Source organism: Dasypus novemcinctus, chromosome 5 (assembly GCF_030445035.2).
Source record: "Dasypus novemcinctus isolate mDasNov1 chromosome 5, mDasNov1.1.hap2, whole genome shotgun sequence".
Classification (NCBI taxonomy): Eukaryota; Metazoa; Chordata; class Mammalia; order Cingulata; family Dasypodidae; genus Dasypus; species Dasypus novemcinctus.
The window spans coordinates 126,132,861-126,204,949 of record NC_080677.1 but is presented as its reverse complement, the minus strand read 5'-3'; positions in this window follow the sequence as shown (position 1 = coordinate 126,204,949).

Here is a 72,089-nt window from a genome sequence, read left to right as displayed (position 1 = left end):
AGTGATAGTGCAGCTTGCACAGCAACCAGGACCTGTCACAGAGCCTCCTCTTGTTCTGATCCCTAATCAAAACTAGCAGCTTTTCTGGTCACTCAGGAAATGGGCTGGAGTAGCACACCCAAATGGGGACTGTGTTGTCTCCAAAATCAGAAGAGACCAACTAAGCATTGTGCCCTTTTTTTTTTGTTCATAGGAGGGGCCAGATACAACAGTTTATCCTTCACTTTAGAAGGGAAATCTGGACATGCCCCACATGACTGGCCACCTAGAAATTGCACTGAGGTGGAAGGCCCCTGTCTTTTTGTTGGATTTATTTCCCATCCCCTCTCATACAAATGCTTTACCAAAAAGTCTGAAGTCTTTGCTACTTCTTTTTCACTAGGTCCTATCAACATGATATCAATATAATGGTCCCTTGTGATGTCTTGTGAGAGGGAGAGTGATCAAGGTCCCTGCAGATAATATTATGAGATAGGGTTGGAGAGTTGATACTTCCCTGAAGCAAGAGAGTGAAGGTATACTGCTGGCTTTGCCAGCTGAATGCAAACTGTTTCTGGTGGTCCTTACTAATGACGATTGAGAAAAAAGCATTTGCCAGATCAACAGCTCCATACCAGGTAAAGGGTAGGGGTTGATTTGCTCAAGCAATTATACCACATCTGGAACAGCAGCTGCAATTGGAGTCACCTTCTGGTTAAATTTATTATATTCTACTGTTATCCTCTAAGATACATCTGTTGTCTGCATGGGCCAAATAGGAGAGTTGAATGGGGATGTGGTGGAAGTCACCCCCCCCCACCCCCCCACATCCTTCAAATCCTTGATGGTGGTATTAATTTCTGCAATCCCTCCAGGAACCCAGTATTGCTTTTGACTTACTATTTTGCTAGGCAGTTATAGTGGTTTCTACTTGGCCTTTCCTACCATAAAAGCCCTCACTCTACAAATCAGGGATCTAATGTAGGGATTCTGCCAGTTACTGAGTATGTCTATTCCAATGTTGCATTCTGGAACTGGGGGAATCACCACCAAATGGGTTTGGGGACCCACTGGACCCACTGTGAGATGGACATGAGCTAAAACTCCATCAATCACCTGACCTCTGTAAGTCCCTACTCTGACTGGTGGATGACAATGATGTTTTGGGTCTCCTGGAATTAATGTCACTTCTGAGCCAGTGTCTAATAATCCCTGAAATGTCTGATCATTTCCTTTTCCCCAGTGCACAGTTATTCTGGTAAAAGGCCATAGATTTCCTTGGGGAAAGGTGGGGGGAAGATTAAGAGTATAAATTTTGGGCACTTTAACAGGATTCTTCCCCAAGAAGACCTGGCCTCCTCTTCATTCAAGGGGCTCTGGATCAATACTGTCTCAAGTCCAGGAATTAAGGGGACATGATTCTCTGCATCTGTAATTTGAATTAGGGTTTTGTTCACTTGACCCAGAACTCTTCTGTTTATACAGATCCAGAAGAAATTTAGTAGACTGCCCATCTATTTCACTTCTAGGTACCCCATGATGTATTAGCCAATGCCATAACTTTACACAACTCAGACTATTTCAAGTGCTTTTTGAATCTGCCTTTCATGGCAGTAGCCATGCCCACCTTGACTTTGGCAATTAACTGCTGATACTTGACTTTTACCAAACCGACATCCAATCATCCCCATAATGATTAAGGATTCTAATTCCATCACAGTCCTCCCTACAGTAATATCTGGACTACAGAGAAGAGCAACCATAGAGCTCTTCAGGGAAGATGGAGTTAGTCTTACAAATGTATTCCTCACAGTCCTGGTTAAAGGTGTGTCCTTTGGACTTTCCTGGGTTGGGTGGGCAGCTCTCAAATGGTAAATCCATTCTAGCATTCCAATCTCCCTAAACCTTTGAATTCCCTCTTCTACTGTGTATGAGGGCAAATCGGGCATCTCAACCTCAGACCTGCTAGGCCATCTTTTGGCCCATGTTTCAATCAGCCACACAAACTATTAGAGCCTTCCTAACCCCTCGAGCTACAGCGTTGAATCTAGAATTTCTGCTTAGTGGGTCCATATCAATAAATTCAGCATGATCCAACTTTATATTCATTCCACCATTATCCCATATCCTTAGTATCCATTCCCACACATATTCCCCTGATTTCTGTCTATGTAAGTTGGAAAACTCATGCAGTTCTTTCTGAGTATACCTTACTTCCTCATGGGTCACACTTTGTATTTCACCTTTGGGGGCTTGTTGTGATTTTGATCTAGTAATAGGTCTCAAAGACAGGAGAGGTGGTGGGAGTGGTAAGGAAAAGAATTAGAAATGCCTTGCAAGCTACTGACCTGAGGGTATTCCCTTGCATTTTCTTCTGGTATAATAGGATTAATCTCTTCAGGCAGGAGTTGGAAGGCAGTTTCCTCAGGGCAGATTGGAGGCTTGTCAGTGCATGTTGGAGTTTGGCTGGTACATGCCTCATGGCTGGGAGGAGGTCCAGACTCCCTGGGGCAGGCCAGAGGCTGGGCAGGGCAAGATTCAGTTTGGCTGGTACCCACCTCAGGGCTGGAAGTTGTTTCAGACTCCCTGGGGCAGGTTGAAGGCTTGATGATACAAGGTTGACAAGGTATGGCCTGGACAGGCCAGGCCATGGTAGGCTTATCTGGTAAAGTCTTAGCATAATTCAGGGTTCCAATGTCTCCATCAATATCATCATCATCTCAAAAGTCTCCATACCAATTCTCTGGATTCCACTCTTTTCAAATCAATGTCTTCACTTTAACTGCAGAAACCCTGTGGGGTTGAGATTTTAGTTTCCTTTGTAACTCTGCTACTTGTACAATGAGCGTTTGAGTATGGTTCTCAGATACTTTAAGCCTGTGGCTACAGGAGGCAAGGTTTTCTTTCAGAGCACACATAGAAACTTTTGCATCATCCATTCCATGTTTAAGTTTCAAATTTGAAGCCTTTAACTCATTTCTTTCTTTGGTAACAGAATCCAAAGTATCTAGGAGGAGCCATCCAACATCATTATACCATTTGACTCCACAAAACTCTGTTAAGGTATTGAAAACACTTTCAGCCAGATCCTTGCTTCTTACAAGTGTGGAAGTAGGGGAATCCAGTGATGCTGTTTTGTATATCTCAATTGCCAACTCATGCAATCGACTGTTAGCAACCTCTTCGTTATTAGAAAGGGAGTCGTCAGAACTCTTGAGTCCAATTAGTGTAGAAAGACAATTGCAAAACTCCCAGAACCACCTCAGACATCCCATGTTTGAGGCTCTATTCCTTAAGAACCACTCCCAGTACCAAACTGTGTTAGTTAGGGTTCTCTAGGGAAACAGAATTAATAAGGTATATCTGTCGATATATCATGTCACACAGCCATGGGGATGCACAAGTCCAGGTTCTGCAGGCAGGCTGCAACCAGGAGCTCTGATGAAAGTCCCATGAAGGTTCTTGATGAGTTCTGGGAGACATTGGGTGTCCACAGATGAGCTAAGAAATTCTCTCTCAATGCTGGAATCATTGCCCCTTTTAAGGTATTCATTTGACTGGGTTCAGTGTCACTCATTGCTGATGGCAATCTCCCTGATTGATTTAATTATAAGCAGCTATCTAAAATTTACCACTGCAGTAAAGTCAATAGTGACTAAAGTCCACAAATGCCCTTGGACTACAGTTAGCCCAGTGCTTGTTTGACCAAACAACTGGGCACAATTACCTGGCCGAGTTGACATAATAGCCTAACTATCACAAGGAGACATATAGAACCCTATAAATGGGGGAATTCCTAGGTCCATGCACACATGCCCAGCCCAAGATGTGACACACATGCAGAAAAGATTAGGGAGGCCCCTACACTTTGGCCTGGAGATATTTTTTAAACCCATTGTATGATGTGATGGTTAGGCTAATATGTCAACTCAGTCAGGCAACTGTGCCCAGTTTTTGGTCAAGCAAGCACTAGGTTAATTGTAATACAAGGACATTTATGGGTTGATTAAGCAGTCACCAAATATATAAGCATATGGATATATAACATCAGGTAGTTTTAGCAAAAAAGTAACACAGATTAGCAAAGATGCTATATATTGACCTACAAGGAATGCTGATTTTTCATTGGTCAAAATGGTCAAATATCTTATAATTCTTATAATTCCATGAATCTTTTAGAAAGGGTAGTCAGAGAAATGTCACCATGTAGGTTATATTTGAACAGAAATCTCAATAAAGAATGAGAGAAAGAGAGGGAGCTATAAGTGGATAAATGGAAAAAGAACAACACAGGAAAAGGAGAGAAACTGCAAATGATCTGAGACAGGAGCATGCTTTGAATTTATGAAGTAGCTATTTGCAACTTTAGACCAGGGTGTGAGAACTACCTTGGCACTATTTGCTTTGGCACCAGATGATTTTTTGTTGTGGAGCTGTCCTGTGCCTTGTAAGATGTTTATCATCATTCCTGGCCTATATCCACTAGATGTTAGCAGCACCCATTCTGCTTGTTAAGAGGACCAAAAATATCTCCAGACATTGCCACATGTCCCCTCCCCAGGGCGAAAAAATCACCCCCAATTGGCAACAATGGCTCTGTGTTATTATATGCATACCTAATATTTAGGAGGAATGGTGGTTTTGGAGTAGTTGATGGTTTGCACTTTATTTTGTGAAATGCACCAAAAATTAGATGAATTAATAGAAGGTAGGATAGTTGGATAGATTTGTAATAAAATGTGTAGTAGAATGATAATGATAAAATCTGAGTGGTGAGTATACTGGTATTTACTTTAAAATTATTTAAAATTTGCTCTATATTTAAAAGTTTTCAAAATAAAATGTTGGCAACAATATATTTTTAAAATAAATTATTTTTTTCACCTGAAGCCATCAAGGCTCCTATTAATAGAGGGGTTGATAGAACTACAGGGGCTACTACAGATGAGAGCAATTTGATACTTAATACTGCAATTGAATCTGATATTTTATATTTTCTCAGAAAATTATTAATTTCATCCATGTTTTATATTTCTTTAGTACAGAGTTGGGCAAATGTTGTATTATATTAATCTTAATTCCCACTGCATCTAGTTATTTATATTTTACCATTCATATATTTAAGAGACCCAGCTCTTGAATGAATTTATCATTAACTGAGATTTTTTTCTAATTATCTTCTGATGATATTTTATTAATTCATAATTTCAGTTTTCAGATTTATTTTTGTTTGCTTTATTCATTTCCTCATGATCTTCCTGAGATAATTATTATTTATATTTGTGTTTTCTTGTATTGAGAGAAAACATTTAAGGTTGTAAATTGAACTTTGAATATGTACATTTTATGTCACAGGTGTGTAGATGCACAAGTGTTTATCATCATTCTCATTCCCATTAGATTTGCTTTCTTTCCATTAGAACAACTCCAAATCAAACCCATCCTTGTTACTACCGATAGAAGTAAAAGGATCCTCTCTGAATAATCAGAATTCAAGACAGTGAAGAATTTTCCTTCATTTTTTATTTTTGCCTCAGGGATTGGATTTTTGAGTAGCTGGACGATCTCATCCCTAGATCATTGATCTAGATAAGCAAACACAAGTTCTCTTTAGGTTTAGTCATCTATTTCCACAAGCATAAGGAAAATATATGGGACAGAGGAGTTGTTACTTAATCCTCATGCCTTGGCATTATACCTAAACCCAGCCTCTCCCAAGACAGCAAATCACTAGGGAACTTGTAAGACTGTAAGTAATGTTCTACTTTGTTTCCCAATCCATTTTTCTTTCTTCTGTGTATCTCATATAAATGCTGAATAAGGGTGATTTTCAGGATGGTATTTGAGCATTTTGTGTTTTTCCGGTTCATGCTTAATAAGTGATTTGCTGGTTTCAGAGGAAAGAAAAAACCCATGCATTTTATAACTACATGCTTTTTCCAACATTTTGTTTCAAAAAGTTTTAAACAGACAGCAAATTTGATTGAATTTTAAAGCATGTACCAGTATACTCACAATATATGTTCTGCCATTATCACTGTACCATCATGAGAACCTCTTCAACTACATTCTGGCATAGTAAAACCCATTGGTCTCAACACTGGGTTTGCTAGTTAGCAACAGGTGTTCTTCAGTGGAGGTGATTTGTAAGGAGAGAGTCTGTCCATTCCTGAGCCATTGCAAGATGCCACTTGCTCCGATGTTAGTTGGGTGAAAATATAGCTTTGTTTTTTATCTGAAGGGAAACAGCCCTGTTTTCTTCACAGTTTGAGGGGTGAGGGAATATGGGTGGGTTTGGAGCACTTGCTAGCTGTATATGAATTCATGATCCAAGGAAAACGCTGGGGAAAAAACAGTTGGCTTTGGAGTGGTTGTGACTTGAGCAGCTGAGCACCTGCCTCCCACATGGAAGATCCCAGGTTTGGTTTCTGATGCTTCCTGGAAAAAAACAAACAAATGAAAAACCAACTCGGGGAAGCTGATGTGCCTCTGAGTGTTGGCTTCCCACATATGAGGTCCTCAGTTCAATCCCCAGTCCCCAGTATCTCATAAAACAAAACATAGCATTAAAAGTCATGATAATTTTATGTTAGCTGCTGGCAAAAATAAAATACTCTTTATAAGTTAAAAAACAAAACAAAACCCAATGTGGAAAGGCAGGGCAAGACGGCATCACACTAAGTGCACCTTCATCATCTCTCCTACAAAAAACTGGCTGAGTGGGGACAAAATCCTGCCTGAATGAGCAGTTTTGGGAACCCACAAAGCAGGAGGCTTCTGGACATCGATCTGGAGACAGTGCAAAAAAAAAGAGTGATTGCTCAAGCTAAAACCGCGGGTTCCTTGCATTTGTGCCTAAAGTTGTGGGAAGGCTAAACTCTTCCCTTAGGTCTGGCAGTCACAGCATTCCCCAAACACCACTGGTCACATGGCAGCATTCCCCAAACCCTGTGTTCTCCAAAACCCACAATCTCTGAAACCCTGTTCCCCGAACCCTGCATCCCCTGAGCCCCACGTTCCTCGAAACTGCATTCCCCAAACCCGCATTCACTGAACCCAGTTTTCAGTCAAACTCCAAGAGTGGGAGGGTTCTGGTGCAGAGGGGCATGAGGAGCCTGGATTCAATTGTCTGGTTCCTCCTTTTTGAGCGTGGAGGAGCATTCCAGCTGGCTTAAGGAGAAATTAGAAGAGGTGAGAGGTGAATATGGTGAGGTAGCCCAATTTACCTAAACACCCTGGGACTGGGAAAATTGATCTGGGAGAAGGTGGAGTCAGACAATTATCTAAGGTTTTCAGCAGCATATTTAGGGATCCTCGCAAGGTGTGGGTGCTGTCTCTCAGAGACTAAGAGTCATTATTTTCTGTGGTGAGCTGGTTCATCAGGGTCTCATTTGAATCTTGGAGGGCTTCCTGCCGTCTTTGGACAGATAGAAGTGAGGGAGAAAGGGGGAAGGACAGATTCTTAATTTATTCAATTGCAAAGAGGACTCCTTGCTTGAGGGCTTATCTGGTTTTTGTTTGTTTGTTTGTTTTCTTGTCTTTCCTTCCTCTTTATCCTGCCGCCCCTTTTTCCTTTTTTTCTATTAGGTGGTACAGGTGGGGTTTCTTGTTTACTGTGCTTCCTCATTCTTGATTTGCTCTTTTCTGTATGTATGGATTTTGGCTACCAATGCTATCTCCTTTCCTTTACTTATTTCTATCTTCCATCTTTTATTGTTGCTCTTACATTCCACCTCTTGTTGTTCAGTCCCAGTTTTCCTGGCTTTTGTTTCTAACACCTCTATCCTATTTTCAATCTTTTATTTACTGTTTATGTTATTGTCCTTTCTTTTCTCTTTCACTCTCTCCTGATCACACTGGTCTTTTAATTCATTTTATATTATTCTCCATATTCAGTTTCCCATATCATTGTAGGTACTCCACTTTTTTATTCCTATAATTTTATACAGCTTACATGAGTTTAATATTTATTCTCCAGGTCATATATGGTTCTTATGCTAATATTTACTACCAATACTATTATTATACTTTTTTCTTTTCTTACCTCTTTTGCTTTCCTTGGCCCTAATATTTTTCCTTCAAGGGAACTTAGACAACAACAAGGAAATAGAATAAGAAGAACAAAGTGTCAAAGAAAAAACTTAACACACACAAAAACAGCACGAAAATAAAACCTGAGACTAGATGGAGTAGCTAATGAACTGAACAAAACCATCAAAATAAAATGATGGCCAGACAGCAACAAAAAAATTGCAAACCATACCAGTTATCAGGAAGACATGGCCCAATCCAATGAACAAACTAAAAACTAGGAAAAGAAGCAGAACATCGAACAATTAATCAAAGCTCTCTAAAAATTTCATGGGCCAACTTAATGAAGTGAAGGAAGAGATTAAGGATATTAAGAAAACACTTGGAGAATTTACAGAAGAAATTGTAAACATATGCAAAAATATAACAGATATGATGGTGATGAATGGCATAATTCAAGAAATCAAAAATCTTTCTAAGATCAGAAACAAGACAAGGATGCACACTATCACCCCTCCTATTTAATACTGTGTTAGAAGTACTTGCTTGAACACTGAGGCAAGAACCAGATATTAAAGGCATCCAAATCAGAAAGGAAGAAGTGAAAATTTCACTATTTGCAGATGACATGATCGTATACATAGAAAGCTCTGAGAAATCTAAAGCAAAGCTTCTAGAACTTATAAATGAGTTAAGTCACAGGTTACAAGGTTAATGTACAAAATCAGTAGCATTTCTCCACATCAATAATGAGCAACCTGAGGAGGAAATCAAGAAAAAAATATCATTTACAATAGTAAATAAAAAATCAAATATCTAGGAATAAATTTAACTAAAGATGTAAAAGACTTATAAACTGTAAACTATACAACACTGTTAAAAGAAATCAAAGAAAACTTAAATAAATGGAAGAATATTCCCTGTTCATAGATAGGAAGACTAAATATTATCAAGATGTCTCTCCTACACAACTGATCTATAGGTTTAATGCAATCCAAATAAAAAGCAACACACAATATTTTAATGAACTGGAAAAACTAACTATGAAATTTATTCAGAAGTGGAAGAGGCCTTGAATAGCCAAATACACATTGAAAAAGAAAAATGAACTTGGAGGAATCACACTACCTGACTTTAAAACATACTACAAAGCTGTGGTGGTTAAAATGGCATGGTCTTGGCACAAGGATAGACATACTGACCAGGGAACTGAATTGAGAGTTCTGATATCAATCTTTGCATATACAGTCACCTGATATTTGACAAGGCCACCAAGCCCACTCAACTGGGAGAGAATGGCCTCTTCAAAAAATGGTGCTTTATTGGATATCCATATGCAAAAGAATGAGAGGATTACCATCTCACAACTTATTAAAAAAATCAACTCAAGATGGATCAAAGATCTAACCATAAGAGCCAAAACCAAAAAGACCTTGGAAGACAATGTAGGGAAGTATCTACAGGATCTTGTAATAGGAAATGGCTTCATGAAACTTCACACCCAAAGCACGAACTGCAAAAGAAAAAAAAATAGATTATTGGGACCTCCTCAAAATTAAAGCTTTTTGCACCTCAAAGGAGTTTATCAAGAAAGTGAAAAAACAACCTACCCATTGGGAGAATATATTTAGCAACCATATATCTGATAGGAGCCTAATATTCAATAAATATAAAAAATTTAAAGAAATCCTTTATCTAGAAAAAAGACAAACAGCCCATTCAAAAAATGGGCAAGAGACTTGAACAGACACTTCTCCAAGAAGAAATACAAATGGCTAAAAAGCACAGGAAAAGGTGCTCAACATCACTAGCTATTAGGGAAAGGCAAATCAAAATACAATGAGATCTTTCACCCATTAGACTGGTGGCTATTAAAAAATACAGATGACTACAAGTGTTGGAGAGGATGTGGAAGAATGGGAACCTTCATCCACTGCTGGTACGTATGTAGAAGGATCAGCTATTCTGGAGGACAGTTTGGCATTTCCTCAAATAACTAGCTATAGATTTGCCTGTGACCCAGCAATTACACTGCTGGGTATATACCCAGAAGAATTTAAAACAAGAACATGAACAGATATTTGCATACCAATGTTCATTGCAGCATTATTCACTATTGCCAAAAGTTGGAATCAACCTAAATGCCCATCAACAGATGAATAGGATAAACAAAATGTGGTATATACATACAATGGAATACCATTGAGCTGTAAGAAGGAGTATAATTTTAACACATAGGATAACACAGTTGAATCTTGAGGACCTTATGTTGAGTGAAGCAAGTCAGACATTGAAGGATAAATACTACGTGACCTCTCTGATATGAATTAAGCAAATCAAGCTGTCTCAGAGAGCTAAAGACTGGAAGACAGGCTTACAGGAAATGAAGATGGGCAGAGAAAAATGTTGTGAGCTGACACCCAAATGGGTGTAATCTATTATAAAGAGGAGGTAAGTAGTTGTACAGTGAAGGGATCAGATGGGGGCATAGGGATACTGTAGAATGGGGCTTTGCAGGCTAGAGGGGAGCTAAGGTTCGAGGATGGGTCAGATGGTCTATGGAAGTGGGGAGAAGGTTTTGGGGGAGCAGGTGAACTCGGGAGATTATCAGGCACATGTTGAAACTATAATGTTGAAAAAGCTCTTTAGAAAATATAATAAGGAAGGATTCCTGATTTAAGGTGTTTAATGGGGGGCATCTGGCACAGTGTGCACCTGGGGTAGGCTTCTAGAGAGGGTGTGAGTGCTCATCTTGTCATAGTGTGTTATATCAGTGGGTGGAGACCCATACAGTGAGCTGGGAAAGAATGTAAACTATAATGTAAATTATAATCCATATTGTGTTTGGTGCTGGGGTTGGTGTATGTTCAGGAGACTTGAATCTCTGGACTGCCCATGTGCCAGCTGGGCCCTGAGCTTCAGCAGAATTGCAACATCTACTCTTCGGTTCATTGGACTAACCCAGGTCAGGTAACAAGGAGGTGAGAATGGTCAACTACCACACAGTGGAACCAAGAAAGTCTATGACTGCAAGCAGGCGAATTCCATCCATCAACCATGTGGGATCAAAGCCCCCTCTAGATTTAGAGGTGGAGTGGACATCACCATCCCAGGGTCCACAGAATGGTGGAATAAAATATGGATTAGAGTGTACTTACTTGGTTCTACTATAGAACTATTGTGACTATCATTGGAAGAAATCGTATCATTAATGTGGAGACAGTAGCCACGGGAGTTGCTGAGGGCAGGAAGAGGGGAGAAGAGAAGTGCTATCGTGGCATTTTCGGCCCTTGCAGTTGTCCTAAATGATATTGCAGAGAAAGATGCAGAACACTATATATCCTTCCAAAACTTAATGAATGGATTCAGGGAGAGTATAAACTACAATACAAACTATAATCTATGTAGTGTAGTAATGCTCCAAAATGTATTCATCAAATGCAATGAATGTGCCACACTAATAAAAGAGGTTGTTGATGTGGGAGGAGTGGGGGTGGGGTGGGGAGTGAGGTATAGGGGAACCTCTTATATATATATTTTTAGAAGAATTTTCCCCCACTCCCCCCCCGCACCCCAGTTGTCTGTTCTCTGTGTCTATTTGCTGCATTTTCTTCTTTGTCTGATTCTGTTGCACTGGAATCTGTGTTTCTTTTTGTTGCATCATCTTGTTGTGTCAGCTCTCCATGTGGGTGGCACCATTCTTAGGCAGGCTGCACTTTCTGTCACACTGGGCGGCTCTCCTTATGGGGTGCATTCCTTGCATGTGGGGCTCCCTTATGCTGGGGACACCCCTGCATGGCATGGCACTCCTTGCATGCATCAGCACTGCACATCGGCCAGCTCCACACGGGTCAAAGAGGCCCGGGGTTTGAACCGTGGACCTCCCATGTGGTAGACGGACGCCCTAACCACTGGGCCAAGTCCACTTCCCTTATATTTTTTAATGTAACATTTTGTGTGGTCTATATCTTTAAAAAAAAAAAAACAATAAAATATTTTCATTAAAAAAACACCCAATGTGACAAAAACAAAACAAAACAATGTGAGCTCAAAAACTTATGTATAGGATGTGATTTTTGGATTTGAGAACTACATGGAGTGTGGTAGGTTGAATTATGTACCCCAGTTTAGACATGTTCTACTCTTATTCTACATTACTGTGGGCATGAACCCATTGAAAATAGGATCTCTTGAAGATGTTATGTTTAATTATAGTGTAATTCAACAGTATGAGCGTGACCTTTATCTAGATTACTAGAGTTCTTTATAAGGAGAAGAAATTCAGTCATAGAGAAAGCCATGGGCAATAACTGGAAGACAGAAGTCACTGGAACCAGGAAGTCAATGGAGGCCTAAAAAGAAAGGAGAGGATATCACTAGGCCGGGATACAAGCCAAGGAATTTGAGGATGACTGACAGCCAGCACCAGAATGTGACAGATTTTGGTGAGAAAGCATCACCTTGCTGATACCTTTATTTCGAAGTACTCCTAGCTTTAAAACGGTGAACCATTAAATGTCTGTTGTTAAACCAACCCATTGTGTAACCAAGTTAGGAAAACTGAGAAATGGAGATTCGGATTCTCTCACTAAAACTGCCTCAGTGATAGCTGCTCAGCCCAACTTTTGCTGGTTTTTAAAGTGCTTCATTTGGGTTTGGAGAGGCACATTCACAATCTCCCCCTGAATAAGCAGGGGTCTTCCTTTGCCAGGGTCTGAAATTGTTTTCCTGGGATTAGAATAATCTCCCTTGATAATCTGAGACAAAAAATATATATATACAATTTTACTTATTAGAAGCATTGTTCCAGATGGAGAGGACCAATATCTTGCTAAAAACAAATCATATCTTTCCCTCATGTACAATTCAAGTAAAGACCAAGAATCTTTTGTAAAATTATAGAAATTTACTATATAAATGCTTAAAGGAATCTTCCCCTCTAGAGAGTAGCTTTTGAAAGGTGCTTTCTCCATTTATTTAAAACTACCCTTGCAATTAAAAAGTGCAATGTGGAAAAAAAAATCATCTCAAAAGACATAGTATTTTTATATCCATGTAGTCTGGAAGAACTTTTTTAAAAAATTATTTAAAATTTCCAAAAGTATACTCTATTTCTACCAAATTACCTCTCCCCTGTAACCTTTAATCTACTTCCCATTTCTACAGATTTGCTGTTTCTGGATATTTGCTGTAAGTGGACAATTCTGAGAGTGAAATGGGAGTTATTAGTAATTATGTTGGAACAATATGCATAAACCAAACTTCCCTGGCAAACTGGGACAGATGGTCATTCTAGTTTTCTGAAGAGTGTAGTGCATAAACAAATTCATCAAGGTTTGTAATATCTGAAAATAGCACAATTACCATCGGTGTGTGAGTTCTCCTAGATGAGTTTAAACTCAGAAACCAAGTACTATATAATTAGCTGTGACTGATTGCCATCCTAGTAAGTTTGAAACTAACCAGATTTTGGTTTTCCTTCCTCATAGTTTCAAATTTTTCTCTTTCTCTTAGATAAATGTATGTTTCTGATATAGTTAATAACTGAAACTAGCAATGTAGGAGACTCACTTTTGCTCATCACCCTTGAAATAATATTTCTAATGCTTACAGGCCTAGAAAAGCAATACTAAATTTTTATTTATAAAAATAAAAAGGCCCTTTAGGGCCTTGGAAAATGTAAAAGTGTATTCTTACCAGATCATAAACTTATTGAACTACATTCTTTCCCACTACTTGTATAAGAAGATAAGCAGATAGACAAAATGATTTCTGATGTGATTCATTCATTCATTCATTCATTCATTCATCAAGTCATTTATTCCTTCCTTGTGTATTGAGTACAAAGTGCCAGCCATTATTCTAGGTGCTTGGAAACATTAGTAAACAAAACCAAATCCCAGTTTTCATAGTACTAAAATTCTAGTGGGAGAAAAATTTTTGTTTTTGCATTGAGGCCTTGTTCTCAGAAGCTTCCATTAATATTCAAATATATTGCCAAAAGTGTAAGATATTTAAATGTTGATTGATTTAAATTTCTGAATACATAGTACATCACAGAATTCATATTTCAAAAGCAAAAATACATGTTTCTTTAACCCATCCCAAATCCTGAAAACTATTATTATAATTTTTTTCCTGAATATTCCAAATTTTATATTTGAATATCCAAATCTGATATATAGTTCTTATTTTTCCCTTATAATAAAGTGTATAAGAAGTGTAATAAAATCACTCTTCTGTCCAGTTGCATTTGCTCATAAAATTTATTTTCAGAGAGTTTCCCATATCATAGTAGAAAGCTGTTTTGTTCATTTATTGTAGGAAAGTATTCCATTGTATGGATATTCTGGAACCAATGTAATCATCACTTATAGATAACATTTAGTTTGTTTTCAGACTTCTACTATTATAAGGATGCTGCAATGAATAATGTAGCTCATGTTGCTTTTATTTTTTAACTTTTATTAGAGAAATTGTGAATTTATAGATCAATTGTCCATAAATAACAGGGTAACCATATACCTCCCTATTATTAACAGCCTGCACTGATGTAGCATATTTGTTATAACCTGTGATTGCACATTTTTATAATCTTATTATTAATTATTGGCCATAATTTAACTTATGTTTCTCTGTTAGTGTAGTGCAGTTTCAAGTATTTTTAAAAAAATATTTATTCTCTTACTATGTATATAGGCTAACATTTCCCCTTATTTCTGCATTCAGAGATATATTTCAGTGCTGTTAATTATATTCAGTGTTTTGCTACCATCACCACCATTCATCTCCAAAACATTTCTATCATTCTAAAGAGGAACTCTGTATTTTAAGCTCTAACTCCCTATTTCCTGTATACAACCCATTCCCTGGTAAACTATATTCTAGATTCTGAACCTATGAGTTTTCTTATTCTAACTGTTTCATTTAATTAGGTCATACAATATTCATCCTTTTTTGACTGGCTTATTTGACTCAGCAAAATGTCCTCAAGGTTCATCCCTGTTGTTGCATACAACAAGACTTAATTCATTCTTACAGCTAAAAAATATTCTATATTATGTATACGCCACATTTCATTTATCCATTCATTGTTTCATGGACACTTGGATTCCTTACATCTTTTGGCAATTGTGAATAATGCTACTATGAACATTGATGTGCAAATATCTGTTTGAGTGCCTGGTTTCAATTATTTGGGGTATATACCTAGAAGAGGAATTGCCATGTCACATGTTAATTGTATACTTAACATTCTGAAGAACTGCCAAGTTGTCTACCATAGTGACTGCATCATTTTATATTTTATATATTCATTGCACCAGCAAAGAATGAGCATCCTATTTCCCTGCAACCTCTTCAAGACTTGTAGATTTCTTTCTTTCTTTCTTCCTTTTTCTTTCTTTCTTCCTTTTTCTTTCTTCCTTTTTCTTTCTTTCTCTTCTCTTTCTTTCTTTCTTTCTCTCTTCTTTCTATAGTAGGCATTCAATTCGGTGTGAATTGGTATCTCTTTCTGGTTTTGATTTGCATTTCCCTGATGGCTAATGATGTTGAGCATCTTTTCTTGTGTTTTTTTTCCCAATGTTAAGTTGAAGAATTTCTTCATATATTCTGGATAATAAATCTTTATCAGATATGTGGTTTCCAAATATTTTCTCTGATTGTGTAGGTTGTCTTTGTATTTTCATTATAAAGTACTTTGAGGTGCAAATGTTTTTAATTTTAATGAGGTATAAATTGTCTATTTTTTCTTTGTTGCTTATACTTTGGGTATAAAGTCTAAGAAACCATTACCTATCACAAGTTCCTGAAGATACTTTTCTATATTTTCTTCTAGGAGTTTGATAGTTCTAGCTCTAATATTTAGTTCTTTGACACATTTTTATTTTATTTTTTGTATAAGGTGTTAGGTATGGGTCTTTTTCATTATTTTGTTTGGGATCGAATTGAATCTACAAATTGCTTTGGGTTGAATTAATGTCTTAAAATACTTAGCCTTCTAATCCATGCACATGGAATATTTCACCATTTATTTAGGTCTTTGATCTTTTAGCAATATTTTGTAATTTTCTCTATACAAATCCTTTCCATCCTTGATTAGATTTATTTCTGGAAATTTAATTATTTTAGTTGATGGGAAATGGAATTATAGCTATAAGGTCAATTGCTACAATCTATACATTTGTAAATTTGAAAAATTACCAATTTGCTTTCCATGGGGTTTTCTATCAAATTATACTCTATCACAATTTATAAAAGTATTCCAGTGTGACCAAACATTTGGATTATTTTCAGTCTGATAGACTGAAGGTGCATCTCAGCATTTCTTCATAGGTTTTACTTTCATTGTTCCTCTTATGTGTGAAGGTGAACATTTGTATATTTTGATGAATGATTTGGAGTTTCCATTCAGTATCTTATCTTGTTCATATAATTTGATCATTTTTAATTTGGATTTTGGTCTTTTTTTCTTTGTATATTAGAGAAATTATATCCAGGAGTTGCATATATTTATTTCCAACTTTTTGTTAATTTTTTATTTTGATGGATATTTTTAATTAGCCACTAAAAAGTATTATTTAATTTTTATATAACATTTATTATTTATTTTTTCTAGTTTTAGGATCTTGAGTCAGTTGGAAAAGGCTTCCTCATCCCAAGTTATAAATTTTCACAATCTTTAAAGCACTTTTATGATTGCATTTTTGCTCTTCAATATTTAATCCAGTTAGTTTTTTAAAAAACTTTTGTATCATGTAAGATGAAGAAATATTTTCATATACATATGCCTGTATGCTATCTAGGAATCCCAAAACATTTTATTGAATAAACTAACATTTTCCTCCTCTGATTAGAGATGCTACTGTTATCATATTCTATGTTATTGTACATATTTGGTTTGACTTCTGGATTTTTTTCCCATTGGCTTATAGTTTAACATTATTTTAATTATGAAAGTTTAAGAATATATTTTATTTTCTAGGGAGTACTTTCCCTCATCTTTGCTCTTTTCTTTTCTCTAGCCTGCTTTGTTATTCTGTCTGGATATTAGAATCCTTCTTTTGATACATGAAATGTAAATTAACACCTTTTTGAAATTTTTACAAGTGTCATATTAAATTTATAAATTAAATTATGTAGAAATTATGTGTTCATGATGTGAATTACTCATATACAAAATCTAAGTGAGTATTCCCATTGTTCAGGTCCAATTTTATGTTTTAAATTTAGTAATGTAGAAGTTGAACTTTTATTTTTTAATTTTTTTTTTGAAAGGACATGGACATTTCTTATAAACTTTTGCTTTACGGTTGTAGAAATGTCTCACCTTTCATAATATTTTCTCTTAGGTTGATTGTATATATGAAGGCAACTTCTATCTGTATCTAAATTTGTACAGCACTAAATTATTTAATTATTCTTTCTAGTGTTATTAATGTAAATAACTCATTCTTTAGGGTTTATATCATGTATGATTGTATCATTGGCAAATGGTATTTCTTTCTTCCCATTTTTATAATGTTTTATATTAGGGAAGTTGTGGGTTCGCAGAAAAATCATGAAAAATTGAGTTCCCATATATTGTCCCACCCTTCATTAATACTTTGCATTAGTGAGGTACCTATGTTACAACTGATGAAACAATAATAAAAATAATATTATAATAGTACTACTACCTATATTCCATAACTCATATTAAGTTTCACTATTTGTGTTGTATACTCCAATGTTTCCTTGTATCAATTGAGATGGTCTTGTTGATTTCTTTCATTCTGTTGATGTTCTATATTACATTGTTTGATTTCTTGTGTAGAACCACCCTTCTTATCTGGGATAAATCTCACGCGACCATAGTCTATAATTTTTTTAATGTGCTATTGAATATGGTTTGCTAGTATGTCGCTGTGAGTTTTTGCATCTCTATTCATATGGAATATTGGTCTGTAATTTTCTTTTCTTGTGTTATGTTCTTCTGGCTTTTGTATGAAGGTGATTTGGCCTCATAGATTGAGTTAGGAAGTATTGCCTCCCCTTTAAGTTTCTGGAAAAACTTGAGCAGTTTAGTGTTCATTCTTGTAATGCTTGGTAAAATTCACCATTTTGCTTCATAGTTTTAAAGCTTTAATTTACTTCTGTTTTTAATTAAATTACTAATACCTTCCATTCAAGGTTAAGTAGTTTTGACAAAGTGAAAAATAATGTATTTCTTATCTTATCTCTTACCTTAAGAAAAGTTAAAAATGAATGACTGATTTTCCCCATTAAAAATGATTGCCTGGGAGAACCAACAAGATAGTGGCTGAGTAAGGAGCTCCTAGAGTCAGCTCCTGCTACAGGGCAGTTGGCAAACACCCAGAGCTCTCTGGAGCTAGCTGAAGCACCTGTTTGGGGGCTCCAGGAAACCAGAAGAGTATCCTGCAATGTCCTTGGGGGAGTGGAAGAAGGAGACTCATAAGTAGAGCTCTCCACGCCATGAAGGCCAGTACCCATCCTTCACTGGAGGCCAAGCTGCCTTGGGAGCTGTTCCGCAGCTGGAATTGAAAGCTCCACTTCCCCAAAACAGGGGAGGAAGAGACAGTTGGGCACCAATTTCAACTATGATGAGAAAATTCAGTGGGCTGCAGTATGATCCTGAGAACAGCTAAGGTTTGAGCCTGTCCTGGTCAGAAAGAGGCTGGGAGCTGCCATCTTAACTCTACACCTGGCACAAGGGGAAGCTGGGAGGACTGAAAATTCCAGTGCTGGTGGAGACTGGCTTCTTTCCATCCAGATCATATTGCAGATCTAGCCTAGGCTCAAGTACCACCTCCAGGAGGGAGGAAGCTGTGGGGACCTGCACCAGGCTCTGCAGGAAATTACCTGCCAAGCTGCAGAGGCTGGTGATTATCCTGCTCTGGCCACACAAGCTGCTCCAGGAGCTGCTCTGTGATGGGAATTGGAAGCTCCATTTCCCAGAAACAGGGAAGGAGGAAATGGTTGGTTGCTAATTTCAGCTGATTGGTAGACTCAACTGACTAAGAGATAACCCTGGGAACAGCTGGTGTGAGAACCAGCCAAAGTCTGAAAGAGGCCAGTAGCTGCCATTCTGACTCCGTCCTCAGCCTGAGGGGAAGCCGGAATGAATGAAACTCTCAGTGTCCTCTGGACACTTCTTTCAGGCAGATCAGCCTGCAGCCCTCCTTGGCTTCAGTCCTACCTCTGGCGGGGAGGAGGCTGAGGACCCCTGCACCAACCTATACAAGTAACTGCTGGAACTTCGGCTGGCATAAACTGAAAATCAGAAGTCTAGCAGGGCAACTGCGGTCAGCTTGGACCCACACTGCATAGAATGCTGGCCACATCTGCAACTCCATCCCTGCCTCAGGCAGGAGAGAAAGGGATGTGAAGCTTCATCAGTCTCTCTGGGCAACTATAGTCTAGGCCTTCATGTGGATTATTCCACATAGCTGTGACTCTGTCCCTACCCCTGACTAAGGAGAAAGTTGGAAGAAGCTTCATTTGTCGCTGGTGCAATGAGGGCAGCTTTAGCCTCCACAGCTTATAGCACCAATTACATGCTTGGCTCCTACTGCATAACCAGGAAGGGAGAAATGATAGGAAGCCCTAAACTAAAGAGAAAAACTGCACCCAGAAAAAATAATCTAGTAAACCAGATGTGAAGACATCAACCAAAAATTACAATCCACGCCAAGAAACAAGAAGCTATGGCCCAATTAAAGGAACAAGATAAGCCTCCAGATGACATAAAGGAGTTGAGACAACTAATTATAGATGTTCAGACAAATCTCCTTAATAAATTCAATGAGATGGCTAAAGAGAGTAAGGATATTAAGACATTGGATGAGCACAAAGAAGAATTTGAAAGCATACATAGAAAAATAGCAGGTCTTATGGGAATGAAAGGTGCAATCAATGAAATTTAAAAAACATTGGAATCATATAATAGCAGATTTGAGGAGGCAGAAGAAAGGATTGGTAAGCTTGAAGAAATGGCCTCTGAAAGTGAACAGGCAAAACAACAGATGAAGAAAAGAATGGAAAAAATGAACAAGGTCATAGGGAATGAAATGACAGCAAAAGGTGTACAAACATATGTGTCATGGGTGTCCCAGAAGGAGAAGAGAAGGGAAAAGGGGCAGAAGGAATATTTAACAAAATAGTGGTAGAAAATTTCCCAACCTTATTGAAGGACATAGCTATCCCTCTCCAAGAAGCACAGCATACTCCCATCTGAAAAAATCCAAACAGACCAATTCCAAGACACATACTCATCAGAATGTCAAAGGCCAAAGACAAAGAGAGAATCCTGAAAACAGCAAGAGAAAAGCAATGCATAACATATAAGGGATATCCAATAAGTAAGATTAAATGCTGATTTCTCACCAGAAACCATGGAGGCAAGAAGACAGTGGTCTGATATATTTAAGATACTACAAGAGAAGAACTTCCAGCCAAGAATCTTATATCCAGCAAGACTGTCTTTCAAAAATGAGGGCAAAATTAGAATATTCACAGATAAACAGAAACTGAGAGAATTTCTAGGCAAGAGACCAGAATTTCAGGAAATACTAAAGGGTGTGCTAGAGCCTGGAAAGAAAAGACAGGAGAGAGAGTCCTGGAAGAGAGTCTAAAAATGAAGATTATATCAATAAAAGTAACTGAAAGTGTCAAAAGAGTGGTGAAAATAAAATATGACAGATAAAACTCAAATAGGAATAAACTTAACCAATGATGTAAAGCACTTGTATTCAGAAAACTGCAACTCAATTTTAAAACAAATTTAAAAATCCCTAAATAACTGGAAGAAAATTCCATGCTCATGTATTGGAATACTAAATATCCTTAAAATGTCAATTCTACTCAAATTGATAAATAGATTTAATGCAATCCCGATAAAAATTCCACCAGCAATAAAGAAAAAATTGAAAACATGATCATTCAATTTATTTGGAAGGGTAAGGAGTCCTGAATAGTGAGAAACATCATAAAAAGGAAAATGAACCCTCATCTCCAGACTTGAAATGATAATAGCTACCTATAGTGGTAAAAACAGCATGGTACTGGCCTAAAGACAGACACAACAGACAAATGGAACCAAATTTTTGATTCAGACCCTCATAGGTATGATCAAGTGTGTTTTGACTAGCCTGTCAAACTCACAAAGCTCGGGCCGAACAATCCATTCAACAAATGGTGCTGGAAAAATTGGACATCCATAGCTGAAAGACAGAAAGAGGACCCCTATCTCACACTTTATCCAAAAACTAACTCAAAATGGATTTAAAAATTAAAAATATAAGCAAGAACCATAAAACTTCTAGAAGAAATTATTGGAAAATATCTTCAAGACCTGGTGGTAGGTGGTGGATTCTTAAAGGATATTAAGAGGGCTGAGTGGACTACTGATGTTTAATGTATGTAGAAGCTTTAATTAGCTTTACTGTAAGTGTGGAAATGTATAGAGTGGATGATAACACATAGTAACAGCTAGTTTATAAATGGGGATGTGACTAGAAAATGGTAGTCTAGTTATGTAAATGCCTATTGACAGAATGCTTGAGAATAATCTAGGAACTGGATAGCACAGTAACCCAAGAGGTGGGTGAGAATTGTGGTTGATGGTACAGATGAAAGAATGTCCTTTTTAGCTAAAACAAATGTATATCACTACTGCAGGGTTTTGGGAATGTGGAGAAGCATGGGAAAAATACAGGTAGAGTGACCTATGAACTGTGGTTTGTAGTAATAATATAATATTTTTGCATCTATGTGAAAGATGTACTGTGTTGTTACTGAGGCAGTTTGGAAAATGTGAGCCAAATGTACACTATGGACATGACAATAATCAGATGATATTATTTTATCTGTAGCAAATGGCACACCACATTGTGGTGTGTTGATGGAGGGGTGGTGTTTGGGAATTCTGCACATGTGCACGATGGTTTTATAAGTTTCCAACATCTGTCATAAAAAATATATTTAAATAATCATAATAGGCTGAGTTGGGGGAAAACACACCAAATGTAAGATAAGAACTATGATTAGTAGTAAGATTTTGACAGTGTTCTTTCATAGTTTGTAACAAACATCTCATGACAATGCAAGGTGTTGGTGGAAGGTCGATGTATGGGACCCCTGTATGACGTTATGCATGTTCGCTTTCTAAGTTCACAACTTTTTCTATACACTTAATTGTTTATGTAAGTTCATATATAAATGATATAAAGATAACAATAATCAGATTGCTAAGGGGGAAATTACTTTGTTTAGTAGTAATATTTTGACAATTCTCTTTAATCATCAGTTAAAAAGGTTTAAAAGCAATGCAAGTTATTGGTGGTAGGGTGAGATGTTATATATGTTTGTTTGATGTTATATATGTTTGCTTTGTAAGTTCACAACTATATAATTTATTGTTTATGTATGTTTATGTATGAGTGATATATTTCAATAAATTTGTAAAAATTAAAAAAAAACGATGTGCCTGAATTAGATTGGTGTTAAATTCACCTGTGGTGGTTTGGAGCTATGTATCCCAGAAAAACAAGCTTTTAATCGTAATCCATTCCTGTGGGTGTGAATGCATTCTAAATGGGATCTTTTGTTGAAGTTACTTCAGTTAAGGTGTGATCCAAGTGAATCAGGATGGGTCTTAATTCTATTACTGGAGTTCTTTACAAGGAGAGTGACATTCACACACATAGAAAGAAAGAAAGCCACAGAAGAAGCCATCGTCAACATGATGATGCTTTAATTTTGAACTTCTCTTAGCCTCAAAACTGTGAACTAATAAATTCCTGTTGTTTAAGGAAACCCATGTTATGGTTTTTGCAGGCCGGCAACAATTGAAACAATAAAAGCAAGGCCCATTTTTATTAAGCTTTTTAAACCAAGAATAGATACTGAATTTTCTTTCAATTGTTTTTTCAGCATCTTGGACATAACCATGTAATTTTGCCCCTACAAACTATTAATATGATTAAAAACAATTATTAAATTTATGAGAAAGAAGATATTATTTTCTAAGTATTCAATTGACAAAATATATTCATTTGTATTTCCATAATGGAAGTGTGATATTTTTGTACATGTAAAAATTAATTTTTCTCTCAGTTTGAAAATATTTTGAAAAATATGTTCACTCAAATTTATTCCTACAATCTCTATTGCTTATATTAAAAATTAAAAGTACGGATGGGGACTACTCTCCAAATTCATTGTATGCATAAGACTGGAAGGAAAGCACTCACACAGGTCAATCTGGAGGGCTTGGGAAAGGTGTTTTCTTTTTTCCCTTATATATTATTTTCCTGGCATATAAGGAAATCTCTGTCACAGCACTAGCTGAATATAAGCTTAAGGAATAGAAGTCTCAGAGTCTAAATTCGAGCTGTAACACACTAAATTATCAAAATGTCTAAGTTTCAGCAAAAGTTGACAAAACATACAAAGAAATAAGAAGTGATGGCCCATGCAAAGGAGAAGATTGAAGCATTAGAAACTATCAGTGAGGTGGATCAGATCTGGGACCTTCCAGACAAACACTTTAAAACTGTGGCTCTAAATATGCTCAAAGAGCTAAAAAAATATGGACAAATAACTGAAAAAAGACTTGAAAACTGTGGATGAAGGCAAAGAGAATTATCAGTATAGAGATGGAAATTATGAAAAAGAACCAAACAGCTGAGGAACATGGTAAAAGTAATTTTAAAAATTCCCTTGAGCATTTAAAAGTAGCTTGGAACTGGCAGAAAAAAAGAATCAGTGAATTCATAGATAAGACAAGTGAAACCATCCAGTCTAAGGAGCAAAAAGAAGAAAAATGAAGACAGGTGAACAGAGCCTGAAGCACATCTTGGATATCATCAAGCATACCAATAAACACATTTTGGGACTCCCAGGAAGAGAAGAAACATAGAAAGGGGTAGAGGGAATGTTAAAGAATTCATGGCTGAAAACTTTACAAATTTAAGAAAAGATATGAATACATACTTCCAAGGTGCTCAGCAAACTCCAAATAGGATAAACTCAAACAGGCCCATTTTCTGCCATGTTTTAAGCAAATTGTGGAATGCCAATGATAAAGAGAGAATTCTCAAAGCTGCAAGGAAGAAATAACATCTCAAGGGAACTTACATGAGATTTATTGCTGATTTCTCTTCACAAACCATGGAAATAAGAAGGCAGAGGGCATTCAAAATTCAAGAAAATTGTCAACTAAGAATTCTGTATCTGGCAAAACTATCTTTCAAAATGAGTGAGAGACTAAGACATTCTCAGATAAACAAAAGTTAAGGTATTTATTCATCACTAGATCGGCCCTACAAGAAATCCTCAAGGGAGTTCCACGTGAAGAAATAAAGATATCTCATGAAGATAATGACATGGGAAAAGATAAATGAGAGTACAATTTTATTTTTGGTTTGTAACTCTACTTTTTACTTTCTACAGGATCTAAAAGGCAAATGCATAAAATCAATTTTCCCTTCTCCTTTCTTTTTTTTTTTTTTTTTTTTTTTAGGTACTGGCAACCAGGTATTGAACCCAGGACCTCATATGTGGGGAGCTGGCACTCAACCACTGAGCCACATCAGCTACCCCTAGTTGGTTCTCTCATTTATTTTGCTTATTATTTTTTGTTTTTTTTTTTTTTGTTCGTTTCTAGGAGGCACTGGGTACTGAACCCAAGACCTCCCATGTGGGAAGCAAGCACTCAACTGTTTGAGCCACATCTGCTCCCAATGGCTTTTAATTGTAATGTATAAATATATAATTTATGACAATATCTACATAAAGGTGGGGACAGAGAGTGGTAAAGGAGCATAGTTTATGTATACTATTGAAGTTGTTAAATTGATATCAAAGTAAAGGAGATTGTTTTAGATTTAGCATGTTAAATTAAGGGCCCTGGAAGTTAGGAAGACAATATCAGAGAATATTCAAACTCATAGAAACAGAAAGTAAGACACAGGTTATCAAGATTGGAAGTATTATATATGATCAGGGAATATGTTATGTGCAATTTACTCTAAAATGTTAGAAAATAGATCAATTGATCGATCGATAGATAGATAATAGTAGAAAGAAGAATACAATGATGGTAAAATGTTAAAATTGGTGGATCTGGTTTTCAGGGGTGGGGTGGGTGTATGATCTAGTTCACTATGTGGGGTTTGTATTATATTTGCAACTCTCCTGTAAGTTTGAAATTATTCCAAAATGAAAAGTTCACAGAAAAATACATATAGCACTAAAGTGCTATTTCCAGACCTCTGTCACCCTGATGGCCAAGGTAATACAGACATCATATTCTGGAAAGTTACTTGTCTTGCACTTAACTTGACCAAAGTATGCTATGTAGGGGAAAGAATAATGGATTCAGTTCTAGTGGCATTAGTTCAAATTTTGAGTCTGCTTTTTTATACATGCATAAACCAGAGCAGTTTACTTTATTTCTATAAGCCAAGATTCCTGACATATTTAATGGAAATCAAATACATTATCATTATTATTGTAATTGACTCTTTAAATATATTGTTATTTTATTTAATCTCATTGTGTATAGCTTTAAGTCTTCAAGTGTGTTTTGCATTTTTAAAATTTTTTCTTTTGTTTTTCCTTTAAAATCTTAGGGCAGACTTTTGATAGGAAGTACTTTCACAAAAATCTGCAAATTGTGTCTAAATTAAGTTCACAAATTAAAATATCTGGCTTTAAACCAAGTAAGAGAATTTGACCACTTGAAGGGTTATTTGCCTACCCAAAAGTACAGTATGCATCAAAGGCAAGAAAAGGCATACAGGTGTGAGGGAAAATATGAGACATGGTAAAGACTATCAATCATCAAGTAAGCAAAATTGGAAAATAAGAAACTAGAGAGAAAATACACCTTTAGGAACTTGCTAATATGAAGAAATGTGACTCAGTATTTTGCTGAATGGCTTGAATATGCACACTGAGAGACTTTAAGACTACTGAAAAGTTAGTGGAAATACCTTTTTTCAGTTTTCTTTAAAAACCTTTGAAATCACATAGGCACATGTGCATGAAAATGCACACACACATACACATATATTCTTATGCAGCCCTACCTTTGTTTTTCTTTTATTCTTTTTAACTCTATGCATGTTCTTGCATTGTATGTTCTTTGTAAGCTGTAAAATATGACATAATTTTAGCTTCAAAATAATAATTATCTGACTTTCAAAAATTTTGGAGTATATTGCTCATGAACATAGTAATAATCATATATTTAGGAAAGAATAGGTTGTGATGGCACCTGCTGAAAATCCGTGGGAGAACATAGAAGATGATTTATTTCACATTACTCCTGAAAGAATAAAAAGTCATTTCATTGTATTTGGCCTTAATAAGTGGCAAATATGAGTTTTAAAATTAGCTAACTGTTTATTATTTGATCTATTTGTCTCCTGAACTTTCTAGATTAATTTAGGTCAAGGTGATGTACCTTACTGCACTTTTCCTTAAACTTCACACATGAAAAATGAAGAGTCAATATCTGTCTCAAAAAAAATGCTAATTTCTGATAAACTAGAAGGATAATAAATAGTGGCATCTAGTGTCTGGGCATCTTGGTTTGATGAATGCGATTGACAGTGACTATTGGCATCTTCTGGATCATGGCTTGATGACGATTAGGTTTCAATTCTCAGTTATTAAGGGAGAGATGGAAATCAAGTAGTTTAGTTGTAACTCAATAAATACATTATAAAATCAAGCAAGCTATATTCAACAGCACTCCTCCAAGACCAGGACTCAATCCTTATTAGGTATTTCTCCTTCCCTTTACTTGTCTTTTTGTTCCTGAGTTGTTACTCTGAGAAATGTGTTTTTTTGTTTATATGGGCTTACTTATAGTTAAGTTCTAGTCATTGAAAGTAGCTTGCCCAATTCTCATTAACTTACCCATTTTAATTTGTTAACCGAGACAACATTTACTTATATTGGAATTAGTAATGTCCAATACAACATGATTATGTTTTCCTAACAGGGGCCTTTGTCACGTAACAGAAAACTCACATTTGCTGTTTTACCTGTTCTCACTCCTGTGCCAGAGTGTGCATTGACAACTCAGCAAAAATTCCTCAAAACTGAAGGAGAAATATTTTCTCAGTCAAACAAAAATTGGTTGCCAATAGATCTACACTAAAAGAAATGGTAAATGAAGTTCTTCAGACAGATGTATCATAGTACTTGATAGAAACATGTCTCTACCAAAAAAATATGAAAATGGCATAAATAAAGATAAAAATGATTTTATATTTTCCTTAATTTTAGGTGTTTTAAAAGAAAACTGAGTGTCTAAAGCAAAAAGTAAAGCAAGGTACAAGAATAAAATGCATGGCAAATTGTGGATAAGGGATAGGAGGAAGGAATTGGGAATATACCATAATCAGGTCTTTAGTCTACATGTGAAATGGTAGAGCATTGTTTGAAGATAGATAATTATTTAAATATGTACATTATAAACACTAAAACAAAATTAAAAAGATTTTTAAGGCTACAAATTAAAAAATAGATAAAATAGATTTTTTAAAAATTGCAATTAACTAAAAAAGAAAGCATAAAAGAGGTAGAAGAGAAGAGATGGAATAGGAAGTTTGCATTTTAATCTAAACATATCAATAATAATAATAAATATGAATAGTATAACAATGCCAGCGGTTGTAAAGGAAAAGGGAGGAAGAACTGGGGGGCTTTTCTTCAGTGAATTCAGCTAGCAGAACCACTTTGAATTTCACTTCTGACCAGATAATAAATAAATAATTTAAAAAAAAAAAAAAAAAAACACAGAGGAAGCCAAGATTGAAACGTCTCCCTGGAAAGGTGCACAGATGATTACCATCTGCTGGCTGGTATTGAAAATGCATGGGCAGAAACTGCTTTTGGTTCTCTCTGCACCTTAATTCTTAGGAGAAATTCTTTGCCCTCTTACTGAGTCCCTGGCACAATGCTGATAACTTAAGCTGGGCAATTTTAAAGACTTAGAATAAGTTGGCCCAAATATCAAAGAAAAGCTGAGAATAAAAATTAAAAAAACAAACAAAAAAAAAAAATAGGTAAGATAGAGAAATTGGCAATTAGAGTAAATTCACCAACATATTGAGATACCTAGGCATCAGTAAAAAATTACAAGCCACACTAGGAAACAGGAAGATATGGTCCAGCCAAAGGAACAAAATATCCTGAAGAGATACAGTATTTAAGACAATTAATCTATGTTAAACACAGAAATTTCCTAATTCAATTCAAAGAATTGAAAGAAAATATGACTAAAGATATAAAAGATATTAAGAAGACACTGACTGAGCATAAAGAAAAACTTGAAAGCCTACAAAGAAAAGTAACAGATATTATGGGAATGAAAGACATGATGGATGAGATAAAAATACATTAGATTCACCTAAAAGCAGATTTGAATTACTGAAAGACAGAATTAGTGATTTCAAAGACAGAACATCTGAATGGAAAAATACAGGAAAACAGAAAGAGAAGAAAATGGAAACAGTGGACAAGGTCCTCAGGGAATTGAATGACAATGAAAAATGCACAAAAATATGGATTATTGGTGACTCAGCAGGGAAAAAAGATGGAAAAGGGGCAAAAAGAATATTTAAGTTTATTTCCTCAAATTTCCTGGTCCTTACAAAAGACATAAATATCAATATGCAAGAAGGAAAATGTACCCCAAACAGAATAAAGTGAATAGACCTACACTGAGACACCTACTATTTAATATAATAAATATCAGAGATAAAGAGAGGATTCTGAAGGCAGCAAAAGTAAAGCAAAGCTTCACATACAGGGGATTTCAATAAGATTAAGTGCCAACCTCTCATCAGAAACCATGGAGGAATGGAGGAGAAAAGAAAGTGATCTGAAGTATTTAAGGCACTGAAAGAGAAAAACTGCCAGCCAAGAATTCTGCATCTGGAAAAACTGTTCTTCAAAAATGAGGGTGAGTCCAAAGTCTTCATAGACAAATTAAAACAGATAGAATAAATTACCAAGATCAGAACTAAAGAAACATTAAAGACTACAGACTGAAAGGAATATTAAACCAGGGTGAGAGATTTGGAGATGAGTATAGAAAAGAAGATTATTAGGAAGGGTGAATTGAAAGGTAAAAAGATAAACTATAGTATTATATGATAACAGGAAGTCAAAGGACAAAATGAATGAAGTAGGAAATGACTTTACAGTAATAACATTGAATGTTAATGGCTCAAACTCCCTAATCAAAAAACATAGACTGATAGAATTGATTTTTAAAAATAAGCCATCTATATGTTGTCTCCAAGAGATGATTTATCTCAGACATATGACACAACCAGGTTAAAAGTGAAAGGTTGGAAAAAGATAGTCTATGCAAATAGTAACCAATGAACAGCAGGAGTAGTGGTATAATATTGGACAATATAGATTTTAAAGGCAAAACTGTTATAAGGGATGAAGAAAGTCATTACGTATTAATAAAAGGGGCAATTCACCAAGTAGAAATAACTATACTAAATATTTATGCACCTAATCAGAATGCCCCCAAGACACACAAGGCACACACTGGTAAAGCTGAAGGGAAAAATATATGTCTCTATAATAATAGTTGGAGACTTCAGTGCACAACTCTCAGTATTGGATAGAATACCTGGGCAGAGAATAAATTAAAGGCAAAACAAAACAGAGAGCTTGAATAATATTATAAATATTATATTAAAATATCAAAATATTAAAATATTAATATAATATTAATATTATAATATTTTATTAAAATTATAATATTAGACCTAACTGACCTAGCTGACATCTATAGAGCATTGCTCTCCAAAACAAGAGGATTAAATTCTTTACAAGTGCTTATTGATCACTCTCCAAGGTAGACCATATATTGGGTCCTAAGGCAAGTGTCAACAAATTTTAAAGTTTGAAATTATATAAAATAAGTGCTCTGATCATAATGGAATAAACCTTAAAATGAATAAGGGAAGAAAAAAGGGAAAATTCATAAATACATGGAAATAAAAAATGCACTCTTAAATAATGGTTCAAAGAAGAAATTACAAGAATTCAGCAAATATCTTGAGATGAATGAAAATGAGAACACAACATATTAAAACCTAAGGGACCCTGCAAAGCAGTCCTGAGAGAGAAAGTTATAACCCTCAGTGATTACATTAAAAAAAGAGAAAGCGTTAAAATAGAAGATCTAACTGCACACCTAGAAGAACCAGGAAGAGAACAGCAAACTAATCCCAAACCAATCTTAAGGAAGGATATAGTAAAGACCAGAGCAGAAAAAAGGAAATCAAGAACAAAACAAACAAACAAACAAACAAAAATCAACAAAACCAAAAATTGGCTCTTTGAGATCAACAAAATTGACAAACCTTTAGCTTGAATGACACAAAGAGAAAGAGAAGACACAATTAACTAAAATCAGAAATGAGAGGGGAGACATTACCACTGACTCACAGAAATAATAGAGATCCTAAGAGGATACTATGAACAACTGTATGCAAAAAACTAGACAATTTGGATGAGATGAACAAACACACAATCCACCCACACTGACCCTAGATTAAATGGAAGACCTCAACTAGGCAATCACAAATGAAGAGACTGAAACAGTCATCAAAAACCTCCCAAAGACGAAATGCCCAGGCCCAGATGGCTTCACAGGTGAATTCTACCAATCCAAAGATGATCTAATACCAATCTTGTTCAAGCTCTTTCAAAAAAAATTGAAGAGGAGAGAACCTACTAAACTCATTCTATGAAGCCAACATTACCCTAATACCAAAACCAGGTAAAGATACTACAAAAAAAAAAAAAAAAAAAAAAAAAGAAAGAAAGAAAGAAAAAGAAAATTACAGACCAATATCACAAATGAATATAGATGCAAAAATCCTCAACAAAATTCTTGCAAACTAATCCAAAAGCACTTTAAAAGAATTATACACCACAACAAAGTGGGTTTTATCCCAAGTATGCAAGTGTAGTTCAATATATGAAAATCAATTAGTGTAATAAACCACATAGATAAACTGAAGAAGAAATATCACATGATCCTCTAGATGGATGCAAAAAAGACATTTGACAAAATACAGCACCCTTTCTGGATAAACACACTCCAAAAGATAAGAGTAGAATGAAGCTTTCTCAATATGGTAAAGAGCAAATATGTAAAAGCTACAGCTAGCATTGTACTCAATGGTGAAAGACTGAAACCTTCCCTCTGAGATTAGGAACAAGACAAGAATGCCCACTGTCACCATTGTTATTCAATATTGTAATAGAAGTTCAAGTTAGAGCAATTCAGCTAGATAAAGAAAAAAAAAACAAAAAGGCAGCCAAATAGGAAAGTAAGAAGTAAAATTCACTATTCACTGATGACATGATCCTACATCTAGAAACTCCTAAAAAAATCCACAACAACTCTTCTAGAGTTAATAGACAAGTTCAGGAGAGTAGCAGCATACAAGATTAAAACACAAAAATCAATGGAGCTTCTATGCACTACTGATGTGAAATCTGAGGAGGAAAGACAGAAAAAAAATCCACTCATAATAACAACTAAAAAAAATCAAATATTTAGGAATAAACTTAATCAAGGACATGAAGAACCTGTATTCAGAAAACTACAAAACTTGCTAAAAGAAACAAAAGAAGATTTTAAAAAAATAGAAGGACATTCCATGTTCATGGATTGAAAGACTAAATACAGTTAGGATGTCAATTCTACCCAAACAGATTTACAGATTCAATTCAATCCAAATAAAAATTCCAATAGCCTTTTTTTTGCATAAATGGAAAGGCCAATAGCTAAGGGACCCCAAAAAGCCAATAATGTTTTAAGAAAAGAACAAAGTTGGAGGACTCTCACTTCCTGAGTTTAAAGGATATTACTTAGCTACAGTGGTACAATACAGCATGGTACTGGCATACAGAAAGATTGATCAATGGAACCCAATTGAGAACTCAGATATAGACACCCACATCTACAGTCAAGGTTTTTTGCTTTTTGTTTTTTGTTTTTAATTTAAAAGCATGTTTTGGGGGTTCTGTACAACTTCAATCCACAACTAGAGAGTTCGGCAATTCTTTGCATTAGACGTTCTCTACATTCCATTCCAGGAAATTGTTCATTGGCTTTTTTTTTTCACTTTCCAAGATTTTTTTATTGTGTTTTTTTGAATGTACTAGATCACAAAAAATGTGACATTAAAAAATATGAGGTTCCCACATACCCCACAACCCACTCCCTCCCTCCACACCTCCCATACCAACAACCTCTTTCATCATTGTGGCACATTCATTGCATTTGGTGAATACATTTTGGAGCACTGCTGTACTGCATGGATTATAGTTTACATTGTAGTTTAAACTCTCCCCCAATATATTCAGTGGGTTATGGCAGGATATATAATGTTCAGCATCTGTCCCAGCAATATCATTTAGGACAGCTCCAAGCCCCAAAAATGCCACCATATCACATCTCTTCTTCCCTCTCCCTGCCCTCAGCAACTACTGTGGCCACTTTCTTCACATTAATGCTACAGTTTCTTCTGTTATTAATCACAACAGTTCTGTAGTAGAATGCCAGTAAATCCACTCTAATCCATATTTATTCCTCTATCCTGAGGGCCTGGAATGGTGATGTGCACTCCACCTCTATATCAAGGAGGGGCTTAGATCCCATAAGGTTAATGGATGCAATTCTCCTGTTTGTAGTTGTAGTCACTCTCAATTCCCTGGTATGGTGGTTGGTCATCCTAACCACCCTGTTAGCTAACATAGGTAAGTCCAACAAAGCAGAGAGTAGGAATTGTAACTCTGTTGAGGCTCAAGACCCAGCTGGCACATGTCCAGCCCAGAGACTCAAGTCTCTGGAGTATATAACAACCCCAGTGCCAATCACAGGTTCAGTAAAAGTGACATAGAGGCATGTGTAGAAAGGTCACATCTGATTCCAACTCCATCACAGCCAGGAACACAAATTACAAAGTAGGGTCCACTGATATGGCACCAAACTCCAGAGCCATCTACCTTGACCATAGAACCTTTGTGTCTCCGTAGCCCTCTGGAGCACCAGTACCTTGGTTTGTATCTACTTTGGCTGTCTCTGGGATCCTGCTGAGGAGTGCATAAGCATGACCCCTCTGATGACCTTCCAACTCTTTTTTGAAGAATCTTAACTATATAAACTCATTTCTCTTTACCATGTCCCCTTTTTATTCAAGGTCTTTTTCTAGTTGCATCACCAGTTAGTGATTGGTAGTAATCCCTTGGCACCAGGGAGGCTCATCCCAAGGAGTCCTGTCCAACACTGGGGGAAAGGTAATGCATTTACATGCTGCATTTGTCTTAGAGAGTGGCCACATTTGAGCAACATGGAGGCTCTCAGGAAGTAGCTCTTAGGCACCCTGCAGTTCTAGACCTAGTTTGAATTTTAGGCACACAGGTTCATAAGCATAGTCAATGATATAACACTATGACAAGAGTATTCATCTTTTAGTGTGCTCTATCAGTCAAGGGATTTTTGTCAAGGCAGTTAAGCCCAGCCAATCTATTCAACAAATGGTGCTGGGGAACTGGATATCCAAATACAAAGGAAAGAAAGGGGACCCTTTTTAAAATCTAAAAATGGATCAAGGACCTAATATAAAAATGACAACCATAAAACTCTGAAAGCTAATGTAGGAAAACATCTTCAACATCTTGTGGTAGAATGTAGTTTCTTAAACCTTACACCCAAAGCACAAGCAACAAAAGAAAAAATAAATGGGAGCTCCTCAAAATTAAACACTTTTGCACCTCAAAAGAATTTGTCAAAATGCAGGTGACTCATCGGGAGTCACTTACCCATTAAGTGTTTAATATCCATGATATAGAAAGAGATCATACAACTCAAAAATAAAAATACATCTTACCTAATTTTAAAATGGATAAAAGACTTGTCCAAAGAAGAAATACAAATGGTGAAAAAACACATGAAAAAAAGTTTCAACATCACTAGTGATTAGGGAAATGCAAATCAAAACTACAATGAGATATCTTTTCATACTGACTAGACTGGCCACTATTAAAATGTAGGAAAACTGTAATTGATGGAGAGATGTGGAGAGATAGGAGTGCTTCTTCATTGTGGGAATGTAGAAATGGTGCAGCCATGTGGAGGACTGTTTGGCAATTCCTAAGGGAGTTGAGTATAGACTTGCATTTTGACTGGCTTTATCATTACTAGGCATATATCCAGAAGAACTGAGAACAGTGAAATAAATAGACATTTACACACGTATATTCATAGCAGCATTATTCATGATTGCCGAAAATTGGAAACAACCCAGGTGTCCATCAACAGATGAATGGAGAATCAAATTGTGCTGTATACTCATGATGGGATATTATGCAGCAGTAAGAAGAAATGAAGTCATGAAGCTTATGACAACATGGGGAACGTTATCTTCAGTGAAGCAAGTCAGACACAAAAGGACAAATACTGTATGACTGAGCTATTATGAAATAAATATATTATGTAAACTCATGGAATTAATCATTAGAATATAGGTCATCACAAAATAGAAGGAGGATAGAGAATGGAGAACTCATGATGAATCTGTACAGAATTGGTTAAAATCTTTGGAAATGAATGGAAATGGTGAGAGAACATCTTGCTGTGTGTGACTAGCAGAGCTATTATATGGGTTTGCAGTAGTTGAAAGGGAAAGTCTAAGGATATTATATTACTAGCGGGAAAACAAAAAATATATAACATGGGACTGTATAATTGGGTGAAACCTCATGTAAAATACAAATGGATGCTACTGCACATAACAAAATATAAATTCAAGTAAGCTAGAAAAAAGGAAACAGAATAGCAGCTATGTACAGCAGGGGAAACAGAGGTTGGGAGGTGATGAAGTTTGTTTGTTTCTTTGGTTGGTTTTTGTTTATTATTATTATTATTCTTGGAATAAGTAAAATGCTGTAAAAATGATTGAAGTGATAAATGCACAATGAAATGATTATGCCAAATGCCATTGACTGTACAATTTGGATGGGTTTAGGCTTTATTAATATGCATCAATAAAACTGATTTGTAAAAATAAATAAACTGCAGGAAAAAAGATATACTAACACTAAAAAAGAAAGTTAAAATTACTATACTAATTTCAGACAGACATAAGAACAAGGACCAAAGGGGGATATTATACAAGGATAAAGGTATCAATTCTCCAAGAAATGTACAAATCTTAAATATATGTGGACTAACCACAAAACTTCAAAGTAAATGAAGTAAAAACTGTTAAAACTGAAATAAGAAATAGGTCTGTCGACAATTTTAGTAAGAGATGTCGACACTTCTCTCTCAGTAACAGATGTAACAAGTTTAGTGAAAATCATTAAGTATATAAAGGACCTAAAAGACACTATCAGCCAATTTTACCAAATTGGAATTTAGAGAACATTGCACCCAACAATATCATTGCATATGGAACATTCAACAAAGCAATATAATCAGGGCCATAAAAATCTTAAGACGCTTAAAATAAAATAAATCATATACATTATGTTCTGTGAGCATAAGAGAAATCATAACCAGAAAGATGTGTGAAAAATCTCCAAATATTTAGAAAATAAACAACATCCTTCTCAATAACTAATAAAACAAAGAGAAAGTCTCCAGGAAAATTTAAAAAAATAATTTGGTGACTGAAATGAATATACAAGTTGTAATTTATGGACTAGAACTAAAGCAGTGTTTAGAGGGATATTTATAGCATCAAATATTTATAATAGAAAAATATGAAAGATCTCAAATCAGTAACGAAAGTCTCTAAGAAACTAAGAGAAAATGAGATTAAATTCATTTCATAGATAAAATTCTTTGGTCCCCCTAACCACCCCCCAAAAAATCCAGGTACAGGTGTTTTCATGGGTGAATTGCACAAAACACTTAAGGAAAATAGCAATACAAATTCTACACAATCTCTTCCATATTTAAAAAAAGAGAGAACAATTCTCAACCCATTTATGAGAACAAAGTTAACCTGATGTCAAAACCAGTCAGACATTACATGATATAAAAAACACAGACAATATCACTTGTGCACATAGGAGCAAAAATCTCGAATGAAATTTTAGCAAAGTAACTCCAGCAATATATAAAGTGCATTATATGTCATAAAAATGTGAAGCAACTCTCAGTGGATATAGTGTTGTGTTATGAATTGATTGATAAAAATTAAAGTTAAATCATTTTATTTATCATTACTTTTTTAAAATTTTTAAAATTAAAGTTAATAGATCAAAAGGAATGTTACATTAAAAAACATAAAAACAAGAAACATAAGAGGTTCCCATATAACCCACTTCCCACCCCCACCACATCATTTTTGTAAATTGTATTTTTTAAATATTTTTATTTATTTTTAAAAGATATATATATCACAAAAAATGTTACATTAAAAAATATAGGGGATTCCCATGTACCTCACTCCCCACACCCCCCACTTTTCCCACACCAACAACTGCTTTCATTACAATTGATGAATACATTTTGGAGACTTGTGACACAGCATGGATTGCAATTTACACTGTAGTTTACACTCTCTCCCATTCCATTCAGTGGTTATGGCAGGATATATAATGTCCTGCATCTGTCCCTGCAATGTCATTCAGGACAACTCCAAGTCCTGAAAATGCCCCCATATTACACCTTTTTTTCCCCTCTCCCTGCCTTCAGCAACTCCAGTGGCCTCTGCCTCCACATCAATGATATAATCTTCCATTGCTAGAAACACAATAAGTCTATAGGAGACTACCAGTAAGTCCACTCTAGTCCATGTTTTATTCCCCAGTCCTGAGGACTCTGGGATGGTGATGCCCACTGCACCTCTTAATTGAGAGGGGGCATCAATCCCACAAGGCTAATGGATGGAGTCTCCTACTTGCAGTTGTAGACTCTCTCAGTTCCTTGGTCTCCTGGTTGTCCATCCTCACTTCCTTGTTAGCTGTCCTGAGTGAGTCCAATGAACTGGAGCATAGGTGTTGCAACTCTGTTAATACTCAGGGCCTAGCTGGCACATGGACAATCCAGAGATTCAAGTCTCCTGGACATATACCCACCAAACCCAGCACCAACCACAGCTTCAATAAAAGGAACAGAAGAGGCATGTGTGGAGAGGTCACATCTGAGTGTAACTCCTCACACTCAGGAGGAAAAACTCCAAAGTAGGGCCCACTGGCAAGGCACCAAACTCTGGAGCCATCTACCATGATCATAGGACCTGGGCATCTCCAGAGCCCTCAGGAGTCCCACTATTTGAGGTAGTATATAGTTTGACTGTCTTTGAGATCTGCTGAGATATGCATAAGTGCTACCCCTCTAATGACCTTTTGTCTCATTCTGAAGTTGCTTAGCCATATAAACTCATTTGTATTTAACATTTCCCTCTTTTACTCAAGTCTTTTTCAGTTGCATCCCCAGTCAGTGTTTGGTTGTAATCACACAGTGCCAGGGAGGCTCATCCATGGGAGTCATGTCCCATGCTGGGGGGAAGGTAATGCATTTATATGCTGAGTTTGGATTAGAGAGTGGTCACATTTGAGCAATATGGAGGCTCTCAGGAGGTAACCCTTAGGCATCCTGCATCATTAGGCAAAGTTGAAATTTCAAGAACAAAATGCTCATAAGCACTGTTGTCAGTATCAAGGGCCCATCAGTGGACTATCCTTCTTCACTGGTCATTGCCCCTGCACTTTGGGGATTGTTGCTTTCCATTAGAGAATGTGGTAGAGCTCCCCAGGATGGGAACTCAGCAATTCTTCAATTGTTGCATGAATCTCTACCCACTGTGGCAATACCCAATGAACATCTGAACATCTCTATACTCTATATGCATGGTCAGGTGAACTCCATCCCATGCATCCCCAATCAATGACACCCCACACCAGTGTTCCTCCCCTGCCATAGCTGAAACCCTCTGAGATCCAAAATTTCTTCAAGAATGAAGCCTGATAATATTGTCAAATTCAATTAATAGGAAAATGAAATAGTAATGATAGGTTTAACCATTAGAAATGTAGTCATAATAATTTAGAAAAACTAAAATAAAGTAAAAATTTAGGGTATTCAAAAAATGAAAAATATTATAAAATAAATTTTTTTGACATTTTGTCATTCATCACTGTAATAGGTCGTGTCCTGTATGTACAGTGGCAATCTCTTTAATTTCTTCCTCAGTGTCTTATCTTTTTATTTTTCCATTACATCCTCAAATAGAAGTTTTAAGTCACAGTAAAGTCACATACACAATATATAGGACTCCCATATACTCAATATCCTCCCTCTTTTCCCCATCCCCACATCTTTTTACATGTGAATATTATATTTGCTACAACTAATGTACAAATATTGAAACAGCTACTAACCATGGTCAGTAGTTAACATTGTAGTTTATATTTTAGACCATACACTTTTATAAATTTTTGATGAAATTTAACATTACCTGTATCCATCATTATATGATCATGCAGAATACTTTCTTACCCTATAATTACCTCCTCTTGCATCTATTCTATTCCTACCTCCCCCCACCCCCCCGCCTCAGGGCCCATAGTGACAATCAGGTCTCACTGCTTGAAGGAAAAGATGCACAGATACTTGTAACAATGCTGACAAGTTGACACACTAGACCATCCTCCCCCATTAGGAGCCACCCATGCTCTCCAGAGACCTCCTCCACTTTGTTTGAGAACATATCAGGTCACCCCAGGATGGGAGTACAATTTCTTCCTGCTCATTATATGGGTCTTCACCCACTGATACAACACACTATGACAAGATGAACACTTGCATACTCCCTAGAAGCCTGTCCCAGGTGTGCCCTCTGTTGAATGCCCCCCATCCAGTACCGTAAACCAGAAACACTTACTTGTCTTATTGCCAAGAGTTTTCTCATACCCCGTGTTCATGTGCCCCTCCCCCAACCCTCTGGCCAGTTCCATGGGCAATCCAACCCATCCACCCCAACCTAGCCCCCTGTCAAGCTTGCATCACCCAACTGAATAGTATCCCTTTACCCTGTCATATCCCTTCACTGCACAACTACACATTTCCACCTTATCATAGATTTTGCACATGTGGACTTTGGCTCACAACCTTCTTCTCCCTTTCTATTTTCTGTAAACCTATCTTCCAGACTCTAGCTCTCTGAGATGGTTCAATTTGCTTAATTCACATCAGTGAGGTCATGTAATATTTGTCCTTCAGTGCCTGGCTTGCTTCACTCAACATAAGGTCCTCAAGATTCATCCATGTTATCCCATGTGTTAGTACTGTATTCCTTCTTACAGCTGAGCAGTATTCCATTTCATGTATATACCACATTTTGTTTATCCATTCATCTGTTGATGGGCATTTGGGTTGATTCCAACTTTTGGCAATAGTGAATAATGCTGCAACAAACATTGGTGTTCAAATACCTGCTCATGTCCTTGTTTTCAGTTCTTCTGGGTATACACCCAGGAGTGGAATTGCTGGGTCATACGGAAAATATATAGTTAGTTTTTGAGGAAATGCCAAACTGTTGTCCACAATGGCTGGACCATTCTACATTCCCACCAGCAGTGTATGAGGGCCTATTCCTCCACATCCTCTCCAGCACTTGTAATCTTCTGTTTTTTAATAGCCATAGTCTAATGGGTGTAAGATGGTATCTCATTGTACATTTGATTTGCATTTCCCTAATAGCCAGTGATGTGGAGCATATTTTCATGTGCTTTTTAGCCATTTGTATTTCTTCTTTGGAAAAGTGTCTGTTCAGATCACTTGCCCATTTTTTAAGGGTTGTTTGTCTTTTTATTTTCAATATATATGTTGGATATTAGGCTCATCAGATATATGGTTACCAAATATTTTCTCCCAAAGTGTAGGCTGTATTTTCACTTTTGTGACATACTCCTTTGAGGAGCAAAAGGTTTTAATTTTGAGGAGGTCCCATTTATCTTTTTTTTTATTTTTATTTTGCTGCTTGTGATTTGTGTGTGAAGTTCATGAAGTCATTTCCTATTACAAGGTCCTGTAGATCTGTAGATGCTTCCCTACATTATCTTCCAAGGTCTTTATGGTCTTGGTTTTTATATTTAGATCTTTGATCCATCTTCAGTTAATTTTTGTACAAGGTGTGATATGGCATTCCCCTCTCATTCTTTTGGATATAGACATCCAGTTCTTCAAGGACCATTTGTTGAAGAGGCCATTCTTTCCCAGATGAGTGGGATTGGTGGCCTTGTTGAATATCAGATAACTATACATATGAGGATCTCTATCAGAACTCTCAATTCAGTTCCATTGGTCACTATGTCTATCATTGTGGCAATAACATGCAGTTTTGACAACTATAGCTTTGTAGTATGTTTTAAAGTCAAGGTAATGTGATTCCTCTGATTTCATTTTTCTTTTTCAATGTGTCTTTGGCTATTTGGAGCCTCTTTCTCTTACAAATAAATTTCATAGTTTTTCTAATTCAGTAAAAAACCCTATGATTTTTATTGGGATTGCCTTAAATCTGTAGATTAGTTAGGGTAGGATAGACATCTTAATGATATTTGGTCTTCCTCTCCATGAACAGGGAATAGTCTTTCATTTTTCAAGTCTTCTTTGATTTCTTTTCACAGTGTTGTGTAGTTTTCTGTGTATAAGTCATTTACATCTTTAGTTAAATTTATTCCTAAGTATTAGACTTTTATAGTTACTATTGTAAATGGTATTTTTTTATTGATTTCCTCCTCAGATTGTTCATTATTGGTGTACAGAAATGCTACTGATTTTTGCACATTGATCTTATAACTTGAGACTTTACTGAACTCATTTATAAGTTTTAGAAGATTTCTTGTAGATTTTCCAGGGCTTTCTATGTATAGGATCATGCCATCTGAAAACTGAAATTTTCACTTCTTGCTTTCCAATTTAGATGCCTTTTATATCCGTGTTTTGCCTCAGTGCTCAAGCAAGAACTTTATTTTTCCTTCCCCTTTTATTACCTTTTTAAAAAGATACATAAATCACACAAAATGATACACTAAAAAATATGAGGTCCCATATACCCTACTCCTTACACCTCCCCACTCCTCCCACATCAATTTCCTTCATTAGTGTGGTCCATTCATTGGATTTGATGAGCACATTTTGGAGAATTGCTACACAGCATGGATTATATTTTATGTTGTAGTTTACACTCTCTCCAGTTCCATTCAGTGGGTATGGCAGGATATATAATATCTTGCATTTGTCCCTGCAATGTCATTGAGGACAACTCCAAGTCCTGAAAATGCCCCAATATCACAACTGTTTTTCTCTCTCTCTGTCTTTAGCAATTCCCATGGCCACTGTATCCACATGAATGATATAATTTCTACTATTTCTAGAGTCACAATAATTCTATAGGAAAATACCAGTAAGTCCACTCTAATTCATATTTAATTCCTCCACCATGAAGGACCCTGGGATGGCAATGTCCACTCCACCTCTGAATCTATAGGGGGCTTAAACCCCACATGGCTGATGTATGGACTTCTGCTTACAGCTGTAGACTCTCCCTGATGTGGTAGTTGACCATCCTCACCTCCCTGTTAGCTGACCTAAGTAAGTCCAACAAAATGGAGAGTAGGTGATGCAATTCTGCTGGGACTCAGGTTCCAGCTGGAACATAGGCAGCCCAGAGATTCAAGTTCCCTGAGCATGCACCAACCCCAGCTCCAACCACAGGTTCACTAAAAGTGACAGAAGAGGCTTGTACAGAGAGGTCACATCTATCTGATTCCAACTCCATCACACTCAAGAGCACAAATTCCAAAGTAGGACCCACTGGCAAGGCACTGAACTCCAAATACATCTGTCATGACCATAGGACCTGGGTGTCTTTGTAGCTCTTAGGAGCACCAATACTTTGTATCTACTTTGGCTGTCTCTGAGATCCTGCTGAGATGTGTGTAAGCATAACCTTTGTTGGCCTCCTGACTCATTTTGAAGTCTCTTAGACATATAAACTCATTTGTCTTTACCATTTACCCATTTTATTCAAGGTCTTTTCCTAGTTGCATCACCAGCTAGTCCTTGTTAGTTAGTTGGCATCCCTCAGTGCCAGGGAGGCTCATCCCCAGTGTCATGTCCCATAATGGGGGGAAGATAATACATCTACATGCTGAGTTAGGCTTAGAGAATGGCCCCATTTGAGAAACATGGAGGTTCCTAGGAGGTAAGTCTTAGTCATCCTGCAGCTCTAGCCCTTGTGAAAATTTCAAGCACAAAGGCTCATAAGCATTATCATCAGTATCAAGGGCCATGATTGGACCATCCTTCTTCACTGGTCTTTGCCTTTGTACTTGGGGGATTGTTGCTGCTCCATTGAGGAATGGGAGAGAGTTTCCAGGAATGAGAATTCAGCACTCCCTAAATTGTGTGAAACTCCACCTGTACATCAAAACCCAATGAACATCTGAACAAATCTATATATCCAATATGCATGCTCTGGAGAGCTCCCTCCCACCCATCAATGACACTGCACCTCAGTGCTCTTCCCCTGCCATAGTTGAATCCAAAACTTCTTCAAAAATGTAGTCTAATATATTACCAAATTCAATTAATATAAAAATAAAATAGTAATGATAGGTTTAAAGATTAGAAATTGAATACATAATAAATTAGAAAAATAAAATAAAAATAATTGGGGTATTAAAAAAATGAAAAATATCATAAAAATTTTTTGACGTTTTGCATTTCATCACTGTATTAGGTGTTGCCCTATATGTACAGTGGCAAGGAAATCTCTTCCATTTCTTCCTAAGTGTTCACATTCTTTTTTTAAAATTATGTCTTCAAAAAAGTTTTAGATCAGCGTAAAGTCACATATAGAATATAGAGAACTCCCATATACCCAACATCAAATCCTTTTCACCTTTCCCCAACAATGATCTTTTTACATATGGATGTTACACATGCTGCAACTGATGTTCAGATATTGAAACCAAGTTACTAACCATGGTTAAATTATGGTTTACATTATAGTTTATATTTTAAAATGTATACTTTTATAAATTTTTGGTTACGTTATGGTTTACATTTTAGACAATACACTTTATAAGATTTTTGTGATATGTAACATGGTCTATATCCATCATTGCAGAACACTCCTTTGCCCCCCATTTACCCTTCTTCCAATTATTCTATTCCTCTCACTCCCTCCCCTCAAGGTCCACAATGACAACCAAGCTTCACTGCTTGAAGGACAAGATTCACAGATACTTGCAACAATGCTGAGGGCTTGACACACTAGTCTGTCCTCCCCCCATTGGGAGCTACCTGTGATCTCAAGAGACACCCTCTCCTCTGTTTAAGCACATCAGGCCTCCCTAGGATAGGGAAATAGCACCTTTCCATTCATTGATATAACACTGCTATAACACTCTATGATATGATGAGCACTTACACATTCCCTAGAAGCCTGCCCCAGATTTACCCTGTGCCAGATACCCCCTGTCAAACACCTTAAACCAGTAACCCTTCCTTATTATATATTCTAAAGGGTTTTCTCAACATTACAGTTTCAACCACATACCAATCTCCCATGTTCGTCTGCTCCCCACAACCCTCCCCCCAATTGTCCCAGCCTTAGTCCCCCTCTACCCTGCGAAGCCCAACCTTATAGTGTCTCTATGTCCCCATCTTATCCTTCACTGCACAACTACTTATCACTACTTTATCATAGATTTTGCACATGTGAGCATTGGCTCATAACCTTCCTCTACTCCCCCGATTACCTGTAAGTCAGTTTTCCAGTCTCTAGCGCTCTGAGAAAGCTTAATTTGCTTAATCCATATCAGAGAGGTCATGTAGTATTTATCCTTCAATGTCTGGCTTGCTTCACTCAACATAAGGTCCTCAAGATTCATCCATGTTATCCCATGTGTTAGTACTCTATTCCTTCTTACAGCTGAGCAGTAATCCTTTGCATGTTTATATCACATTTTGTTTATCCATTCATCTGCTGATGGGCATTTGGGTTGATTCCAATTTTTGGCAATAGTAAATAATGCCACTATGAACACTGGTATGCCTATATTGGTTCCTGTCCTTGTTTTCAGTTCTTCTGGGTATACACCCAGCAGTGGAATTGCTGGGTCATATAGCAAATATATAGTTCGTTTTTTGAGGAACTGCCAAACTTCTCCAGAATGACTGGATCCTTCTACATTTCCACCAGTAGTGGATGAGGGTTCCCATTCCTCCACATCCTCTCCAATACTTGTAGTCCTTTGTTTTTTTAACAGCCATAAGTCTAATGGGTGTAAGATGGTATATCACTGTAGTTTTGATTTGCATTTCCCTAATAGCTAGTTATGTTGAGCATCTCATTTTCTTTTTAGCCATTTGTATTTATTCTTTGGAGAAGCATCTGTTCAAATCTCTTGCCCATTTTTTAAAAATGGATTGTTCCTTTTTATTTTTGAGATACAGGGTTTCTTTATACATACTGGATAATAGGCTCCTATCAGATATATGTTTACCAAATATTTTCTCCCATTGGTTAGGCTGTCTTTTCACTCTCTTGGCAAAATCCTTTGAGGTGCAAAAAGCTTTAATTTTGAGAACGTCCCATTAATCTATTTTTTTTTTGTTGTTGTTGTTGCTTGTTCTTTGGGTGTGAAGTTCATGAAGCCATTTCCTATTACAAGGTCCTGTAGATGCTTCCCTACATTGTTTTCCAAGGTCTTTTTGGTTGTAGCTTTTTTATTTAGATCTTTGATCCATCTTGAGTTGATTTTTTTATTAAGGTATGAGATGGTAATCCTCTCATTCTTTTGCATATGGATATCCAATTCTCTAATTCTCTTCAACCATTTGTTGCAGAGGCTATTCTCTTCCAGTTGAGTGGGCTTGGTGTTCTTGTTGAATATCAAATGACTGTATATGTGAGGATCTATATCAGAACTCTCAACTTGGTCCCACTGGTCAGTATATATATCCTTTTGCCAATACCATGCCATTTGAAAGTTTGGTAGTATGCTTTAAAGTCAGATAGTGTGATTCCTCCAATTTCAGTTTTCTTTCTTAATATGTCTTTGGCTATTTGGAGCCTCTTACCCTTACAAATAAATTTCATAGTTAGTTTTTCCAGTTCATTAAAAATGATGTTTTGATTTTATTGGGATTGCATTAAATCTGTAGATCAGTTAGAGTAGAACAGACATTTTAATGCTGTTTAATCTTCCTATGCATGAACAATGAATATTCTTTCTTTTTTTAAGTCTTCTTTGATTTCCTTTAACAGTGTTGTGTAGTTTTCTGTATGTAAGTCTTTTACATCTATAGTTAAATTTATCCCTAGGTTTTTATTTTTTTGTTTTCTATTGTAAATGGTATTTTTTTCTTGATTTCCTCCTCAGATTGTTCATTATTGGTGTACAGAAATGCTACTGATTTTTGCACACTGATCTTATAACCTGAGACTTTACTGAACTCATTTATAAGTTCTAGAAGTTTTGTTGTAGATTTCTCAGGGTTTTCTATGTGTAAGATCTTGTCATGTGCAAGTAATGAAACTTTGACTTCTTCCTTTCCAATTTGGATGTCTTTTATATCTGTGTCTTGCCTCAGTGCTCAAGCAAGCACTTTTAACACAATGTTAAATAGTAGCAGGATAGTGAGCTTTCTTGTTCTGTTCTCAATCTTAGAGGGAAAGCTTTTAGGATTTCACCATTGTATATTATGTCAGCTATGGTTTTTTCATATATACCCCTTTTCGTGTTCAGAATGTTTCCTTCTAATCTTATCTTTTGCAGTTTTTTTTTTAAATCAGGAAATGGTCCTATTTTTTGTACAATACTTTTTCTACATCTATAGAGATGACCATGTGTTGTTTTATTAAACCTGTTGATATGATTGATTTTCATATGTTGAACCATCCTTGTAGTCCCAGGATGAAACCCACTTGGTCATGGTGTATAATTTGTTTGATGTGTTGTTGAATATGATTAGCAAGTATTTTGTTAAGGATTTTAGCATCTAGGTTCATTAGAGAGATTGGTCTGTAATTTTCCTTTCTTGTGTCATCTTTGTTTGGCTTTGGTATTAGGGTAATTATGGCATCATATAATGTGTTAGGCAATGTTCCTTCTATTTCAATTCTTTGGAAGAATCTAAGTAAGATTGGTGTTAGTTCTTTCTGAACTGTTTGATAGAATTCACCTGTGATGCCATCTGGTCCCAGGCTCTTCTTAGTTGGGAGGTTTTTAATAACTGATTCTATGTCTTTACTTGTGATTGGTCTGTGGAGTTCATCAATTTCTTTTTCTGTCAATGTAGGTTGTGTGTGTGTTTCTAGGATTTTGCCCATTTTTATAAATTACCATTCTTTTTGGCATATAATTTTTCAAAGTATCCTGTTATGATAGTTTTTATATCGATGGGGTCAGTGGAGATATCCCTTTTCTCATTTCTTATCTTGTGAATTTGCATTTTCTCTCTTTTTTCTTTGTTAGTCTAACTAAGGGTTTGTCCATTTGAATTATATTCTCAAAGTACCAGCTTTTGGTTTTGTTTATTTTTCAGGTGATTTCTCATATTTTTCTTTCATTTAGTTCTGCTCTGATCTTTGTTATTTTTTTCTTTCTACTTCCTTTGGGGTTAGTTTGTTGTTGTTGTTTTTTTAATTCCTCCAAGTGTGTGGTTAGGTCTTTGATTTTAGCTCTTTCTTTTGTTTTGATATATTAGTTTATGCTATGATATTTCCTCTCTGTAGAGCTTTTGCTACACCTCATAAATTTTGGTATGTTGTGTATTAGTCAGGGTTCTCCAGGGAAACAGAATCAACAAGAGACATATGTTAATAGTATGAAATTTTATAAGAGTCTCTCACATAACTATGGATATGCACAAGTCCAGGTTCTGCAGGCAGGCTGAAACCAGGGGCTCCAAAGAAAGTCCAGTGAAGATTCTTGATGTGTTCTGGGAGACATTGACTGTCCAAAGATAAGCTAGGAAATTCTCACTCAATGCTGAAATCACTTCCCCTTTTAAGGTATTCAACTGATTGGATAAAGAATCACTCACTGCTGATGGCAATCCCCCCGACTGATGTAATTGTAATCACCTATCTATGATTTACCACTGCAGAAAAGTCAGTGATAATTAAGGTCCATAAACACCCTTGTATTACAGTTAGCCCAGTGCTTGCTTGACCAAACAACTGGGCACGACAATCTGATTGAGTTGACACATCACAGTCCACCCCTTGTCAACTCAACAGCCATACACTTTACCTTAAACCGTATTTAGTCTCTAAGTAGAAACAATAACAGACATGTGTGTGTGTATGTGTGTATATATATATATATATATATATATATATATATATATATATATATATATATTTCCACCTAACAATGTTCAACTCTCCTGCGTACAACTGGAAACCATTATTTCCATACAGAATTGGGTATAAGTTCTTGGGCAATATTCACTCTCAAACTTGACACCTTCAAATATTATGACATGAAACTGATACAACTTGTTATATGATAAGGGAAAAGTTTGGAAGAAGACAAAGAAATTCATTTTGTGTACATATACAATCATCATCATAATGAAACAAGGAAGAAAGTTTCATGACCATTATAGTCCCCATTTCTGTAACTGGTCCTGTGGTCGAAGTTCATATTTATCATTATCTTTTTCCACTACCCATTCCATGTTTCCATTACCCTCAGCAAGCACTTCAGTTGGTCGTGGTTCTTTGCCTGGTGGGGTTACCTAAACTTTCATCCTGAAGATTCCGGACCATTGTTAGTCCTGCTTGGATTGGATTGTTGCAATTTTCCTTTGACTTTAATCATAGGACATGGCAGTACTAGGAGATGCTCTAGAGGATCTTCTGAATTCCAGGCAAACTCTTCTTTACTCCTATTATGTAAATGCAGTAATATTTCCCCTTGATAGTTAGGATGAATCACCTTAGCCAGTACAATAATTTCCTTCTTTGACTGGTGATTCAGAGGTAAGAGGAGTCCAAAGTGGCCAGGTGACTGTTTTAACTTTCAGTTCAATGGAATCATTGCTGTGTTTCCTGGTGACAGCACTCCTCCTTTTGGGACTAAAACTGTAGGCTAGCAGAGTTTGATGTTGTAGGGACAGGAAGCAAAAATTTTCCTAGTGGGTCACTAGGGGTAATAGTGAGTGGTGCCACTCCCATTTTCATCCCTTGATTCCTGTACCCATGAACCCTGGTTATGGTAGAAACAGCACCATAGAGAGGACACTGAATTAGAGCATATACAGCCTCCTGGAGAACATTGCCCCAGTCTTGCAAGGTATTGCCACCTAGTTGGCACTGTAATTGAGTCTTCAAAAGGCCATTCCACTGTTCTGTAAATCCAACTGCTTCAGGGTGGTGGGGAACATAGTAAGACTAGTGAATTCCATGGACATGTGCCCATTCCTGCACATCAGTTTACTGTGAAATGGGTTCCTTGTTCAGAAGCAATACTGTGTGGAATGCCATGGCAGTAGATAAGACATTCAGTAAGCCCATAGATGGTACTTTTGGAAGATGCATTGTGTGCAGAAAATGCAAACCCATATCCAGAGTATGTGTCTATTCCAGTTAAAACAAATTGCTGCCCCTTCCATGGTGGAAGTGGTCCAATATACTCAACCTACTACCAGGTAAGAGGCTGGTAACCTCGAGGAATGGTGCCATATCAGGGGCTGAAAGTGGGTCTCTGTTGCTGGCAGATTGGGCAATCAGCAGTGGCTTTAGCCAAGTCAGCCTTAGTAAGAAATCCATGGTGCTGTGCCTATGCATAACCTACATCCCTACCTCCATGGCCACTTTGCTCATGAGGCCATTGGGCAATGATAGGAGTGGCTGGGGAAAGAGGCTGAGCATCAGCCAAAGAGCAGGTCATCTTAGCCATTTGATTATTAAAATCTTCCTCTACTGAAATCACCCTCTGGTGAGCATTCATGTGGGGCACAAATATTTTCGTGTTTTTTGCCAAAAAGGTCTATCCACATACCTCTTCCCCAGACCTCTTTGTCACCAATTTTCCAATCATGTTCCTTCTAATTTCCTGACCATCCAGCCAAACCATTGGCAACAGCCCATGAATCAGTGTACAAACACACCTCTGGCCATTTCTTCTTCCAAGCAAAATAAACAACCAGGTGCACTGCTTGAAGTTCTGCCCACTGGGAGGATTTGCCCTCACCACTGTCCTTCAGGGATGTCCCAGAAAAGGGCTGCAGTGCTGTAGCTGTCCACTTTCAGATGGTACCTGCATATCATGCAGAACCATCTGTAAACCAGGCCTGAGTTTTCTCTTCCTCAGTCAACTGATTGTAAGAGACTCCCCAAGAGGCCCAAACAGGGCTGGGAAAGAGAAGGTAACATAGCAGGTGTGGTGACCATGGGTATTTGGGCTACTTCCTCATGTAAATTACTAGTGCCTTCAGGACCTGCTTGAGCCCTGTCTCTTATATACCACTTCCACTTTATTATGGAGTGCTGCCATGCACACCCAACTTTATGGTTTGGTGGGTCAGACAATACCCAGCTCATGAGAGGCAACTCAAGTCTCATGGTAACTTGATGGCCCATGGGTAAGCATTCAGTCTCCACTAAGGTCCAGGAGCAGGGCAAATGCTCTTTCTCAAAGGGGAGTAGTTATCTGCAGAGGATGGCTGGGCTTTGCTCCAAAATCCTAAGGGTCTGCATTGTGATTCTCCTATAGGGGCCTGCCCAAAGCTCCAGACAGCATCTCTATTTGCCACTGAAATTTCCATTCCCATTGGATCTGCTGAGTCATATGGCCCAAGTGGTAGCATGGCTTGCACACCAGCATGGACCTGTCACAGAACCTCCTCTTGTTCTCATCCCCAATCAAAACTAGAAGCTTTTCTGGTCACACCAGAAATGGGCTGGAGTAGCACACCCAAATGAGGAATGCATTGTCTCAAAAATCCAAAGAGACCAACTAAGCATTGTACCCTTTTTTTGGTTGTAGGAGGGGCCAGATGCAACAGGTGATCCTTCACTTTAGAAGGAATATCTCAACATTCCCCACTCCACTAGACACCTAGAAATTTCACTGAGGTGGAAGGACCTTGTATTTTAGTTGGATTTATTTCCCTTCATCTCTCACACAAATGCCTTACTAATAAGTCTAGAGTCTTTGCTACTTCTTGCTCACTATGTCCTAGCAACATGATATCATCAATATTATGGATCAGTGTGATGTCTTATTGGAGGGAGAGATGATCAAGATCCTTGCAGACAATATTATTACTTAGGACTGGAGAGTTTATATACTCTGAGACAGGATAGTGAAGGTATATTGCTGCCTTGCCAGCTGAAAGCAAGCTGAAACCTTACTAATAGCAATTGAGAAAAAAGAATTCACCAAATCAGAGGTTGCATACCAGGTACCAGGGGACCTGTTGATTTGCTTAAGATATGATGTCACATCTGGGACAGCAATTGCAATTGGAGTCACCACCTTATTAATTTTATGATAATTTGCTCTCTTCCTCCAAGATCCATCTGTTTTCTATACAGGCCAAATAGGAGAGTTGAATGGGGATGTGGTGGGAATCAGCCCCCACCCTCATCCTTCAAATCCTTGATGGTGGCAGTAATTTCTGCAATCCTTCCAGAAATCTGGTGTTGCTTTTAGCTTACTACATTGCTAGGTCGGAACAGTTCTAGTGGCTTCCACGTGGCCTTTCCAACCATCATAGCCCTCACTCCACAAGTCAGGGGTCCAATGTGGGGATTCTGCCAGGTACTGAGTATGTCTATTCCACTTATGCATTCTGGAACTAGTGAAATAACCACAGAATGGGTCTGGGGATCCACTGGATGAACTGTGAGATGGACCTGAGCTAAAACTTTAATAATCACTTGACCTTCATAAGCCCCTACTCTGACTGGTGGCCCACAGTGGTGTTTTGGGTTTCCTGGAATTAATGTCACTTCTGAGTCAGTTTCTAATAATCCCCAAAATATCTGATCATTTCCTTTTCCCAAATACAAAGTTACTCTGGCAAAAGGCCATAGATCTCCTTGGGGAAATATGGGCAGAAGATTAACAGTATAAATTTGGGAGCAGTTTAACAGGATTTTTCCCCAAGGAGCCCTGGCCTTCTCCTCATTCAAGGGCTCTGGGTCAATGAACTGTCTCAAGTCTGGGAATTCATTATGGGGCTGTGATTCTCTGTGTCTGTAATTTGAATTAGGGTTTTGTTCACTCTACCTAGAACTCTTCTGTTTATGCAGATCCAGAAGAAATTTAGTAAACTATTTCACTTCTAGGTACCCCATGATGTATTAACCAATGCCATAACTCTATGTGACTGAGACTATTTGACCATTTTAAGGGCTACTTTGAATCTGCCTTTCATTGCAGTAGCCATGCCTACCTTGACTTTGACGATTAACTACCAATACTTAAGTTTCACCAGATTAGTATCCAATCATCCCCATAATGTTTAAGAATCCTAATTCCAGGAGACCCAAAATGTCACCCTCAGTACAAAGCTGTATTAGTCAGGGTTCTTTAGGGAAACAGAATCAATAAGAGATATCTGTCAATATTATTCAATTTTATAATAGTCTCTCTCTTGACTGTCGGAATACACAAGTCCATGTTCTGCAGGCAGGCTGAAACCAGGGACTCCAATGAGAGTCCAATTAAGGTTCTTGAGTTCTGGGAGACATTGGCCATCCAAAGACAAGCTGGGAAATTCTGCCAATGCTGGAATCACTTCCCCTTTTAAGGCATTCAACTGATTGGATAAAGCGTCACTCATTGCTCATGGCAATCTCTCTGATTGATGTAATTGTAATCAGTTATCTATGATTTACCACTGCAGTAAATTCAATGGTGACTAAAGACCAGAAATGCCCTTGTATTACAGTTAGTCCAGTGCTTTCTTGATCGATCATCTGGGCACAATTACCTGGCTGAGTTGACACAGTAGCCTAACCATCACATTTGTGTTATCATTTTCTTTTGTTTTAAGATAGTTACTGATTTCCTTTGAGACTTCCTCCTTGAACCACTCTTTGTCTAAGAGTGTGCTGCTTACCTTCCATATCTTTTTGGCTAATCTGATTCTCTGGCCCTTGCAAATTTCCAGCTTCATTCCATTGTCATCAGGGAAATTACTTTGTATGATTTAAATCTTTCTGAGTTCATTGAGACTTTCTCTGTGGCATAGGATGTGGTCTATCTTGGTGAATGACCCAAGTGCACTTGAGAAAAATGTATATCCTGCTATAGTTGACTGCAGTGTTCTTTATATTTCTAATAAGTCCAGATCCTTTCATGTACTATTCATGTATTTGTTTCCTTATTGATTTTCTGTTGAGATGTTGTGCCTAATGGTGATAATTGTGTATTAAAGTCCCCCACTATACTTTTAGAAGCCTCTATTTGTCCACATAGATTTTCCAGTGTTTGCCTCATGTATTTTGAGGTGTCCTGATTAGGTGCATAAACGTTTAGGATTGTTCTTTATTCTTGAAAGTTTACCCCTTTTACTAATATATAGTGTCCATCTTTGTCTCTCACAATAGTTTTGCATTTAAAGTTGATTTTGTCTGAATTAGTATAGCTACTCTCACCCTTTTTTGGCTAGTTTTTGCTTGTAAGATTGTTTTCCAGCCATTCACTTTCATCTTTCGTGAATCCCTAGGTCTAAGGTGGGTTTCTTGTAGACAGCATATAGATGCATCATATTTTCTTATCCATTCTGCCAATCCAAGTCTCTTGACTTGTGCATTTAAGCCATTAGCATTCAGTGTTATTACTGTCAAGGAATTACTTACATTAGCCATACTTTCTTTGGGTTTATGTATGACATATATTGCTTATATTTCTCTTTTTTTCTTTTCAGTTTCTCTTATACTCTCCTCTAACAATCTCTCTCCTGTTTTTTCCCTTCAACCTGCAGATCTCTCTTTAGTATTTCTTGAAGGGCATGTTCCTAATGGCATACTCTCTTAGTTTCTGTTTATCTGTGAATATTTTGAACTCTCCTTCATTTTTGAATGCCAGCTTTGCTGGATAGAAAATTCTTGGCTTGGGTTTTCTTTCTTTTAGTACCTTGACTGTCATACCACTGCCTTCTTGCCTCCATGGTTTCAGATGATAAATCTGCATTTAATCTTATTGGGTTTCCTTTATATGTGATGGTTCTCTTTACTCTTGTTGCCTTCAGTATTTTCTCTTTGTCTTGAGCATTGGAGAGTTTGACAAGTATATGTCTTGGAGTAGGCCTATTGGGATTTATACTGTTTGGGTGCACTCCCCTTCCTGGATATGTACATCTGCCTCTCTCAATAGGGTTGGGAAGTTTTCAGCCATTATTTCCTGCAACACTCCTTCTGTCCCCTTTCCATTCTCTTCTCCCTTTGGGATGCCTATAATGCATATGTTTATGCATTTTTTGTTGTTGTCATTCAAATCCCTAAGTCCCCACTGGATTTTCCCTCTTTTGATCTATCTGTTCTACTCTCTGCTTTCAGAAGTACCATCTTCCACATCACTAATTCTTTCCTCTACCTGTTCATATCTACTGTTATGTTCTTCCAGTGTATTTTTTATTTCTTGGATTATGCCATTCTTTACCGTCATATCTGTTATTTTTTATGTATGTTTATAATGTTTTCAGTATTTTCTCCCAGTGTTTTCTTGATAACCTTAATCTCTTCCTTCACTTCATTAAGTTGGTCCATGGTATTTGTTTGGACAGCTTTGATTAGTTGTTTGATGTTCTGCTTCTCTTCCTGGTTTTTGGTTTGTTCATTGTACTGGGCCATGTTTTCCTGTTTTTTTTGGTGTGGTTTGTAATTTTTTTGTTGCTGTCTGGTCATCTTTTTATCTTGATGGGTTTATTTAGCTGATTAGCTTCTCCCTCTACTCTAGGTTTTTATTTAATTGCTCTTTTTGTGTGTGTATTAAGTTTTCTCCTTGACACTTTGTTCTTCTTATTCTATTTCTTTGTTGTCTATGTTCCCTTGAAAGAAAAAGATTAGGGCCAGAGAAAGCAAAAGAGTTAAGAAAAGAAAAAGGATAATAGTAATAATGATAGTAAAAGTTAGAAAAGTAACCATATAAGACCTAGGAAAATGAGTATTTAACTCATGTATGCAGTATAGAATTATAGGAATAAAGACGTGGAGTACCTATGATGAAATGGAAAACCAAATATAGAGAAGTATATAGAATGAGTTAAAAGTCTAGAGTGATGAGGAGAGAGGGAAAGAGAAAAGAGAGGGTAAAAAGGAAAAAGTTAATAAAAGAAAGAAAACAGAATAGAATAGTTAAAAATTTAAAAAAACAGAAAAGTTGGGGGCTAAACAGAAAGGTAGAACGGAAGAATAACCACAGAAAGCAAAAGATAGAATACGTAGGAAGGAAAAGAGATTGCACTGGTAGCCAAAATTGGTATACATAGAAAAGAGAAAATCAAGGAAGAGGAAACACAGCAAACAAGGAACAAGCCAGCAGCAACTAATTTTTAAAAAAGGTCAGGGGGAGAAAGGGGAAAGAAAGATAAGAAAACAAATGAACCCACATACAACACAAGTAAGCAGTCAAACAAAACTAAGAAGAAACTGCCTTCGCTCTTAGGCCCTTGTGGAGTTTCTCAGGATACCAATGTTTATCAGTCAATTACCCTGCAAACTTCCCTCTCTTCCTGGTGACCATGGATTCCATACCCTGAGGGAGGGGCTTAGGCGTCCTGCAGCTCCATCCTAAGGGACTAGAAACTCACAATTTTACCTTGAGAAATCACTCTCTTTGTCATGCTCTCTGCAGATCAATTCCCTGAAGACTCTTGCTCTGGGGGTTCCCAAAACAGCTCTCTCAGGCAAGTTCTTGCCCCCACTCAGCCATTTTTTGGGAGAGAGATGATGAGTGTGCACTGAATATGATGCCGTCTTGCACCTCCCTCCTTAACCATTACTTTATAAAAACCACTTTTGATTCTCCCTCAGCCTTTCTCTTTACATTCCTTACTTCAATCTCCAATTCTCATTTCCTAGTCCACTTAAATCCGAGGCTCCTACCTTTCTGATTATTCACAATATCTTTATATTTTGCCCAACAATACTTACTCATTTTTTAAGTATCAGATTGATTCACATTCCCTACCTACTTCCCCCAAACACACACCATCAAATGAGACATGAATGGAAATCCCACACTCAGTAACTGCATACTTCTAATTAAATACTCATGAAAATTTATTACACTCATTTATACACATGTCAAAATTTGCCCTTTTTCAAGTAAGCTTCTGCAGTTCAGGATGCTGTATCTATTGGTTCTAGAATAATATCTGGCACACAGTAATGGCTTAACTAATACCTGCTTATTGAACATATGGCCAAATGAATAAAATGGATTGTTGCTTGGAACAGAGGTATTGTGGGACAATACATGAGTTTGGGCTAAAAGGCTAATACCAACGGCCTCAATATTATAATAAAATGGAGGCATTGGCATGTATGATCTTCACAGCTCTAAAGTTTCATGTGCATATGTTTTTCTTAAACATAAATTTAAGGTATTAACATGGTAAATTTGACTTATGAATTGAAATGAGAAAAATTAAATAAATTTTTAAATTACAATATAAATATAGAAAAAGTACATTATATAATAAATAAAAATATTTGTCAGTTTTACATTTGCAAAACCAACTCTGTTCTGTGGTAATGTTAAACTCTATTCCATTCCCTTTCATAAGTCCTCTTTTAGTCAGAAGACAGCGCTAGCCATAAATTGCCTGATGTTTTTACCTATACTGTGATAGTCTAGTTTTATGAGTATAATAATCTCACAGTGCTACTTAAATAATATTATTTCTGTAACAGAGTAAAACTAATGTTTAAACTTAATGATATCAATTCATATCATAATATTAGAAAGGTTTGTAATTACATTTCTCTTGATTGAAATTACCAAGATATGATTCGTAACCTCTAGTATTTTAAGATCCATGAGATTATTTAAAATTATAGGTCTGAAGTTTTCTAACCTCAAGTTTTGCATTATAAAGTTTATCTAATATAATATATTTTTAACTACTGGTGTCATATATTTTATGTGAGGCTCAAAAGATATGCATTCATTACTGTATTCATGTTCATAAAATAAATTAATAGAAAACAGTCAGAGACAACTTTTTATGCATATATGTGTGTTTGAGTGAACGCTGGAGATTATGAAAGGTTATGTAGGAGGGTAATGTAGACTGTTGTGTTGCCTTGCATTATTCTGGGAAATTGTGGATAGCCAATGATTTAAGTGAATAGTAAGCTTTCCATGGAGTAACAAAAGGTTTCCTTTGGTTCTTTAATTCCTAAACATTGTCACACTGACTTGTTTTAGGAGTAGTTTCAGAGATGAGACTCTTTGGAAAATATGAAAATGGATCTAATACTTTAACATTCCAGTCTTTTTCCTTGTACTTTCTAGCCCTTCCTCAATTTAATTTGTCAAAAACCTATTTTAAATTTTGATTTTTTTTTTTTTTTTTTTTTACTGAATGTACTGTGTAGAACTCTTCTGTCACATTTAGGCAAGTGCTTTCTTCCATCAATCAAAATCTATCATCTCCAGGGGTGATGCTAATTTCAAAAATATAATAGCAACTTTCACACACTTAGAATTTATTTTAAAAGACTGGTTAACAATAGAATGTCATTATACAAATAACTTTCTTGTAAAGAGGATTTTGTATCCACAACTTATAATCATGATGCACCCTTGTTAAGAGTAGGCACATTTCAAAGCACTATATATATGTTAAATAATTTAAACTTCTCAAAAATCTATGAGGTGTTATACTATCATTATTTCTTTTATACCCTGAGGAAATTAAGACAGAGAAGTTGTTAATACCTGCTTAGTGAACATATGATCACTATACTAACTTGTGGTTAATTTATATTTAAAACAGGCAGTGGGGGCCCCAAATCCATGCTGTTATTGAAATATAAGACATGTAAGGCTGGTAACCAAACAAGAAGTGTTTTCCAGTACTTAAAATTGTCTCCAAGTCGTGTTTTATTGGTTATTTTAAATTTACAACCAACCTTCATTTTTCTGTTGAATCTGGAAGCATTTCTTGCACAGATGCATAGTCAATGTTAAATTGCTGTAGCTTAAATATTACTCCTCACCTGCTTTTAGGGTTAAAGCATCATAAAGATGTACTTAATATATTACCCAAATATTTACCTAAAGTTATATAAATACCATATCAAAATGAAACATTTCTCATTTTAAAATCTTGTATTTAGTTTTGCAGTTTTAATGATGTTATAAATTTGAAAAAAATGTCTTATTAAATATTAGAAATAATGACAACATTAGGAAGATTAATTGGAAAATCTATTTTCTTTGGTATTGTTTCATTTGATTGACTTTGTTTTTTCTTCATATTTATTTCCTCTGCGTGTGATTCTTTATAAGAGTGATGAGAAAAGGAAACAATTACCAGCACCCATTGGAGCTGCAGTGGAGTGAGACTTTTGACTTGTCTACTCAACTTTCTTCTGGTCTTATCATAATCATCTCTCTGATATAAGCTTGACTTAGTTTATTTTCTGGTTCAATTACCTTTTTCTTTTATACTGCACTATTTTTGTAAGAGCTGAAAATTTTATTGCTTGAAAAAAACCTCAAGAATATAAAAGACAAGCTTAGCCACCTGTAATGACCTTTTAATATAGTTTTACTAGGCCTGTAGACTCAGGTTGTTTAAATGAATGAAATGCCCCTTAACAGGTGCCATTCCCCATTTTCATGCCTTTATTTTTTCTGTTTCCTACCATGAAGGGAAAGTTTAAATCTAGTAGGGAGGAATTTAAATTCTCCTTAATAATGTGAGTTTACTGAATGGACATACATTTCAGGGGCACTGGCATTATTGTTCTCTTAGGGATTGGTGTTCTCTATTTCCCATAATTCGGCAATCCAAAACTCATTCAAGCAATTGTACTGTCATGTACATATACGGTAATTTTGTATTCTAAGTCATTAAATTTTTGCTGCAGATAAAGGAGGAAAAATCATAGCTTAGATACATTGCTACTCTGCTAAGAATAGTTTATCTCTTTCAAATTAAATTATTTAATTGACCTAGGACTTTGGGAAATGTTGCTTATGAAAAACAAAAATTAAAAATTTCCTGAGGTGTTATAAGAATATATCAGTCAGAATTTCTTCAAAGAAAGAAACCCATCTGTCTATTCTTGTTTAAAATGTTATAAACACAATTACAACCTTACATGACTGTCAGAAGGGCCAGGGACAGGTGGCCAAGAAATGTGCCTCAGAAGATCTGGATAGATGCTGCTAAAGTCAGATACACACATGTAAATTTCACACTGAAGCACCAGAGTGCAGGTGGAAAAGATAAGAGTTCATGGGCAAACTTCACTGCATGCTACAAAGACAGAGTGGGGAGCTAGGTGGAAGGTCTGAGAAGCAGCTGGATCTTCCCAGTAGGATTTTGTGGAGTAAACATCAAAGTAGACACATTGATGAAAACCCTAGGTCATATACTCATGACTTTCCAATAATAGATATTATCTGCTTCACTTCTGCCTTCTAAATCTCAAGCAAGTTCTCATAATTGGCAATCTCTTAACTAGAACTAGGGAAGCAGAGCTGGGTCTGGATGGAAATGATGGTCACAGTACTAACTTGACTGCAGATAACCAACTACAATCAATCTGGCTCTCATTCGCATATGCCACAATAACACTTGGAACACTAGAGTTCTGAAACATCTAAAGCAAATCTGGATAATTGCACCAAAATGACTTAATACTGAGATCAATTAGGAAGTTGTAATTAAAGTCACTTTGGCAGATTTTGTACATAAAGAATTAAAGGAAGCAGAAACCAAGAGAAGCAGATAAGAGAAGCCATGTTATCCTAGAAAGAAAGTGAAAGGCTGGCAATCAGTCCCTCTTAGAACTTTTTTGGAAATTGTGCTCTGGGATCAGGTAAATTATGTTTGAACCTTATGACACATTTCTATCCTTATTTTATCAGGTAAATATGGATGTTTTGTATTTGTAAAAAACAGCGCATTGGCTGAGGAAGTCTCCCAGCTAAAAATGTTAATTTTCTGTCATCCAGTTAATGCTACTGTTCTCTTTATAACATGAATCAACATAGCATTGAAAATTCACAGACTGTAGAGATAAACTGCACGTATTGAAATTCCTGCTCTTCCACTTATTAGCTGTATGACTAAGGGAGTGTTACCTTATCTCTCTTTGCCTCAGTTTATGATTTGTCAATTAAAGATACTATTGTTGGAAGTTATTAAAAGGGATCTAATGAATTACTATTTGTATACTTCTTAGAATAGTCCCTGGTAAACAGTAGGTATATCTGAGTGTTTGTTAAATTTTAAAAAATACATTCAGAAATGAAACATAAAATCTTTTTAAAAAAATCCAATCTCTGAACACCACAGAGACAAGGAGCCTTATCAGAATAATCCAGAAAAGTCAATCAAGTAAATAACAAATAGCATGAGACTTTATAGCCACTATCTGGAATTCTTCTTTGCCATGTTGATTCTTTTTTCAACTCTGATACATATGTCATTTCAGAAGCAGGTCACTGAAATAGGCCTTAGTCTCTGAGTTTTCACCCCTCCTTTAATCTGTATAGACTCATTTCTACATGTTATCAAAGGAATAAATAATTCATCTCCACACTGGAAATCTGGGTACCTGAGAGAAAAAGAGATTAGAGGTAGCAAAACAGGACCTGTAGACTAACGAGCTCCTTAATATATTATAGACTTTTCTAATGCTCTTTTTTGTGAAACTCTAGATTCCAGCTAGATATTGCCAGTGACCTTGGTGCGCCTGTAATTGTGTACTAATTAATAATAGAAAAATAGTAATGAACAAGGTATCATAAAATTAATGAATAATTTACATATTTCAGTGTACGTATTTGCTAAAATGTACATATTCAATGAATATATAATTAAGTATAAGGCATTGTTTTTGAATTAGAGAGCTTACTGTGGAACTGGGAAGATAAAACATAAAAACATCAAAGTAGTAAAACAAAAAAGAATACATTTTCAGTAATAGAAAAAATCATATGGTAATGAAAATTTGCCTAACACCTGCTAGTCTGTTATGTCAGAATGAAGTGGGTTTAGTCGGAGGGCTTCAGGTCTGCGAATTTCAATTGAAATAGCAAATGCTGAGTTGGAATTGTGAGAAGGGCAGGGAGAGAAGAATTTTAGTGAAGGAATCTTGAGAGGACAAAATCTTGAGACAAGAAAATGTTAATAGAACAAAATATGGAAATTCCATTCCTGAGATTAGATTTGTAAGAATGAAACAGTGACTATGTTATATTCAATGGTCTCCACACAAATAAATTTTTATCAATATATTGATGTAATACATGATTTTACATATAATGCAAGTGTGTAGCAAAAATCATATGACAAAAAGATTCTTTGATTCTTGATCAGTTCAATGGCTCAAGATGCCAACCTGAACCCCAGTCTAAGGTGAATTCTTTATTTGGCTTGATTAAAGTTCTGTCTCATATCAGGGACTCTTGAGTGAAACAAACAGGATAAATCCTTATGGATATTCTACTTAAAGGAATTGTGGAGTACTGTCAGGCTTTATAAAAGCAGCATCTTAGACTTCAAATACCCTACCCCTAGGAAATTTTTTCTTGTTTGTTTACCTCTGAGCATTTTTCAAAGAGAAATAACAGACCAGAGTATTTTGAATATGATCTACACAAAGAAACATGGCCTTCTATAAACCAATCAAATAGAGTAACTTTGTTCCTTACAACAACACCATTCTCACCAAAGGTCCTATAATAATGCCTATCTACACATCTTAATCTGCAACTATAGGTCTTTTTATAGATTCCATTGCTGCTTGAAAATCAGAACTATTAAAAAGTCATCATTACTAAGGCTTCTACAACTGTGCCAAGCACCTACAATAGAGCCTAAATAAGGGCAAGAGCTCAAAAATATTTGCTGAGGCATCTTAAATTTTCTCTGCTCTTTGGAAGTTTTATTGAATTGCATCAGCAATATAATGCATATTCTTTAACTTTTAATGCACTTAGAAGGAAACACTGATACAGTCTTAGTCCATTACTGGACTGGCTTCTTCAAGTTTAGAGAAAAAAAATAGTAGCTATATTAGGTAGATTCTAAATTTTCTTGACAGACGTTTGAGGATGAAGTCAAAAGACTCGCAGAAGTGAACATATTCGAATGGATTTATTATATATAACCAGACCACCTAAGAGATGATTATATTCTCCTGTTCTCTGAAAGGGTTCATAGAACATTCATTTTCACCAAAGTAAAAGGATGCACTGGTGAAAGGAATCTGGCCTTCCTAAAAGCTCAGGGACTTTTAGTCCAGAATTGATGGTAAGGGAACTTGCTATGAAACTTGTCTCTGTAGTTTCAGCATAGATGAAAGAATTCCAGATTAGCAACAGCATGGCAATTCTCAACTGTCAGATGCAATGTGGATCTAATTTCTGGGAAGGACACCTTTCAGGGTTCTGATTCCCAAAGATTTGTGACAATGGCTAATATATCATGATTTTCCTAGGGATGAGGTAGATGGACAGCCAATGAGGTTATTGTTTATTCACAAAAAACAAGAATTGGTTAGTTGAAAACTGATGTCAGCTCTCACCAAGGAAAATCACAGTCCTTTGCCCCATTTCCAGGTAAGAGCCAGCTTTCAGAAATAGAGAACATAGTGTGAAAAGGAGGTCTAGTAACAGTGGTATGTTGATAAACCAACTCTCTCTAGAATAAAGTCTATATTTGTCAGATTTGCTTATATCTGATAATATCTATCATGGTTGATTTCAAGCTACCTATGTAAGGTCACTGAATTTGTAGTTGGGAAGCAATTTAAAGAATCAGCTTTCATATGCCACAAGCCAGCTTCAACAAATAACTTTCTGGTACCTGTGAGGCAATACCCACACTACAGTAATTATATGCAGTAATGACAACAATAAATCATTCCCCAACATGAAAGTGGGCTGCACAAAGATCAAAGCAAGAGAGGTCTGTGCAGCATGCTCAGATGGAGTACAACCAATGCTGCCTCCTGGACCTCATGACCTGGAAGATCGCATGGCTCAATTTTTGTTTAGGGGGTCTCTGGAAAGCCTCAATAGGAGAGTCACATCAGAGATGCAAAGAGTTCTGGGACAAGGCTGTGGCATCTACAGTAATAAAATTAAATGAGCAGGGATGGGATAAGAGTGGCCCTTTTTACCATTTGTTGGGAAATTTGTACTTTGTCTTCCTAAAATTTTAGTTTCTATTGGACCTGGAGTCCTGGTTTCCATTTGTTCATTTTTTACCTCTTCAGACCAGTAAACAAGAAGGCAATGGAAAAAAATTTCCAATATTGTCAGGATTAGTTGGAAAAAGATTGAAGTTGATTTTCATGATTGTTATCTGTAGCAGAAGGATCAGAGCCTATTTCTAATTTGTACTTTTTAAGTCATTTTGTCTTTTTATGAAGATATTGCTGTTTTATAAATTTTTTAAATAGCTTACAACATTTATTGATATACAGTCATTGACTATGTACTCTGTGCCATTCATCTAGGTGCTCATATTTTCCCTGCTCCCATTTTAAATAAAAAAAAACCATATACCATGATATAAATGGATAAACTTAAAAATAAAGTCTGATTCCCTTGACAACATAAACCATGTGACCACACATACATCACTGTATATTCTTAATATCTCAGTATGGGCATTAGAATTTATATATTCCACTTTGTAGTATATAAAATATTTTCAAGTATGAATAAGTAAACTCTTGTTTTTCAGTTTCTATCTAAAAGAGAAAGTTTGAGATTTTAAGAAATAGATTGGAGATTTTTATTCTTCTTTTATCTTGATTCTTTTTGTATTTCCTACAGTTTTCATGATTTATCCCAAAAGCCTTGTTTTATCTTCAGCAGAAAATACCAGTGGAAGTTCTCATGACCAACACATTTCATTTTTGTGTGTACGTGCTTTTTTGTGTGTGTCTCCATGTTTTCATTTTTCTTTATAAGAATAGCATTCGTTTTTTATTATTTTTTAAATTTATTGAAGTATAAAATATCACTCATACATGAACATACCTAAACAATAAGTGTATAGTAATAGTTGTGAACTTACAAAACAAGCATTATACAGGGCTCTCATACCTCACACTACCACCAATACCTTGAATCATTGTTAAACATTTTTAACTAATGATTAAAATGCATTCTCAAACTATTATTACTAACAAAAGCATTTTCCCCCAACCCACCCTATTACTATTATTATTATTTAAAGACTTATTTATTTATTTAATTTCTCTCCCCTCCCCCCCCACCCCAGTTGTCTGTTCTCTGTGTCTATCTGCTGCATGTTCTTCTTTGCCTGCTTCTGTTGTCAGTGACATGAGAATCTGTGTTTCTTTTTGTTGCGTCATCTTGTTGTATCAGCTCTCCATGTGTGCGGTGCCATTCCTGGGCAGACTGAACTTCCTCTCGCGCTGGGTGCCTCTCCTTATGGGGCGCACTCCTTGCGCATGGGGCTCTTCTACGTGGGCGCCACTCCTGCGTGGCATGGCACTCCTTGCGCGCATCAGCACTGCACCTGGGTTAGCTCCACACAGGTCAAGGAGGCCCGGGGTTTGAACAGCAGACCTCCCATGTGGTAGATGGACACCCTAACCACTGGGCCAAGTCCACTTCCCTAGTATTATTATATCATTTGTACATGAACATACATAAACAGAAAGAATATAGCAAGAGATGTGAACTTACAAAGCAAACAAACATAATATCATTCAGGGATCCCATACATCAACACCCCCACCAACACCTTATATTTTCATGAGAGATTGGTTTCAAATTATGAAAAAATATTGTCCAAGTCTTATTACTAATTATAGTTCTTATATTTCATTTGGTATATTTCCCCCAAACCCACCCTATTATTATTTTTTAAATATAATTTTATGACAGAAGTTGTAAACTTACAAAACAATCATGAACATATGCAAAATTCCCAAACAACACCCCTCTATCAACACATCACACCATGGTAGAACATTTGTTACAGATTATGAGATAATACCATCCAATTATTACCAGGTCCATAGCATATATTTGGCAAACACTTTCCATACTCCCCCATTATTGTCACAGGACATCTTTGGCATAGATGCAAGGAAATTACATTATTACTGTTAAACACAGTCCATAGGTCACTCTGGTTGAATTTTTCCCATACTTCTCCACATTCCCACCACCCTGCAATAGTGATGTACATCTGCTCTCGCTCAAAAAAGACACTCTTGCATCTATATCATCAACCACAATTCTCATCCACCTCTGGGTTTACTATGCTATTCAGTCCCTAGATTATTCTCTAGCATTCTGTCAATTGGCACTACATCCCTAGACTATTTTCAGCCACATTTCCAATTATAAACTAGCTGTTACTCACTATAATGTATTACCATCAAATTTGAATATTTCCACCCTTTCACTGGAAAGCTTTTAAAACATCTGCATACATTAGATCATTAGTTCATCTCAGTCCACCTATAAACAGGGCTTGAAGATATTTTCCTACATTTTCTTCTAGAAGTTGTCTTTCCTTGTACTTGCTATGGATATCCAGTTCTCTCAGCACCATTTGTTGAATGGACTGTTCTGCCTGAGCTGGGTGGGTTTTACAGGATAGTAAAAAATCACCTGACCATACGTGTGAAGGTCTGTTTGTGAACCATCAACTCAGTACCATTGGTCTATATGTCTGTCTTTAAGCCAGTACCATGCTGTTTTTACAACTGTAGTTAGGTAACATGATTAAGAAACTGGAAATGAGAGTCCTTCAACTTCTCTTTTCCTTTATAAGATGTTTCTGACTATTCAGGACACCTTACCCTTCCAAATAAATTTTATAATTCCATTTCCCATTTATTTAAAACATGCTGGTAGAATTTTTATCAGGATTACATTGCATATGGATATCAATTTGAGTAGAATTCACATCTTAATGATATTTAGTTTTCCAATCCATGAGCATAGAATGTCCTTCCAATTATTTAGACCTTTTTAAATTTCTTTTAACAATGCATTGTTATTTTTTTAATGCAAGTGCTTTAGATTATTGGCTAAGTTTATTCCCAATATTTGGGTTTTATCTGTCATATTTTATTTTCACCACTCTTTTAACACTTTTAGTTAGTTTTATTGATATAATATTCCTTTCTAGATTCTCTTCCAGGCCTCTCTCTCCTGTCTTTTCTTTTCAGACTGTAGTACACCTTTTAGTATTTCCTACAAATCTGGTCTCTTGGCTACAAAATTCCTCAGTTTCTCTTTATCTGTGACTATTCTAAACTTGCCTTCATTTTTGAAAGACAATCTTGCTGGATATAAGATTCTTGTATGTAAGTTTTTCTCTTGTATTATCTTAAATATATCACACCACTGTCTTCTTGCATTCATGGTTTCTGGTGAGAAATCAACACTTAATTTTATTGGGTATCCCTTATATGTTGTGCATCACTTTCTCTTGCTGTTCTCAGAATACTTGCTTGTCTTTGACATTTGACATTTTGATTAGTATGTGTCTTAGAGTTGGTCTATTTGGATTTTTTTTGGATGGGAGTAGATATCTATGTCCTTCAATAGGGTGGGGAAATTTTCCTTCATTATTTCTTCATATATCCCTTCTGCCTCTTTTCCCTTCTCCTTCTGGGACACCCATGACACATATGTTTGCATATTTCTTGCTGTCATTTAATTCCCTGAGACCTTGTTCAATTTTTTCCATTTTTTTCTTCATCTGTTCTTTTGTATGTTTACTTTCAGAGGCCATTTCTTCAAATCACCAATCCTTTCTTCTGTCTCCTCAAATATGCTATTATATGATCCCAGTGTGTTTTTAATTTCATTTATTGTGACCCCCATTGCCATAAGTTTTGCTATTTTTCTAAGTATACTTTCAAATTCTTCTTTGTGCTTATCCAATATTTTCTTAATATCCTTAATCTCTTTAGCCATCTCATTGAATTTATTAAGGAGATTTGTTTGAACATCTATGGTTAGTTGTCTCAACTACTTTATGTCATCTGGAGGCTTATCTTTTTCCTTTAACTGGGCCATAGCTTCCTGCTTCTTGGTGCGGATTGTAATTTTTTGTTGATGTCTTGGCATCTGGTTTACTAGAGTATTTATTCTGGGTCCAGTTTTTCTCTTTAGTTTAGGGCTTCCTGCCCTTTCTCCCTTGCTGGTTGTATAGTAGGAGCAAAGGATGTATTGTGCTATAAGCTGTGGAGGCTCAAGTTACCCTCTTTGACCCAGAGACTGATGAAGCATCTCCTATCTTTCCCCTTTGCCAAGGGTAGGGACAGAGCCATAGTTGTGTGGAATAATCCAAGTCATGGAGGTCTAGACTGTTATTACCCAAAGAGACTGATGAAACTTCACACCCCTTTCTCCCCTGCATCGGGTGAGGATGGAGCTGCAGGTGTGGGCAGCAATCTATGCTGTACAGGTCCAAATTGATCACAGTTGCCCAGGTAGACTGATGTAGTATCAGGCCCTCCCCACCTGCTAGGGGTGGGGACGAACTCTCTGGACTGCCCAACAATGTAATTCATGTGGACTGAATGCACCTGCAGTTGCCCTGAGAGGCTGATGGAGTACTGTCCCTTCTGCCCTTTAGTGGGTGGAACAGAACCACTGATGCCCAACAGTTAAGTCCCTCTAGGCTGAAAGTATCTGTTGTTGCCCAGAGAGGCTGAGGAAACACCAGCCCCCTCCTATCCTTTTGGGGGGTGGGTGTGTATCCATAGGTACCCACCAGTCCAGTCAACACAGGTCAAAAGTGCCTGCCAATGCCTAGAAAGGCTGAGGAAACACAGCTTCCCTTTAACATTTCTTGAGGGCAAGGATGGTGCTATAGGAGCCTGATTATTCAGTCTTTGTGGCCGAACACACCTGCAGTTCCCTAGAGAAGCTGAGGAAACACAGCTCCCTTCTTTTCCTGTTGGAAGCAGGGATGGAGCTACAAGTGCCCAAGTATCCAGTCTGTGTGGGCTGAAAGCTCCTGCAGTTTCCCAAGGAGGCTGAAGAAACCCTAGCACCCTCCTATCATATGGGTTTGGAGGGGTGGAAATGGAATTGAAGGCTCTCAACAAATCAAATTGGGTGGGCTTAAGGTACCTGCAGTTGCCCAGAGAAGTTGAGAAAACACAGCTCCTCTCCTATCTTATTAGGGTGTAGGCATGGAGCCCCAGGGGTCTGACTATTCAGTCTTTGCTGGCTGAATGTACCTGCAGTGACCCAGAGAGGCTGGTGCAGGTTCCTCAAGCTTCCTCCCTGCCAGAGTTGGGACTGGAGCTTACACTAGAGCTGCAGTCTGATCTGGTTGAAAGAAGCTGGTCCCTATTGTCACTGTAGTTTTCAATCAGCCCTGTTTCCCCTCATGCTCTGGGTGGAGTCAAAATGGCAGCTACTAGTCTCTTTCTAACTTGGACAGGTTCAAATTTTAGCTGTTCTTGAGGTTATACTTTAGCCAGCCAAATGTACTAATCAGTAGCTGAGGTCAATGGCCAACTGTCCCTTCCTTCCCTGTTTTTGGGAAATGCAGCTTCCAACTCCAGCAACAGAATAGGTCTTGAGGCAGCTTGCATGCCAGAGTAGGATGAGCTCCAGCCTCCATGGCATGGTCTGTAGTTTCCTGGAAAGCCTGGTGCAGGTCCTCCCAGCTTCACTCCAAGAGGTTTGGGCTGGGACTTAGGCTAGAGCTACAATCCTATCTGGATGGAAAGAAGTGGTCTCTATCAGCACTGTGACTTTCAGTCTGCCCTGCTTCCCCTCATGTTGGGGGCAGGGGCAAAATGGTGATTGTCGACCTCTTTCTGACTTGGATGGGTTCAAACTTTAGCTATTCTTAGGATTATACTTTGGTTAGGCAAATTAACTAATCAGTAGCTGAAGTTGGTGCCCAACCATTTCTCTCTCCCCCCTTTTTGGGGAATTGGAGCTTCCAATTCCAGCCACAGAATACCTTCTGAGGTGGATTGTGCTTTCTGTGGAGTATGGTCATCAGCCTCCATGGCTTGGAGTGCTCTACTCAAAAATTATCTTTGCAGATGGGCAGTCTCCTCCTTCCATTCTATCAAGGATGTTGCAAGATGCTCTTCTGGTCTCCTGGAGCTCCCAAACAGGTGCTGTAGATAGATCTAGGTTATTACTAACTATCCTGTTCCACAAGCTGACTCTTGGAACTCAGCTTGTGTATACAAAGAAGAGTTGTCTCTTCTTCTTTGTATATTTTGTAATCTTCTGTTGACAGCTGGACATTTTGATATTTTAATGTGATATTGCTTGAATTTAGACTTGAGATGTCTTTAAGCATGTATACAACTAGTCCTATGACAGACCTTTCCTTGAATGCTGTTACCAAAAAAGGAAGAAGGCAAAAATACAAACAAAACACACCCTGCAGATTGACCTCTAGGAGTACACTCTGTCAACACACATGCTCACAATATATGCACAAGAGTTACTCTGCTTCTTCCATAACTGGGATAAGGGACCTCCCTACACAAGGAGCACAGGTTCCATGCCCAACCAGTGGCTGAACAAGGTATGGACCAGTCAAGGTGCCTAAAATTTTTAGTGGCCTTTTTCTTGATTCAGCACTTACTCTGTTATGTCAGCTATGTAATTCTTTTCTGGAGCTTTGAGAAAGACACATCTGATAGTTTTTGCCATTTGTTCAAGCTTCTGCCAGAAGATGGAGCCCAGATGCTTCTCACTATATCATCTTGATAAGGGTGGGTTTACACTGGCTATTTATTTGTCAATTGCAACCATTTCAAAATTTTAATTCCCATCTTTCTTATACTATTTTATTTTATGTGGTCATTGTGAAAACCATAAAAATACAATTCCACCTTTTAAAATATAACCTAAGAATCTCTAATTTTCACCAAGCTTGTTAGTATTCAATATCCTAGAATCCATGGGTCACTGACTCATGTGCACTGCAGGTACAATTTCAGTCACCAAATCTTCAGCTCAGTCAATAGATCTTCCTGGGCTTTCCCTTAAGATTCCACATGGATGATGGATGCAATTTTCCTGCTTAGAGTTGTAGGCACTCTTGGCTCCCTGGTGTGGTGGTTGACCTTCTGCACCTGTTAGCTGGCCAGGGTAAGTTCAATAAAACAGAGGGTAGGAGTTGCAAGTCTGCTGAGGCTCAGGGCCTGGCTGTCACATGGACAGTTCAGAGATTCAGGTCTCCTGAGTATACTCCAACCCAAACACCAACCACAGGTCTGGTAAAAGTGACGGTAGAGGCATGTGTAGAAAGGTCATATCTGAGTCCAACTCCATCACACTCAGGAACACAAACTCCAAAGTAGGGCCAGTTGACATGGCACTGAACTCCAGTGTCATCTGCCATGACCATAGAACCTGTAGGTCTCTGTAGCCCTTATCCTAAGATAGAACCCCAGGTACCCAGTACTGGGTACCTGGGTTTCTATCTACGTTGGCTGTCTCTGGTACCCTGCTGTGGCATGCATAAGCACTGCCCCTCTGATGACCTCCTGACTCTTTTTTGGAGACTCAGCCATATAAACTCATTTGTCCTTTCCATTTAGGGTTCTAAGCCAGAGTATGACATCTATATTTGCCTTTTATTAGTTTCCTATTGCTTGTGTAACACATTACAGCAAACTCGGTGGCTTAAAAAAGACAAATTTATTATCTTAAAGTCCTAGAGGTCAGAAGTCCAAAATGGGTCTCACTTGGCTAAAATCAATTTATTGGCAGGGCTGTGTTTCTTCTGTGGACCATAAGGGGGAATCATTTCCTTGACCTTTTCCAGCTTCTGGAGGCTAACCTCAATTCTTGTCTCATGTCTCCTTCTGTATTCAAATTCAGCAACGACTTGCTGAGTATTTCTAATATTACAGGTCTCAGGCATAGTCTCTCTTGCCTTTCTCTTCTATTTATAATTACCTTTGTGATTATGTTGGGCTCATCTGGATATCCCAGATAATCTCCCAATCTCAAGGTCCATTTATTAGCAATGTCAGTTAAATTTGCAACCTTAATTACCTGTTGCCATGTAATATAACATGGTCACAGGTTCTGGGTTTTAGGACATAGACAACTTTGGGATACCATTATTCTATCTTTGGGATACCATTATCCATAGCATTCAATAAAGACTTTTCTGGAAGCATTATGGAATGTTGACTAGAAGAATTCAAGACTCTAAATTAGAAGGATATGGCAATAGCTAGGTGAAATACAATGAGTGCTTTAAATAAGTTAGTGACAATTACAATAAAAACAGTCAGGATAAATGATGTCTTCACTGTTGGACATATGGTGTAGGAGAAATAAATTAGTCAAATGCTTTAATATAATGCATAACTGTATCAACTATGAATATTATTTCCTATTCCATTAAGAATGAATGCAAAAGTTATCAAATGGAGTTTGTATTTCATAAAAATTGCCTATTTTGTATTTGTCAAACTGCAACTCAAAACTGCATTCTAATAGAGACTTCACACAATTCATAAAATCGTAACAAGTAAAAATCAGCTGCCTTGATTCTTCACATTTTTCTTCTCTGTCTTTCCTTTTGTTCTATAACATTCTATTCATGGAGTTGAAATATGTAACAGTTGATTGGAGAGACAAATATCATTTACTTCATTATACATTTTTACTCTAAAGCCTATTCTTGAGAAGAATTCATAATAACTTTAGTTCCGAGAGTTGGCAAAACAGTATAAGCCCTGCATTTCAAGCAAAATGACACAAACTGTTTATAAAACTGTTATGAAAATGAAACATTTGCCATCCATACAAGAAGGTACAATTGTATGTATCCTTAAGTTACTCAGAGTAATTTAGCTCAGGGTAAGAAAGGAAGAGAATAATCTTGTTGCTGGCTCTTACAAATTATAAGAGGAAAGGATTAGAGAAGGCCTAATCCCAATTAATTTATTACAAGTAATGTTAAAAACAAACAGTTGTTTTTTATGTCCAGAGACATTGCCAGTTATAGTGTTTCTGAAACTTTGTTACATAACCAAAAACGATTTAGCACAAAGTAGAGGTTCAACAAATATTTTAATAAATATTTAAACAATAAATACTTAAGTTACAAATAAAGAAATAAATTATAATTTGAAGCAAGAGAAAGCTTTTTTAAAAAATTAAAGCTCTAGAAATATCTATTAATAACTCAAAATACTACATATTGATTTTTGTGGACATTGAAATACTGTCAGGGTACACTAACAGGCTGCTGTTAACTCTAAAATTGCCTCACTGTCTCCAAATTTTCTCTCTATTGCCATTCCTGACCCCCTTAAAACCACATAGATATCATATTATTATTGTTAAATTTTAAATACACTCAAGTCATTCCCCCTGCATAAAATGCTCCAGTGACTTGTCATTTCACTAAGAATAAAAACATGTATTCTGGTCTACTGACCTCCTTGTTACTGGCCCCTGCTTGGCTGTCTGACCTCAGAACTGGCTCCCCTCCCCACTCCAGAGTGCATTATCATCCAGTTATCCTGGCATTTAAAAAGATTATTCCTAGGATTGCTCCTTCCCACCTTTTAATCCTTTGCATTTGCTGTTGCTTGTGCTTGGAATATGTTGCTGCCAGATCTTGGCCCAATCATCTCTGGAAAAAGGCCTTCCCTGACCACCTTACCTAAGGTCATTCTCCTTCCCACTGTATCAAGGTACTCCTTCCTTTTATAGCCTTCGTGAATCTTAGATCTCTATGTATTTATTTTATTTTCTTCTTTATTGCTTTTATTGCTTTTTCCCTCATTAAAATCTAAGCTCCATGACAGTAAGGATTTTTTTTT